Source organism: Fusarium redolens (genome assembly GCF_020744475.1).
Source record: "Fusarium redolens strain MPI-CAGE-AT-0023 chromosome Unknown BKA55scaffold_41, whole genome shotgun sequence".
NCBI classification, from domain to species: domain Eukaryota; kingdom Fungi; phylum Ascomycota; class Sordariomycetes; order Hypocreales; family Nectriaceae; genus Fusarium; species Fusarium redolens.
The window spans coordinates 1-70245 of record NW_025763704.1 but is presented as its reverse complement, the minus strand read 5'-3'; the positions used below and the strand labels follow the sequence as shown (position 1 = coordinate 70245).

The 70245-nt window shown below is 38.2% G+C and overlaps 13 protein-coding genes across 13 annotated transcripts; 9 read left to right on the top strand and 4 right to left on the bottom strand.

The window, feature by feature from the left end:
• Positions 1-1764: 1764 nt before the first annotated feature.
• On the top strand, positions 1765-2172 carry BKA55DRAFT_531013 (uncharacterized protein; the record flags this gene model as incomplete). The annotated part of the gene is made up of 1 exon (XM_046189189.1): positions 1765-2172. A coding segment is annotated over one exon (408 nt), but the record flags the coding sequence as incomplete, so codon positions are not given.
• A 14394-nt stretch (positions 2173-16566) lies between these two features.
• Positions 16567-17214, top strand: BKA55DRAFT_744741 (uncharacterized protein; the record flags this gene model as incomplete). The annotated part of the gene is made up of 1 exon (XM_046201609.1): positions 16567-17214. The coding sequence occupies one exon, from the start codon at positions 16567-16569 to the stop codon at positions 17197-17199; it is 633 nt and encodes a 210-aa protein (XP_046040857.1). The 3' UTR covers positions 17200-17214.
• Positions 17215-19781: 2567 nt separating this feature from the next.
• Positions 19782-21203, top strand: BKA55DRAFT_600410 (uncharacterized protein; the record flags this gene model as incomplete). The annotated part of the gene is made up of 4 exons (XM_046196520.1): positions 19782-19835; positions 19962-20224; positions 20276-20378; positions 20556-21203. 4 exons carry the CDS (start codon positions 19782-19784, stop codon positions 21201-21203), a joined length of 1068 nt encoding a protein of 355 aa, XP_046040856.1.
• Positions 21204-46019: 24816 nt separating this feature from the next.
• On the top strand, positions 46020-47945 carry BKA55DRAFT_600409 (major facilitator superfamily domain-containing protein; the record flags this gene model as incomplete). Its single annotated transcript, XM_046196519.1, has 7 exons — positions 46020-46260; positions 46443-46691; positions 46731-46898; positions 46955-47483; positions 47534-47570; positions 47630-47699; positions 47782-47945. 7 exons carry the CDS (start codon positions 46020-46022, stop codon positions 47943-47945), a joined length of 1458 nt encoding a protein of 485 aa, XP_046040855.1.
• A 576-nt stretch (positions 47946-48521) lies between these two features.
• On the bottom strand, positions 48522-50841 carry BKA55DRAFT_530968 (Alpha/Beta hydrolase protein; the record flags this gene model as incomplete). The annotated part of the gene is made up of 3 exons (XM_046189183.1): positions 48522-49669; positions 49746-50457; positions 50548-50841. 3 exons carry the CDS (start codon positions 50839-50841, stop codon positions 48522-48524), a joined length of 2154 nt encoding a protein of 717 aa, XP_046040854.1.
• Positions 50842-51459: 618 nt separating this feature from the next.
• BKA55DRAFT_744740 (uncharacterized protein) lies at positions 51460-52854 on the top strand (the record flags this gene model as incomplete). Its single annotated transcript, XM_046201608.1, has 2 exons — positions 51460-51548; positions 51604-52854. The coding sequence occupies exons 1-2, from the start codon at positions 51531-51533 to the stop codon at positions 52852-52854; spliced, it is 1269 nt and encodes a 422-aa protein (XP_046040853.1). The 5' UTR covers positions 51460-51530.
• Positions 52855-53002: 148 nt separating this feature from the next.
• BKA55DRAFT_587350 (uncharacterized protein) lies at positions 53003-55743 on the bottom strand. Its single transcript, XM_046194647.1, has 6 exons — positions 55244-55743; positions 55175-55188; positions 54964-55110; positions 54731-54905; positions 53425-54635; positions 53003-53367 (listed from the first exon to the last, which is right to left on the bottom strand). The coding sequence occupies exons 1-6, from the start codon at positions 55366-55368 to the stop codon at positions 53057-53059; spliced, it is 1983 nt and encodes a 660-aa protein (XP_046040852.1). The 5' UTR covers positions 55369-55743; the 3' UTR covers positions 53003-53056.
• Positions 55744-56191: 448 nt separating this feature from the next.
• BKA55DRAFT_587349 (uncharacterized protein) lies at positions 56192-58005 on the top strand. Its single transcript, XM_046194646.1, has 5 exons — positions 56192-56527; positions 56592-56733; positions 56790-57037; positions 57094-57368; positions 57421-58005. Exons 1-5 carry the CDS (start codon positions 56347-56349, stop codon positions 57790-57792), a joined length of 1218 nt encoding a protein of 405 aa, XP_046040851.1. The 5' UTR covers positions 56192-56346; the 3' UTR covers positions 57793-58005.
• A 1525-nt stretch (positions 58006-59530) lies between these two features.
• Positions 59531-61345, top strand: BKA55DRAFT_530976 (uncharacterized protein; the record flags this gene model as incomplete). The annotated part of the gene is made up of 2 exons (XM_046189184.1): positions 59531-60118; positions 60173-61345. 2 exons carry the CDS (start codon positions 59531-59533, stop codon positions 61343-61345), a joined length of 1761 nt encoding a protein of 586 aa, XP_046040850.1.
• An 808-nt stretch (positions 61346-62153) lies between these two features.
• BKA55DRAFT_657942 (Alpha/Beta hydrolase protein) lies at positions 62154-63488 on the top strand (the record flags this gene model as incomplete). The annotated part of the gene is made up of 2 exons (XM_046197499.1): positions 62154-62322; positions 62383-63488. Exons 1-2 carry the CDS (start codon positions 62238-62240, stop codon positions 63486-63488), a joined length of 1191 nt encoding a protein of 396 aa, XP_046040849.1. The 5' UTR covers positions 62154-62237.
• Positions 63489-64356: 868 nt separating this feature from the next.
• On the bottom strand, positions 64357-65246 carry BKA55DRAFT_291464 (uncharacterized protein). Its single transcript, XM_046185541.1, has 2 exons — positions 64838-65246; positions 64357-64786 (listed from the first exon to the last, which is right to left on the bottom strand). Exons 1-2 carry the CDS (start codon positions 65205-65207, stop codon positions 64413-64415), a joined length of 744 nt encoding a protein of 247 aa, XP_046040848.1. The 5' UTR covers positions 65208-65246; the 3' UTR covers positions 64357-64412.
• Positions 65247-66118: 872 nt separating this feature from the next.
• Positions 66119-66929, bottom strand: BKA55DRAFT_547301 (uncharacterized protein; the record flags this gene model as incomplete). The annotated part of the gene is made up of 2 exons (XM_046191008.1): positions 66119-66752; positions 66841-66929. 2 exons carry the CDS (start codon positions 66927-66929, stop codon positions 66119-66121), a joined length of 723 nt encoding a protein of 240 aa, XP_046040847.1.
• A 1360-nt stretch (positions 66930-68289) lies between these two features.
• On the top strand, positions 68290-69384 carry BKA55DRAFT_600403 (cytochrome P450; the record flags this gene model as incomplete). Its single annotated transcript, XM_046196518.1, has 4 exons — positions 68290-68292; positions 68453-68517; positions 68625-68995; positions 69029-69384. 4 exons carry the CDS (start codon positions 68290-68292, stop codon positions 69382-69384), a joined length of 795 nt encoding a protein of 264 aa, XP_046040846.1.
• Between the last annotated feature and the right edge of the window lie 861 nt (positions 69385-70245).

The following is a 70245-nucleotide window of genomic DNA, read 5'->3' as shown; positions in this document are numbered from 1 at the left end:
CTATTAGGGTGGGAGCCTGATATTGATGTTTCTGCCATTTAAGATGATTTAATATGTCAGAAAGCGGGCTAGTTATTTATTAACAAAATTAAGAATAATCTAGTAGATATATGGAAGATGCTACTCTATAGGCTACAGAAATCGTCATTCTGCAGTATACCTTTTATAAAATCCGGATACTAGAATGCAGAGACTTGCCATAAGTATCTTAGTGCTGGTATCGAACTTAACAAGTCTGCTTTTGCAGCAATTCACTTTAGAGCCAGTCTGCCCGGCCGGGGGACGGAGGTAACCAGTATTCGATACCTGAACTTAAAGCTGTCTATATGCAATGTGTTTTTCTATGACAGGCAGATGATCATTGTTATCAGTTATAATAAGGCCCGTGCTTTAAACAATTACGCTTTCTATATCGTTCGCTATGTTCCTGCAGACCTTAGCCTAAGCCTCTTAAAGCATCTCGCTATTGTTTAACCGGTCTAGGAATTCTTAGCCAGGGAGATGCAGATAGTGCGCCATGACAGCAAAGGGTTCTTTTTCTTAGATCCTAGTGGCAAAAGGAAGCATCTGTTATCCGAGCAAGCTTCGAGTATCTTGAGAAGCAGGACTCGAGACCTGATTACGCCATGGACATTGTCACTGTACCGACAAGCTGCTTTGGCAATCGCCAAGAGATATCTGGCAAAGCTGGTAAATAAGGCGAATTTCTACTACCCTTCTAGCGCGGCTGATCCGATATGCATGTTTGCGGCGGGAGCTGGTTATCATCCTTGCATGCTGCTGGCCACATATGCTATTGATCGAGCTCTTCCGGAAAGGCTCCAACCTGAGCTCTTAGAGATGTATCGTTGACTATCGAACATATGGCAAGAATGGAGCCGAAGTTACTACGAAGAATGCTGCCTTTAATTGCAAGAAGGGTCTACCGAACCAAACACTACCGTGGCTCACGAACTCTGCCTCAAAAGACCGGCAGAACCTGATTGTAAGGACCGGGTGTTAAAGAAACTCAGGACAGATAGTAATACTTCTTGTTACGATAATAACAAAACTAATTATTCTGACGGATTCCTCTATAATTCTGAGTATCAGATTCTGGTTTGCATTGCATGCGAATCGATGGTCTAACCTGGGCAAGGTGCGTTTTACAGGCACCTGAATAACACTTACTGCATCACGGGACTCGCTTGTAAAGCTTTAATAAAACGCTTTAACATATATGAGCTTTGCCCGTTCAAGAAGCTAGTCATCCCTCGTGAGAAGATATCACCGGTTCCCGGATTGGCTGTTCATACTGCGTTTAAGTGTAATGTCTGTGTTAAAGTTTTCGGAACGCCACACTTCACATCATCGTCAAACAAAATCAGGGATCATCTGATTATACACAAATTAGGGATTTTACTAATAACTGCAGAGGAACTGGGGATGTTTCAGACATGTTGTGTCCAAACATTCTCTTCTGCTAGGGATAAACTTCGATATTTCGAGATAGAATAGGCTCTAGCATACTAAAAGAGGTAGCGTTAGATTAAATATATACTTACTATATACTAGCATTGCGGGACATGTCTAGTTCTGAAGATGATAAGCTGGAGGAGTCACTTGCGGGCCGAGCCGCACCGGATGAAAGGTGACGAACTGCGACTGACGGTCGAGCGGTTTTTGAGCTACGAACTGCGCCCGGTCGAGGCATTACGGCAGTAGAGGGCCGATAGAAAGAGGCCATGCCGGCCTATAGAGGGTCTTACCATATATGAAGGCTACATCTGCACCTGCACAGAAGCCCAATGTGACTATTGCACACGGCGAGTCAGGAAGATGCACGATCATATGCCGGTTCATGGGAGGAAGGCCTCGGAGCATACGAACGCTATGCCTCTCTGGAAGTCATGCAAACTCCAGATATACTTCACGGCCAAGGGTCTTATCAACTACTTCGTGGTCGAAGAAGACCTATCTCTGCCAACAACGGGAGGAGCGCTAGCAGGGTCGGGCCTGGCTACGACGCCCACGTCGCAGGAGGAGGGAAAGCTGTTCGAAGAGCTAAAGGCTGACATCATCCAGGCCTCACGCGACCTAGATAAGGATGCCGAGATTGTGCAAGACGTCGAGGCGTCACGGGCTGATCGGGTGCCCTGGCTTGTCTATACCGGGTTCCCTACGCACCTATAGGGTCTCCGCGATGAGAAGGAAGGCTTGGATGATGGGGATTATGGTAAGCGTGATGCCGAGCTGAAGTACACTATCTGCAAATTTTATGTCTCGCTTATCTGCCAGACTGTCGGAAGTAGGCCATTCCGGTCCGCTGTCTTGAGCTTCTGTGCTATGCTCAGCCGGAAGAAGGCTCTGACACGCCGGGTGGATAACGAGCAGCAGCACAGGCGTTGCATATGGCGCGAACTAGGGAACTTCAATAGCAGATATATTATCTGCGAGTATCGATGCAATTCGATATTTATCAGACTAGTGCCGTAATATAATATTTAACGGCAGATAGAAGAAGGGGGTAGTATACTGGAGGCAAGGCACCGAGAATGGATAATATAACTAAATTAAGACAGATCAAAGTTATCTATAGTAATGAATATAATGAAGCAAATCTAAAATTGCAGTAAAACCGCTATAAACCGATTCTGGACTACCTGCTTGCGATCTGCCTTGGGCTATTTCTTGCCTGCTATCTGGCCTAGCCTACTTTTTTACTATAACTCTACGTTTAGCTCGGTAGCTTATAACTCGAGTTATAGCCCCTTTCTACCTAGGGGTCTATGCGCTACTTAGGCTTAGGGGTAAGCATATATAATATTAAGTATATATATATATAATTTTATAATAGGATTTTATAATTATGTCTAATTAGGCTATTTATTATAATTGCTACTAACTTAATACTTATACTTGCCTTAAACCTTAAATCTTTTTAGGCTAAGCTTACTAGTAGGTATGTAGTATACTATAATACTAAGTTATAAGGCTATCGTTAGGTTAACTCTATTTTAGTAATTAACCTTAATGGTATTATTATATTTCTGGCTACTGTATCTATAATGTTTCTAGCCTAGGATAAACCTTAAGATGCATTATTTATTAATATATAACTATCAGGCTCTATAGTAATACAACCTTGCCTATTAGCCTTTATAGCTAGTAAGAGCAATTAGGCAGGCTTAAGTATAGTTAGCTAAACCCTCTTATATATTAAAATAAGGATATATTTAATGCTCTATATAGCCTGTTTAGTAAATAATCTTTTAAGAGCATTAAGCCATAATAGTATTAATAAGTTACCGAAGAAGATAGTTACCTAGCAGGACAGCCCTCATCGTTCTATATAATCTATATAGATTAGAAGATAACCTTCTCACATGAATTTGCTATAAAAAAGACGAATAAATCTCTGGAATAAGCCTTGATGTAGCAGCTAGGCAATTATTGCATTCTATGGTGGCTGGCTGGCTCAAGGACCCCTACTGAGCTATACAGGAGTGCCGTAGAGACTGAAATACCGGGCTCCTCCTAGCCGCCGGACGACTGACCATCCGCCTAATAACGCACTGAACTGATCTAGCAGCGAGTACCGTGCTATTACGCCGAAAGTGGGTGTCGGGTTAAGCACTGCCAAGATGAGGAATGTTTTTGCTGCATGGAGCCGGTTGCAGTGACATTCCTGGGCCCCAGGCTACCGGGTGGCGGGGAACCAATTGTCAACAACCGAGCTAAGCTGCTGAACCAATCCCCAACCATCAGCTAATACCTATAGTAGGTCCTTGCTTCGGAAGGTTAACTACTGCCATATTATGCCGCTGCAACGCCGTGTAAGTGACAGCTTGCTGACCAAATCGTGCATATGGAAAGTTCCGTGCACCCCGCTCAAGCCTGCGGCAACAGGTAGCAGGGACTGATCTAGCTGAAGCAACCCATATATAAACCAACAAAATGAGATGCAGAACCTCCTACAGGACAACTAAACCAATCTTAGTGGCTAGGAAATTCCTAAGTTATAAGGGGATCTGGCTCCTGACCTATCCAGAGCTGCAGTATATGTTAAGGGCTAGGGGCGGTTATAAACTTAATGTTATAGGATTAAGTTATTTCTATACAGGTTATTTATTTTATAGGGCTAGGTATGGAAGAGTTATATAGAGCGAATAGAAGTAAGCTTCTGTAATGTCTTACTATAGCCTCCCCTCTTATATTTTAACAAAACGTATAGAAACAGGCCTATATATATAGTCTTTTCCCTAAGTTCTCTATATTTCTTGCTAATATGTAATAAAATTCAAGTACTTTATAACTCTCTTATTTTTAATAAATTTATTTAAACTATAGCAGGCAGCTTAAATAAACTTTAATGTAAATACTACTATAATGTTTTATTAAGGTATATTAATATCTAGACTCTTAAAAATTTATAATACTTTAAAATATTTAAAAGTATAAGTTAAAAGGGAAATCTATTATTAAATTTAAACTTATTAAATTATTAAGCTTAATTATTTTATTATTACCTTTACTATAAACCTTTTTAACTTAATAATGTAAATTGTGGCGCCTAGCTCTAATGTCCTGTTTAATACTGAGCTACTAGGACTCTTTTATTAAAGACCGAATTTAACGGCTAGAGTATTTCACAATCTCTAGACCCCTATTAATAAGACTAGCCTTTATTAATAATTCCCTAGAAAAACCGACCCTATAAACTGACAGTTTCTCCTTTTTATTTTTAACTATTTAGCCTTGCTATACTATGCCGGAAGATATAACTAAGCTAGCAAGCGATAACCGAATTATTATCTGCGCAGACGGCATATAGCTTGCTTCCGATACAGGCGGAAAGGCCATGCCTTCCAACATCGCTAAATTGGCTCGAGCAGTTGCGAATAGTGGCCTTGATGCTGAAGGGAACTTCGTGAAGCAAATTAACATCGATTTTTTACCTACTCAGACTGGACACTAAATGTAATATAAAACTTATTACTATTATATAAATATATATACTATAGCCTTTAGACTTAACTTATTTATATTTTTATAAGACCTTCTAGCTTATTATTAGTATATTTATCTTAGAAGTTACTGACCTTATTATCGGCCTTAAGCTTTGCAGCCAATTAGAATTTAGCGGTTAAGATGTGGCCGTTTTTGGATATATGGGGCCGTCACTCAGCCAATTATGAACTTCGTGGTTAAGATCTATCTATTTTTAGAAGCATATTACTGCTAATTTATATAAGGCCTAGTGCAGCATTCTAAAAAGCTAAGCCGAAAGGGAGACCTATTAATTGTCTTTTAATATCTATATGAGTTTTCTTGCCAGCTATGTTATTATATAAGTTAGAATATTAGAATATAAATCTGCCTAGGCTAATACTCTACTCCCTGCATTATAAAAGAGTAAATATCTATATTATAGGTATACTAACTATAGCTAATCTAGCCCGCTATATAAGAGGTATTCTTATAGGCTAGGGTACTAATTAGCATATACTGCTATAGTAACTGCAAAATAAAATAATTATAAAGGGTATTAAGAAACAATCTCTAGCATTAATATAAAGTAACTCTTACTACCTTATATAATAATATATACTAAAATTAATATAAAGAGACTACTAAAACGTAAATAACTATATAAATATATAATAGCTAAGGATAAAGCAATAGCAAACACTTAATGCAGATAGGACAAACAATTAGTTTAGTAAGTAAGGATTGTAAATATCTTTATTAAATTCAAGTATTAACTAGAAAGTAATAATTAAAATATGCTAAAAATTAACTATAATAGATAAGTATATAAAAAGTAAATAGAACTATAGTTTAAGGCGTAATTAACTGCCTAATAAGTTTTAATTCTATTTTAATATTAATTTATACCTTATATCTTCTTTTCTCTACTATCTTTTATTATCAATCCGGTTTAAGACTTAGCCCTAATAGCATACTACTTATAAAATAACATTATACCCTTGTTTATGGCTTATACCGGTAACTAATCTTATTGCATTTAAACATATATAGTACCCTTATTAGTCTCCTAGAGCTAATGCAATAAAGAATAAACACATATACTAATTTCACTTTAATATCCTAACCCGAGGGGAGACACAAACTCACGTAAAGCTCAGGGTTAAGAGCAAAGCAGTTAAATAATAAAGGTACCTTAGTAACTAATAACTAAATTAACTCTACTAGAGTTAATTTTATTAGCTTACTTTAAACCTAGTAGGGTTAATTATTGCTAGAGTATAGAGTTAATTTTATATTATTCTATATATAAGAAGGGTAATACTAATTAAAACAGGGGTTTACTATAAAACGCAATATATCCTATTATATAAAGTGCTATTAAGTATAAGTATAATATACTATATAGTATTATTATTAATCTAAGTATAATCTTTATTTAGATTATATTATTAGTAGCCAAATTATTATAATAAACACTATAACAGGTAGTGATTTACGATCTGAGTTATAGAGTGCAATTTATTTATACATTCTTCTCTTAATATACCGCTTTCTTATTTATTAAGTATATATTTGCCTCTATTACTAATAAGGTTATTACTTATTTAGAAACACGACTTTATAATTAAATCCAGAGTATTAATAGGGCCTAGTAGAGAAGATTTAAAAGATCCTAATATATTTTATATAATTATAATAAATTATATAATCTATAATACCTAACTAATATAATTAAACCTATTTTATATCTTATACTACTAAAACTAGATAGAATAAAATATTATATATATAGCTATATTATTTATTATATCTAAAAGATATAAAAATATTATATTAATAAGTATTAATAAATAAATATAAGAGGCAGAGGTAATTAAAGCTTAAGAGGAGAGGAGGTTAAGATAAATAATAAGGTATAAAGAGATAGAGGCATAACTTTTAAATTAGTAAATAATAAATTAGAGGATATATAGCTAATATAAATAAACTAATTTAAAATATATAATATACTTTTCTACTTCTAGTAAAACTTAATAATAGATATTTAGTAATATCTATATTTTAAAGTAAGTATAATATAACCTTATAGAATTAGGTATAGAGAATCTTAATAATAACCTTTTTATAATATCCTAATAGTATAAATGCTTTTATTATCTCTTATAAGGCATAGGGTATATATAATTTACTAACTTAAAATATAATACTATATTTTAGCTTAAACCTATTAGAATAGGTTTATAGCTTAAGATATAAGGAGTAATAGCAGTATTTAATTACTTCTATTAAGACTTAACTAGAAATTATAGTTTTTAGTTATATATAATATAGCTAAGTATATTAAATAAAGTCTAAAATAGCTTTAAGATATAGACTTATAAATTAAATAAAGCATAATACTTATAAGTATATAATTCCTAATATATTTAAGCTAATATTACTAGGACTTTATTTATTAATATACCTAAAACTTTATAAAATATCTTTAGAAAGAAAGCCTCTAGGCTTTCTAAGAGTTAAGTAATATTATATATGCCTATATCTTTTAATTATAAATCTTTAAGCTATAATCCTAAAAATAATTAGAACTTTTAGTAAATAATATTTATAAAGCTAGTATGCCTAATCTACCCTTTAAGTCTTGGCCCTAAGCAGGGCTTATAGTTTAACTTTATTTTTGCTATATTAATAAATAGTTTTATTTATTTTAAAAGGTAATAATTATCTATAATTAAGCTATCTTTTAAATAGTAAAAAAGGTTAAAGTCTTAAAATTTAGCCTAGCTGCTAGGATAAAGGTGCCTACTAATAATTAGTAGGTATTATTACTTTATTTTATATTAAATTACTTAAAAATGTTTTTTACTAGCTTTAGCTAGTTTAAAATAGAAGTTAATATATAGTATAAAAAAATATAATTAAACTTATTATAGACCTATAATTACTTAATATTATTAACCTTAAACTTAATATTTAAAGAAACCTTTTTTTTATTAATATTATTATATATTAAGTTTAGGATTAATATACTATATAAGTTAAATAATACTTAAATTATTTTTAATAATCTAAAATATTAGTAATTCTTACTTTATATATAAGGAAAGTATTATATACTTTAATACTAAGATACTTTTTATTAATATAAATAGCCTTTATTTTTATAAGTATTAATTAATATAAAGCAATACTAAATATAATACTTATATATACCTATCTTTATATTAATATCTAAAACCCTTATTAACCTATTTAAGTTAACTAAAGCTAGAAATAGGTAATTATTAATATCTTTAATTATAAGTAAATATATTAAATTAAGTTATTTTTGTTTTACTTTATTATTAAGAAAGTTATAGGCTATAAAGTATTAGAAGTTATATAAAGTTATATAAACTTAATAAAGGTCTTATAGTCTGTATTATAGGTATAGTATTATTAACTAAATTTAATAAGATAATTTAAGATATTTAAGGTTAAAGATATAATATAAGTTAATCTGCTTTAATAAGTAATAAACTTAAAAAAGACTTAGTAATTTATATTTTACTACTTAAGGTTAAGTTACTATTATTAACCTTAAAATAGTAATTAGATTATAATAGTATAAGAAAAGGAGTAGGGAAGGTATATAAGTTATATATCTACTTTAACTAGGGCTATATTAATAGCAGCTTCTGCTACTTTATGTATTAGTAACTGCAGTAAATTAAAAGGACTTATACTAGTTATTATAGTAGATATAATAGAGAAAGGATTACTAGGCAGCTACTAAGGAAGTAAATAAAGGGTTAAGTAAAACGGCTTATAGGAAACATCTTATACTAGGGCTACTAGGTAAGCTAGTAATAGCTAAAGTTTATAATATAGAGAAGGTCTAAGTTTTATAGGCTAGTAAGGCTATATGCCTTACTTAGTAATCTCTTTACTTAGTATTAATAGGCTATAATATATTAGCTAACTTAATTAAGCTACTTAGTACCTAACCTAGTTAAAGCATTATTAGTATAATACTATTACTAAGCCTTAACCTAGACTATATTACTAAATAAGGAAATATCTTAAAATACTCTTACTTATCTTCTTTATAACTTTTAAAAGACTTAGTAATTACTTAATAGAGATTCTAGCCATTAGTAGATATCTAGTATTATAAACCTAGCTTTAGATATTATTATTATTATAAGATATAACTTATAGTGCTATCCTTAAATTAAATCTAGGGTTATCTTAATACCTATAAGCCTCGCCTTACTAATAGTAAAGTTAATCTAATTAAAATGCCTTATATAAGAGGTACTTTATTACCTGCCTAATTTCTATTATAATAAAAGTACTAGTAATTCCCATTATTACAAAGAGAAACCTTATACTATGCCAATAATTAGTCTGTCCTCTTCTTGCATTGCCATCACCCTTACAAGGGGCCTCCTTTTTTAGCCTTTTTACCTCACTTAGCCTTGCCGAAAGCCTTAACAAGCAAAGCAATCTAACCTCATCTTCCGGCAGATAAAAGGTACTCTTTTATAGTATTTCAGGGTTAGATTTATCCCCTAGCAATTATTACTTGTATTAATAGCCTACTTAAGAATTATTAGCAGAAATGCATTGCGTTTCCTGTTTTTAACTAATTATTATATAGCATTTTCGCCCTATATTTCCCTAATGGAAACGCAGTGCGTTTCTTGTATTGCACTTATAAAATTAGAAAACCTAAAACATAAAATGCATTACATTTCCATCGGCTAACCCTTATCGAGTTTAACTTAACTACTTTAGACTTAAAAAAAAAAACATCTATTAATACTTATATATTTATTATCTCTATATAGTATTTACTCTATCTCTGCTATTTTATCCTATCTATTATATTTATATATACTTAGCCATAATAGCCAGCTCCTCTATTTATAAATAATAAAGTCACCTTACTTTACCTCTAGTAAAGCTGCAGAAGCTTGAAAGGCTTAGCCTTTATTATAATTTGCCAGAAGTAGCTATTATATATACTATATGCTATTTTGCTTTAAGTCTTAAACGCATATTAGAGCATACCTAGCCCTACCTTATCCTAATTATTATAGCAGGATAAGCCTAGGTATAAATAACTTTAATTTCCTATATCTTATAGTTAAACTATAATATAAAATACTACTATTTAATATATAAATATATATTTAAATCTAGATTAAAAACAGGAAGTTTATTCCTATAATACTAAGTAGCTATTATAGCAGGCAATTTTAGGCAATTTATAATATAGCAATTTATAATAATAAAACCTATTAGTACTTCTATTACTGCGTAAACTAGGCAGCAGTAGAAGTATCCTCTACTTAATGCATTTTAATTAGCTATAACTTCTTATTGCAACCTGCTTAAAGGCTTATAAGCTCTTAGGGGGTAGTTAGCTAAACAGATTTTAGTAGTCATAACTAAACCTCTTATATTTTATAGTCATATAATCGGGAGTCTAGCATCTACATTATATACTAAGAGTAAGGAAAGCCAATCACAGGCTAGGTATAAAAACGAATCTTACATACGTGCCTCTGTTTACAAACTATCCCTTTAGTCGGCATACCCCTTCAGAGCGGTCACAACAGGTGAGTCTAACCTATCAAAATATGCTAATCAGGCAGTACGCATCAAATGCGTACAGATAGGTCCTGTAGTCACTAATCTGTGAACTTATCTACCTGCGATGAAAGTCGAGCTATTACAGGAGGGTGACAAGTCTTCTGACCCTAAACTAGGGCAAGCTCTTGTGGCCATATTGTACGTGGGGTCAAGTGGGGCGAGAGAACTGCTGAAGGGCTATGCCGACTAAAGGGATAGCCAGGATCAGATTAGCCGATCAGGGCACTTTCAATACATCTATTATATGCTACTATCAGAGAATCAGCGCACCATACGTTAGCTTTTTTACAAACCTTAAGCAGGACATCCTATAGTAGCTAATTAAAGGATTTTATAGTAAGTGACATATTTAGAAAGGGAACCAAAGGCCCTAGGTATTATTTGTAGGTAATTCTGCCAGAATCACTCATGTAAATGAAAATGAAAGAATGAATGAAGTTCATGACGCCCGGGCTATTTCCAAAAGGGCACTCTTGCTAAATTACATACACTCTTTATATCAATCTCCTATGGTGCCCTAAAGCCCGTTCGTAGATCTGCTTTCCGCCCTCCTATCACCAATAGCCTGATATAGTAAAGGAAATGTGACTACACTCCTCGTTATCTACCAAATTTCCAAGAGATGCCTGTCTTATGGTTTCAACTGCTTGTCAACGTCGTTTGCCCAGATTCCTGAGTTTGATAATTCTTTTCTAGTATCTTAGCAGGTTTTAAGCCAGTGAGATAGTGTCCGCATGGTGGGTTGTGTCGCTAGGGAGTCGTTGATGGTTGAGTCGTCAGTGGGATTGTCGGCGGAATCATATTGTGTTCATCCTTATTCTCCTTCTTTTCCCTCCTGCTGCTCTGTCTTATTCCACGTCAAGAGTCGGCAGTATATCGTCTACAATATGTTGGAGGGCTGTAGGATATCTCGTAGGCATATGTGCCCAAATGTTCCAAAGCAACCACAGAGCCCTGAAGCAAGCATAAAGAATAATGCCCCCCTAACGCAGTCCGATATTAATAATTGGGGAAAGGTCTGCAGCAGTTTCTTTATTACCGATATACGGGGGGTTATATTGCCGAATTTCGAATCCTCTTGGAATTTTATATATCCAAAATGGATTTCCTATATATTAGTACCTTATAGTAGTGCAGCATACTCTAAAGTATGGAGACGTAGTTGAGATTCGGATCAGAAAGGTTTCCGTATACCTGTTCGGTAAGGTTAAAATTGGATCAAAATCCATCATGATTCGATAGGAGCATATCCTAAGTTCCCGAAATCGCCTTACAAAGCGTGCATCTCTAACCCTAGGCGATCTAATTGTGATGCAAGTAATATTTGCATTTGGCCAGCGTGTTTTGCACCACAAGGCATACAATATGGCTAACGCTCTGCCGAGGCTGTGGCCACAGACTTCGATATTACTTGGTTGCTGCTCTTCTATTAGTCTGTTAATCTGCAAAGTTAACTTATCCTGCAGGTTATTAAAAGCAACTAGGAAGCCTATGTGCACACGTATATCTCGAAGGTTTGCAGCACTATCCCATTTAATGCTACTTATCCTAAAACTTAAGTCTATCAGGGCATTACTATAGAGTCCCCGCTATCTTTTTATCTTTGCCTAGTTCTGCATAGTCAAGGGGAAATCGGTTCCTCTAAATGCTAATACCAGAATTCTCCTATTGCAAATACCTAAGTACACATGCATATTCTACCTGATAACGTTCTATAAGATTAGGCCCTTATCTTATAAGTATTGGGCGCTAATAGGTCTATACTCTAGTTCATATACGTGGTATCTAAACTGCCTTTCGTTATAATATGCCTACTTGGCATATGCCATAGGACGCCTAATGCGATTCGTAATATTAATATCCTGTTAGTTTGCCATTACTGTTGTTGTAGTTCTTTGCGTCCTAGTTATCTAGCTTTCGATAATAATATTAGAGTTTATATATAGATAGATATATATATTAATTTAGTGCTAAGTTATTAAGATTGTGAGAAATAGTGGTCGAATTTGGGCTTAGGCCGCTAATTAAAATGGTTCTCAAATCCACAGGGAGAATACCTGGTGAAATGCATGTTTAACTTTTAGGGAAAGTAATATAAAGTATATAAGACCTTTTCTAGTATATTTTATATACTAAAGGTTAATAAGTAGATGCAAATCTGGTAAAATGTGTTATAGATATATATTATAATATCAGGCAATTTTTATATATATAATATTAAGTTTAGTAAGTTATATAGTATAGCTTTACTAAAAGCTTCTTTAAAAGACTAAGCTATCCCTTTACCGAATTAATTCTCCTAATACTACCTTAATTAATAGCATTAGTTGCCCTATAAACATATCTCTACTTGGCGCGAAAGTTAATGAAGTTCATAACCGCCGCATAATATAGCATATAAAAGGTAACGCCCTTCAGCAAGTAAATACTCCAGAACCTCTAGCTATATAGCCATACAGCATGCCCTAGGCCTTTGCTAAAGGCTAATAATATTCTAGCTAAGAAGTAAGCAAGACTTCGGGATAGAGAGAGCATCCTGTAGATCCCATTACGGGCCTGGCTAACAGGTAGACTATACATAACTAGTGGCTTAGGATGCTTAAATTGCAGGATATAGTGCAAAAATAGTAGGAATACTATCGTCGATTAAGCAGTCAGGATATATATAGTAGCTCGAATTATTACCTATATGCTGCTGGCTTGATAGAGAGGCAAATAGGCTTTTATACCTTATATAATAGGCATGGCGGCTCCTACTGTGATTATAAGTCTGGAAGGGCTCGAAAAGGGTCTAAATTTAGCCGCATTATAATAAAATCTAGGCAGTTTAGACTTAGTAATAGCCGTCGATCTGGCATAAGTGGGGATCAAGAATACACTCCTGAGCATGCTGTAGCGCTTGCTTTGCCCGGAGAGCCTCCAATTGTTGACTCTTCCGTTTTGCCTAGTCCTACAGTCCAAAATCAATTGTTGTATAATTGATTTAATTTACTCTACTTTACAGGGGGTAGAATTGAATTTCGAAAAATGGACTAGCGTTGGGGTAAACTCGATTTTGACAGGGGGTTGACTTGGATTTCTGATTGGTGCTTGGTTACACGTTCAGGCAAAACAACACTTTAACAGCAGCGCGTCAAGTTCTGATTCTAGCTTGCCAGCCCCTTTCGCGGCAAATGTGACAGCCAGCCAGCAATTACTATTGATTTTATTAAGAAATAATTTATCAGACCATGGCATTCGACCCTATGACAGAGCTTGGCCCTTCTAACCCTATATACCCGTTTATGCTTCTGTCTAAGTATCGGATTCTTGTTTGTCAGAAGTGCCAGCATGCTTGCTTGGCTAGAGAAGTTGCCACTCATCTTGCCAAAAGGCATCCTGGAATAGACCCTGATGGCATTGTTTATGTCGATAGCCTGCCGATGATTAAATTTGTATAGGAAATTTCGTGGCGCTAGCAAGATATAGGTATTGCAATAATTAAAATAAGCAGGTGCTAATAATTAGCATTTTAGGCGCTATAGTAGCTATAGTAAGTTTAAAATATATAAGAATATAAAAAAAATACTTATAAATTAATTAATATTAATATTAGTATATAAACTTGTAATATTAGTAACTATATAATAAATTTACTTTAAGGTTATTTTTTTTATAGTTATTAGGTAATAGGGTTTATAAATATAAATTAGTTTATTATAGCTAACTAAAGCGCGTTTTTAACTTATAAAGTTTAATAATAGCTATAGCTATATATCTTATTATAATTAGGTTATATTTAGCTTAAACTGCTAATATAAAATAAAGGGGTTTAAGAAAGGTATTAATACTATAAAATAGCTTATAATATATAAAGGCTAAGTTAAGACTTTAATCTTATTAAATTTATTTATAATAAAGTACTTTATATATAAGTTAAAACTCTAGCTTCTTTACTACTATATATGCCAGACTATAGTTATGCAAAAGTAAGTAAAGCTATATCTTTATAATACTTTACATAGTCTTAACATTTAGGAGATTAAGCTTATATAAGAGTAGGCATCTAAGTATAATATCTTTAAGGATTAGCTAGAGGCCTATATTAATCTACTACTTAAGCCTAATAATACACTACTAATTACAGCTTTAAGTCTGCTAGGTATAAGAGGTATTTAATATAAGCTTATCCTAAAGTAAAGTATATTATCTTAATTAAATTGCCTATATATAAGTATAAAGTTAAGGCAGATTTAAGAATATTTTAGGATTAAGTATAATTAAGATATAAAACTTAAAGGTAGATATTACCTAGCTGCTATAATAAATAAAGAAAGGAGTAATAGTTTATAAAGAATAGGAGTCTGTTATTAATAATTATTCTTTAGTAAGCTAGGAAGTAAGTTATTTAAGGTAATAAAAGGACTAAATCTTAAATAATTAAGGGCCTAAAATAATAAGTTATAAGCTGCACTCTAGAGAGCTATTAATGCATTTTAAAGTAAGGGTAAAGATATTTAAAGTTAGGAAGTAAAGTATATTAATAAGGAGAATAACTTTACTGTGCTAAATTTATAGCTTTATTAGCTTAGTTTTGCAATTTACTTAAAGGATTTTAGTAAGAAAAAGGACTTCTTAAGGGGCTTAATTACTATAAAGTATAAAGTAGATTTAGATAATCTAGATAAGTTAGATAATACTTAACTGCAGTTTATATATATTACATTTAATTAGCTAGTTAACTATACTAAGGCTAATATTATATACTAACTGACTTAAACTAGATACTAAATATAATGTAAAACTTATTAGCATAGTAAGAAACCATATATTAGGAGCTTAAGACTTGCCTTACTTATATATCTATTAGTTCTTCTAGCTGGTTGTTAGTATATTTGTCTTGGAAGTTGATGACCTCGTCGTCGGTCCCAAGCATTGCAGCCAATTAGAATTTAGCGGTCAAGATGTGACCGTTTTTGGATATATGGGGCTCTCTTTCAGCCAATCGTGAATTTCGTGGTCAAGATCCATCCATTTTCAGAAGCGAATCGTGCTATTTCATATAGAGCCTAGCGCATCAGTCCAAAAAACTAAGCCGAAAGGGAGGGAGACCTGTTAATTATCCTTCAATCTGTGCGAATTTTCTTGTCGGCCGTGCTATTGCATGAGTTAGAACATCAGAATACCGATCCGCCCTACTCTTCTATTCCTAATTGTCGTGTACCCCTAATTGTCGAATACCCCTGTCTATCCCCTAAATCCATGTCTATCTCCTGTCTATTCCCATATCATCTATACTATAGCGGATGATTCGTCCTATTTTAATCGACGACCTGCGCATGTATTATACACGTATAAACGCGTACTTAAGTTTTCATACGTTATATACACTCTTTACTATAATTTCAACGCGAGGTTTCTACTGTGCGTAGTCGTGGTGGTAATTCAACGAATTACAACAAATCTGGCCCGTGTACGTTGCTGGGTTATCTATGTACGCGTTATGATGTTTTTATCTCATTAAATTACTGCATAATACGCGCTTAGTGTTATTTATAATTGCTTAAGTATAGACAAAAGTCTTAGATTATCCCTTTTCAAGTGCGTATTAGTGTCCTTTACGGCCTAGTACTATTAGGTAAGTATTAATTCTAGCCGCTGCTTGGAAGTGAGGTTAACGGTGCCGGGATATATCAGTTAACTTACTATTTGCAAATAGTATCAACCGCAAGCATGGCTGCTATCGCATAAAGCATTAAGCTCGCTGTCCTGGTCGATGCGGATAATACCAGCCCTAACGCAGTGTGCTTTATATTGGCAGAGATTGCCAAATTTGGCACTGCTTCTGTTAAGCGCGCCTATGGTGATTGGACTAGTCCCGGCTTAAACCGATAGAAAACACCTCTCCTTGAGAATTCGATATAGCCGATGCAGCAGTTTGCATATACTACTGGAAAGAATTCAACAGATTCAGCCATGATAATCGATGCCATGGATCTTCTGTACTCCAAAAATTTTGATAGCTTCTGTATTGTCTCGAGTGACAGCGACTTCACTCGACTCGCTTCACGGATTCGCGAATCTGGTCTCGTCGTTTATGGCTGTGGAGAGCGCAAGTCTCCCAAAGCATTCGTTACAGCTTGCGATAGGTTCATTTACGTCGAAAATCTTATGCCAACAACAAAATCTGCGCGACCAGTTGGCTCAGATGGGCCATCTAGCGCAGCAGGGCTATCCGCGTCGTCAAGCTCCCTTCCGGTCCACACATTGCTGGCTAAGCGGAAAAGGGTCGAAAGTAGATTGGAAAAGGAGGCGTCTATTGACGCCCAAGCTGTTAGTTCTTTGACGATTGAAACTCGGGAGGTTAATGAGGAGGTAATTGACTTACTGTGGGAAGCCGTTGAAGTAGCAGCAGATGAAGAGGGATGGGCCGTTCTTTCGAAGGTCGGGTCTCTTATTACGAAATGGCATCTAGATTTTGACTCTCGCACCTACGGATTCAGAAAGCTAAAGGAGCTACTGGCATCCACCTCCCTCTTCGAATTTACCCACCGCAGCCCTAGACTAGGAAAGCCAGAGCTAGCATATGCACGTTGCAGTGTTGAATAATGGGAAGCCCGTCTATAAACCTCTACTTAAGCATGTAGAGTAGAAGTGCGCCGCATTTCCCCTTCTGCACCAATCAGAATTGCCATACTCTTACCCCGAATTCCCCCTATAGAAATGCGCCGCATTTCCATTTTGGCTCAAAAGTAAGAACACGAAACATGCCGCGTGTCTTCCATGACGGTCCGTGCCAACCATGCTGCAGACCGCGCTCTTCCGAATCTAAGTGTGTAGCAATTTCCGCTTTGTGAATTGTGAAGGAAGGAGCAGCAATTAAGGTTTCCCTTTCTTCTTCAGGTAAACCTGCTTTAATAAAGATTATCCTGCACTTACGATGCCTTGGTAACTTTATTAATATGACAGATCTAGCGACACCTAAGATCGACTTTAACCTCTTTGGTAGTAGCCAGATTCTGCTCTTCAACCTGTTCTGTAATGTTCTTACCTTTTCATTTTCTTATAGGGTTTTGGAATAGTGTGCGGATAAAAGCCCAGTGAGCTGCCTGCCATACCCCCTGTAGTTTCGCTGTCATCCAGTCCTTTCCGTTTCTGCCCTCGCTTATCTACCAACTCTACTATATTAACTGTATGCAGTAAGTCACCTAGCATCGAACTATCTCTTTGTTGGTTTTGATCGGGATAGTTCGGTCTCGATTTCTTAGTTGGGTCGCCTACCCTCCTATTGCCTCGGACGTCGGTGGAAACCGCAATGTGATGCTCGATGGCTTTATTGAAGCCCTCTAGCATTAAGACACTGAGTCGAACCCCGATTTTCTTGACCTGCATTAGATTGCGTATGACTAGGCTTTTCGAATCTTCTTCTATTCCAAGCGTAATTGTATGTCGCCGTATCTCCGAAAAGGCTACTAAATGGCATATACTGATAAGAACACTTGGTTCAGGTGAAAATGGATTTGAGGTTAATGAGCCAGAGCATACTTGTTCCCTTCGAGAGAGCATATAGTACCTACATCGGACTTAGAGAACTCGACGGAAACAGACTAGTAGTCCGAATCTGATGATACGAAATATATTAACATCAATATCTGCTTTTACCCATTCTCAGTAGGGTCCTGCTGTACCATCTTTTTCCTTATCCAGTTCAAGCTTTAACGTGCTCTACATAGAATGGGCTCTAATAAATTCAATCTAGAGATAGATATTCCCAGGCTTAATAGCAAAGTCATCCTAATCACTGGAGGACACTCTAGATTGGGAGTTAAAAGTGCGCAGCAGCTTTTGAAACATAATCCTATAAAGATCTTCCTTACTTGCTACAGTAAAGCAAAATTCAATTAAACTATTAGTGAATTACAAAATGAAGGAGCTAAAATTAATGTAGTGTACTTTCTAGCTCTAGATCTTGCCGTATTCTTAAGCATTAAGTTTACTGTAAATGAATTCTAGGTATCCTCTACTTGCCTTAATATCCTTGTTAATAATATTGGTATTATGATAACACTTGAGGGTCTTACTAAAGAAGGCTATAAGATCCAGATTGGCATAAATCATATATAATATGCCATCCTAATGCATCTTCTCCTTCTGAATCTCAAAGAAACCACCAAGGTCAGCTCTAACATCAGGATAATCTTCCTGGCCTCAGTTAGAGAGACAATGGCTCCAAAGTATCCTTATAAGTTTAAACAGTTCAAGATTACAATGCTAAGCATTAGCACTATAACTTGCTATGGTATATCGAACCTTGAAAACATTCACTATGCTGCTACCCTCGCTCAATAACATCGAAACATGAAAATAATTAGTGTCTATCCTGGAATTGTTCGAACAAACCTCAACGGACCTGCCATCGAGAGCAGCCTACTATGTATTTCTATCAGGAATGCGGCCCATTCCCGCTTCTGCACCAATCACCTTATCGTAACTATCCTAGTGCTCTAGACTAAAATTAGTTCTACGTAGAAATCATTTGATTTGTGTCAAACAACCTATAGTAGAATTGGCTTGTACTGGGGAGTAGAATTTGATTTCTCGGCTTACCTAATAGGGAGTAGATATGAATTTTGCAGGGGGTAGACTGTATTTATGCTAGAGGTAGACTTCATTTAGACCAGGATTAATTAAATTGATGGTAAGATGCGTAGTTAGTGAGAAGACGCGATATGTGTTATTTACAGAGTATATTAACCAGTAAAAGCCGTCTTTGATGGTTTATAGAGATCCTTCCCCTTGACTAAGACTAAGATATAGGGAGCATATACCTAATCGCCGTGTAACAAGTTTCTTGCTAATGAAGACAATGGGCCTTAGTAAACAGCCTTAATCGTCCAACCTAATCTACCTATTAGTTATTCTTCCAGAATATTAACTTTTGATTTGCGCCTAGTGCGGATTTGCAACCCTACTCTTCTATTCCTAATTGCCGCCTGCCTCTACTGTACTAAGTACTGCTTGTAATTTTTTACCTGTGCACGCTGATTGGTCTTCGAATGCAATACCTTACCTCCCAGAACACACGTGACCTATCTGCGGGGCTCTCAACACCTTCCTAGAAAGTTATGCCGTATATTTGCTTACGATTTCTTCATTCACAACAGCTCCGTCCCTGAAGTCCTCGTTAAGCCATGGCCAGTCTACTTTCGCTTCCTAATGAAGTCTCTCTCCTTATCCTTAAACAAGTCTATCCCAGAGATTGGCTTTCCCTTAGGCAAACATGCAAGGAACTTAAGGCAAAAACAGCTCATCTCGTCACCGAGTTCTTCTTCTATATGCGTGTGGCTATGCTCGAACGGAGAAGTCTATAGTGTCTTGAGAGCATTTTAAAAAGTGAATCGCTTAGTCAGTCAGTGCGGGAGGTTGAAATCTGCACCAGCTATCTGCTACCGCTCGATGAGGTGGAGGAGATTGAGCTACCGTATTGTGAGTATGAAAGCATGATGAAAAGCCTAAAGGGCAAGGTTATTCCGGATTCCTTGGTCGAACACGGCATAGACTATGACGATTGGTACAAAAAGTGGCACATTAACAATGCAGAGGTCGAATCAAGTGATGAGGAGGAACGGGACGAGTATGACAATCAAGGGGATTAATCTGGACAAGAGAGCGAATATGATATTAGCGAAAGTGGCAGCCTTACAAGAAATCGACTGGAGCAACTCAATATGAGAGAGTACCAGAGACATCTATATGATCAGGCAGATATGATGCGGACCGGTTATGACGTGGAATGCCTGACGCAAGCCTTGGCACGGCTCAAACGCTGCAGAGAGATCAGCATTAGCACCAGCATATAGGCTTGGGGATTGAGGCGGCTGAGACGCCGCATCGGCATCTTGCCGCAGAGGGGACTCACGTTCCAGTCGAAGGAGAGCATCCGATAAGTCCACCACATCATCCAGGTTGTTTTTACCGCCATAGCAGCTAGTGGGATTTCGGTCGAGCTCCTAAACATCGAACCTAACTCGATGCTTATGGAAGCAAATCGGATTAACCCATTCATGCTTATGGGCCCATCGTCTGCTATCTTATCCAAGTCTTCCCCTGCCAGTCTGCGCCAACTCCGGATCTCACTCGATCCAGAGTCTCCTCTAGACGACACGACTGCAGGCAGGAAGTGGGGACCTGATCTAATTCGGTTTATGTATCTTTTACCGAAGCTTTCTGATCTCGAGCTTAACTTCCAGCCTCGGGATAAGGCAGGACGATTCTCCGAGATCGCCAAAGAGCTTTATATTCCCACACTGAAGAGGATAAGTCTTATCTGTATTGATACTGCGGCAGAAGACTTAGCAATCTTGCTAATGCGGCATTACCGAACGCTTGAAACAGTGGATCTAGATAACATCCAGCTTAGTGGGGCTCTGACATCCTGGCGCTGGCTTATTGAGATTGTTTGGAGTAGTCTAAATCTTGAGAGGCTGTGCATTACGTCGAGCCAGGCCGAGAGGGAAGCTGAGAATAGTGTTAGTAAGGCAGAACTTGATGATATTGAAGTGGTTGGCAACGATAGTCTTACTGCAGCTATAAATATGTTAATTAGTAAGTAGAGTATTATAATAACGCTTAAAAGAATTCTAAACAAGGAGCGCGCTTAATAATATATAAGGCAAGTTAAGAAAGGGCACGAAAGCTTATAATAACTCTTTTAATACTTTCGAGGCTAAGTTGCTTTGAAAGTCTGCTAATAGTAAGCATATCCGAGTAGACTCTAACGGCAGTTGCTTTACTCTAGCCCATCATTGGTATCCGAGAAGCCAAGCTCCTTAAATTCACCTTGCAATTTTGCTTATATACTTCTTAAGAAGAATAGAGTTATATCTTTTACTTATATAAAAACTATATATTAGTAGTTATATATATATTTATACTTCTAGATAAGTATATATCTAGGTTAAACTTATTACTAATATTAAGGTATTTATATACTACTTCTATTTAATTAAAAATTATCTTTAAATATTAATATACTTTAGATATATATATTTATCTATAAACCTCTTTAACTACCTAATTACTAAGTCTTAGTTTTAGTAGTTAAGATAGATTAGTAGACCTATCTAATTAAATACTAAATACCTTAATATTACTTAGTATCTTATTAATATAATTACCTGTAGTAGAAAGGTATAGGATATATATAATAATATAATAAATAGTAAGGAATTAAGATAATAGTAAATTAATGCTCTTATCCTTAATAAGGAAAAGGGTTTAAGTAATTAGGATATCTTCTATAAGACTAGGCAGTAAAAATATGCCTATATAATATATATATAGTATATCTCTAACTGGCTTAAAATAAATATAAAAGTTATTAAAAGATATATAATAACTTAAAGTTAGTATTAAAGTATTAAATAAATAATTAATATTAATTCCCTTAATTAAATAGGCAATATTACTATTAAATATATTAAGTATTATTAATACTACTACTTTTAAAAAGTTCTATTATAGAGTTAGTAAAAGTAAGATTATAAGGTTTTAAATTCTTACTAGCTCTTTAAAAAAGTTAAGCTAAATAAGAAAGTATAGAAAAATATATATAACCTCTAGATAGTTAAACCTTTACCTAGGATTAGCTAAAGGAATACTATCTTAATTAATAGCCTTATTTCTGCTATATTGCTAGAAGCGCTTTAGAGCTTTAGTTTTATTAAACTTTTATAAAATAATACAGTAATACTAGTCTTATATAAGGCAAGTACCTCTTAAACTAGCTAGATACTTTAGTATCCTAAAAAAGATATAGTTTTAGTATTAGGTTTTTATAATAGCTAAGTAAGATACTAGTATTAGTTATAGTATCTTTTTAGTTAAGGCTTTTACTATTAAGGTATTAGTAATAGGCTAGGATATTAGTTTAAAGTAAAACTATATATAAAAGAAAGAAGTTATTAATTAGATAATTAGTAAATTTATATAAGAGGGTCTTTAATTAGCCTTAGTATATAGTATCTATAAAGTTTATATCCTCTTTAGATAAAATTAATAGTTTTAAAAACTTAAAAATAATAATTAAAATATTATCTTTAGATACTTAATTAGTAAAATATTTATAAGTAAAGCAAATAAGCTTTACTTTATTATATTAGCCTTAACCTTATTTAATATTATTGCCATTAAAATGCTTAATAACTTAATAAAATCAATAAGTAATAGAGGCGCGATTAGACTCTAATAAGTATTCCTGTAATAAGAAGTTTATAATACCTTTTAGAGATAATTAATAATAATAAAGTGGAAGAGCAGGCGGCACTATTGTGTTAAGTAGTTTAGGTAATAATATTAAGTTTTCTTTATTTTAATTCATATTTATTGCAATTGCAAAAAGCAGGGCGATGTTAGAAACGTCTTAGATCAACGATGAACCGCGTATGGGTGGGGTATTATGTTCCTTATATTGTAATCTTATCGCTATCGATAAGATTGGAGCTATCCTATCCTACCCGCAATGGGTGCAATGAATTGTAGTAGAGTTTATAGAAAAACCCATATAAAATGAAAAGGCGCTACTGTACGCAGTCGTGATGGTAATTCGACGAAATACAACAAAACTGGCCCGTGCACGTTGCTGGGTCCTAGTAACTAATGACCAAATCAACTCTACTAGAGTTGGTTTTATTGACCCACTTTAAACCTAGTAGGGTTGATTATTGCCAGGGTGTAGAGTTGATTTGACTTTATCCTGTATACAGGAAGGAGAGTGCTGATCAGAACAGGGGTTTGCCAGGGGTTTGCCACAGAACGCGACGCGTCCTGTCGCGTAAAGTGCTATCTCTTCAGGCGGCATAAAGCTCCGGCGGGGTCACGACAGGGGTATAGGACCTATCAAAATGAGCGCTACTTGAAGTACATTCTCACACACCTAAATTTGCGTGTGATAGAAGTACTAGCAGTCAGCCGTGTTACAAATAGCTACATCACATACTTTGCAGCCGTACACGGTCTGCACCCTTCGTTCATTTCCTGATATCGGCTGGAGATAACCTCCTTTTTCCTTCTTCCTTTTAAAGGGTCGGGCCTGACCCTGCCGGAAGCCTTTGCAAGCTAGGCAGCTTGAATGTATGCCCCGATGGACATGATTGATATCTCTTTGTAGGTGAATTTGCCGTGCTTCTGTATCCTCGATATCTTCTTCTATTCCTGTATGGCCTCTCTTCCTTATATGACTTTCAGTTGCGTATCTGTTAAAAATGGCATTATAAATGCACTCCTTCCAAGCTTTAAGCGTGCTATAGGGCTTCTAACGAGGCTGCCGTGTTTTCTTCTGTAAAATGAAGCTATTCGCAAGTGCGACTTTAAGGAGGAAAGACCAAAGCAACGCTTGCCAAGGACCGCGCCGGAATCGGTGCTGATATGTTGTATAAGACCGTATCTGATCGCCGCGGTCAACGTGATTCATTTTATCGTTATACTGAGCGGCAATAGTAGGAATAGGGATTATCTTGAAGCTATCACCATTGAAGACCTGCTGCAGGCGCTGTGACTCTGCCTTTGTGCCTCTTTTGGCGGGCTTTTTCCTCTTTTTTGGTATGCGCTTGTGAGGGGCTCCGCTAAGCATAGTTGAAAGGAAGAGCACGATGCTGCTATCTTTCCAAGCGATTTGGATGACCTAGGGAGCAAGGAAAAGGACAAATTAGTAAGGGAAATACAGGTAAAGCTATCCATACCTGTTTATCTTGTGTCGGGATTAAATATACCTTATTATATTGCAAAGCTATACTGTTAGGAGCTTTTCCGGTCTCTTTTATATGCTTTATCTCGGTGGTGATGCCGCAGTTAGGGCGTGCCGTGCCTGTGGCACCGTGGCCAAGCTGCCGAAGAAGGCGGAAGAGCTGCGGCGACGAGAAGAGGTTATCCGTGAAGACGTGATGTGTCTGCGTTGATAGCCTTTTTAGTAGGTAAACCACGACGCTTTGTGTATTGTTGAGAGGAATCTCGGTCCGTAGCTTTCCCTTCTTGCCATATGGCGTTGGTGTAGGTAGCTCGACTATAACAGCCTTGTATGGTGATGCCTTCACGTGCCAAAGCCACTGCAGAAAGAAGCCCTGTTGGGCGATAACCTAGACTTTGAACCCTACGGGCGTGGGTTTATTCTTGACGACTGTTGTCTCTTTTGATCTGCCTGTAAAAGGGATCATACACTCATTTACAGTGAGGTTAGTCCCTGGAGAATAGAGCTCGATAGATATGCTTTGTATGTGATTAGACCACTCTTTAGCTGCTTGGAAGGTCTTTGGAAGGTCGCTCTTATCCCTCACATCGAGCTTGGTGTAGTTAAAAGTGCGGAAATACCTCGTGATTAGCTCGAACTTCCGTAATGGCATGAACTTGATGATTGAGTGAAGAGGGCGCTGATCTCCTAGGCTAGGGGACTTCCAATGGTCTTTGATCGATATTTCCCTATGAATTCCTAGGTAAATAAGGACCCCAAGCCATACATAAGCTGTTGCGGTGGAGATGCCTTCCCACTTGAGAATGCGGGACTGTTTGGAAAGGGGGGTATTCCAGTTATCAATAATGCCATTTTCAAGTAAGTGAGTGACCTAGCTATTGGTGTATTTAATCTATGACTGTATAAGGGAAATAGGTACGAAAAGCTGGAATAATTCAAGTGGTTCCTTGGGTAGAGGGTTGATCTTGAAATCACGATATTCTAGGTTGAAAGGTTGAAAATCATCACCGCAGCCCTCTTCGGGCGGAAAATTAGGCACGCCGGTAGGGTCATCAGCCGCCCTCAAAGGCGGGGTATTAAAGCTGTGATTATCTATATAATCAGGTATCTCTTGGGAGCTCATCGTTTTAATTAAGATGCGTTAGGGTCAATTTATATGAGGATTTTGACGATTTTGGCTGTGTTGAATGAAGAAGCTGTCTGACGAGAACTTCACGTACCCCGCAGGTACTAGTGTTGTTAGTAAGCAATGTGGGGCGAGTGACCTGCCGGAGCCTTATGCCGCTTAAAGAGATAGGGGTATAGCATACTCTAAATAGTTTTATTATTAATTAAAGCTTAATCGTTATTTAGTCTTACTATCAGTAACTAAGTCACTATGACGATCACTATGACGGCTTCAAACTGGCAACCTGAACCATGCAGTGCAATTTATCCCTACGTTCTCTTAATATACCGCTTTCTTATCTATTAAGTATATGTTTGCCTCTATTATTGATAAGGTTGCTACTTATTTAAAAACACGATATTATAATTTAAAGCCATAGTATCGATAGGGCCTAGTAGAGAAGATTTAAAAGATCCCGATATATTCTATGTAATTATAATAAACTACGTAATCTATAGTACCTAACTAATATAATTAAACCTATTCTGCATCTTGCGCTATAAGAACTAGATAGGATAAAATATTATGCATGCGGCTATATTGTTTATTATATCTAAAAGATATAAAAACATTATGCTAATGAGTATTAATGGATGAATATAAGAGGCAGAGGTAATTAAAGCTTAAGAGGAGGGGAGGTTAGGATAAATAATAAGGCATAAAGAGATAGAGGTATAACTTCTAAATTAGTAAATTATAGATTAGAGGATATATAGCTAATATAAATAAATTGATTTAGAATATATAATATACTTTCCTACTTCTGGCAATACTTGATAATAGATATCTAGTAATATCTGCATTCTGGAGTAAGCACTATATAACCTTGCAGAGTTAGGTATAGAGAATCTTAGTAATAACCTTTCTATAATATCTTAATAGCACGAATGCTTTCGTTGTCTTTTGTAGGGTATGGGGTGTATGTGATTTGCTGACTTAGAATATAACACTGCATTTTAGCTTAAACCTGCTGGAATGGGTTTATAGCTTAAGATATAAGGAGTAATGGCAGTATTCGGTTGCTCCTATTAAGACTTAACTAGAAATTATAGTTTCTGGCTATATATAACATAACTAAGTATATTAGATGAAGTCTAGGATGGCTTTAAGGTGTAGATTTACAAATTAAATAGAGTATAGTACTTGCAAGTATATAATTCCTGACGTATCTGGGCTAATATTACCAGGACTTTATTTATAGGCATGCCTAGAACTCTATAGAATATCTTTAGAAAGAAAGCCTCTAGGCCTTTTAAGAGTTAAGTAATATTATATATGCCTATATCTTTTAACTGTAGATCTTTAGGCCATGATCCTAGAGGCAATTGGAACTTTTAGTAGATAATATTTATAAAGCTAGTATACCTGATCTACCCTTTAAGTCTTGGCCCTAGGCAGGGCTTGCAGTTTAGCTTTATTCTTGCCATATTAATGAATAGTTTTATTTATTTTAGGAGGTAATGATTATCTGTGATTAAGCTATCTTCTAAATAGTAGAGAAGGTTAAAGTCCTAAAATTCGGCCTAGCTACTAGGATAAAGGTACCTATTAACGATTAGTAGGTATTATTACTTTATTTCGCGCTAAATTACTTAAAAACGTTCTCTACTAGCTTTAGCTAGTTTAGGATAGAAGTTAATATATAGTATAAAAAAATATAGTTAAACTTATTGTGGACTTATAGTTGCTTAATGTTATTAACCTCGAACTTGATATTTAGGGGAACCCTTCTTCTATTAACATTACTATATATTAAGCTTAGGATTAATATACTATATAAGTTAGATAGTACTTAAATTATTTCTAATAATCTAGAATATTAGTAATTCTTACTCTATATATAGGGAAAGCGTTATATACTTTAGTACTAGGATACTCTTTACTAATATAAATAGCCCTTATTTCTATAAGTATGAATTAATATAAAGGAAGACTGAATATAATACCTATATATACCTGTCCCTATACTGATATTTAAAACCCTTACTAACCTATTTAAGTTAACTAGAGCTAGAAATAGGCGATTGCTAATGCCTTTAGTTATAAGTAAATGTGTTAGATTAAGTTATTCTCGTTCTGCTTTATTATTAGGAAAGTTATAGGCTGTAAAGTATTAGAAGTTATATAAAGTTATATAAACTTAGTAAAGGTCTTACAGTCCGCATTATAGGCATAGTATTGTTAACTGAATTTAGTAGGATAATTCAGGACGCTTGAGGTTAAAGATATAGTGTAGGTTGATCTGCTTTAATAAGTAATAGACTTGAAAAGGACCTGGTGATTTATATTTCACTACTTAAGGTTGAGTTACTGTTATTAACCTTGGAACGGTGATTAGATTGCAATAGCGTAAGAAGAGGGGTAGGGAAGGCATACAGGACGCGTGTCTACTTTAACTGGGGCCGTATTAGTAGCGGCTTCTGCTGCTTCGTGCACCGGTGACTGCGGCGGATTAGAAGGACTTATGCCAGTTATTGTGGCGGATATAATAGGGAAAGGATTGCTAGGCAGCTGCTAAGGAAGTAGATAAAGGGTCAAGTGAAACGGCTTATGGGAAACGTCTTGTATTAGGGCTACCAGGTAAACTAGGGATAGCCAAAGTTTATAGCATAGGGAAGGTCCAAGTTTTATAGGCTAGTAAGGCTATATGCCCTACTTAGTAATCTCTTTACTTAGTATTAACAGGCTATAGTGCATTAGCTGACTTAATCGAGCTACTTAGTATGTGACCTAGTTAAAGCGCTATTAGTATAATACTATTACTAAGCCCTGACCTAGATTATATTACTAGATAAGGAAATATCTTAGAATACTCTTACTTATCTTCTCTATAACTTTTAAAAGACCTAGTAACTGCTTGGCAGAGATTCTAGCTATTAGTAGATATCTAGTATTATAAACCCTGCTTTAGATATTATTATTATTATAAGATATAACCTGTAATGCTATCCTTAAATTAAATCTAGGGTTATCTTAGTGCCTATAAGCCTCGCCTTACTAATAGCAGGGTTGATTTAATTAAAATGCCTATATAAGAGGTACTTTATTGCCTGCCTAATTTCTATTATAATAGAAGTACTAGTAATTCCTGTTATTGCAAAGAGGAACCTTATATACGCTATGCCAAGTATTTCAGGGTCGGATTTGTCCCCTGCTCGATACCTCTTCCTATCTATATCCTTATTGTTTGTCCTAATTTCACTAAAAGAGGAAATTCTATATCTCTTATTGGCTTATACCCCTGGTAGTTCCTCTTTTACTAAAAGAGGGATAATATTTTTAATCCCCTGCCTGTTTTTTTAATTAAAAGTGCCTGATAATACCTTCTTATTAGCTAGTTTGTTCTTTTATTATAACCTTTGCAAATAGCTTTACTTTAGTAGTATAAAGTGATATTACCTCTTAAGCGCTTATATGTAAATTAATATCGTAACTGCATGTGTTTTGTAACTGCGTTATAGTAATTTAGGAGGGCTTTACTAATACTAGTATATAGAATAAAGATTTCCCCCTCCTTAATTAATTCTTAATCTTATTAGTTATTTACTTTTATAATAAAGTATTAACTGCCTTACTTATTTTTAAATATATAGCCTTTAAAGCTTTATAATTATTAGGCTAATAGTTATAATATTAAGCAGAATAAAATAACTTTATAGCTATAGTATATAAGATAGCCTTACTTATTTTATAATTAATTACTTAGGATTATTATAGCTATTTTAAGGAAGCCCTAGCTAGTATAAAATAAAGATTATCTATTAGGCTAATAATATAATATAGCACTGCTAAGTCTGGCTATTATAAAAGCCTAGCTATAAGTTATATACCGTAGTATTAATATTATAATTAATTAAGCCTGTTTTATATTAGCCAAGACCTTATATAGATCTTAATGCTGGTTGAATACCTACTGGAAAGATACCTTTTAGCCCTATAAATTTAAAGCTATGAGGCACTATTATTACGACCTAATAAGGGGAAGCGCTTATATTATATATAACCTACTAATAATCCTGCTAATTACATAATAACTTATAAATAAACCCTATAATACCTATAAGCCTTATAATATAGCTTATAATATTAACTTATAACTTACTATAAGCCTAACTTATAATACTATAAGTTATTATATTATATATATATATTTATTTAGTAATAAATAGAACTTAGCTTACTAGCTATTAATAAGACTTTATTACCTAAATATGCCTAACTTACTTTATTTACTATTAAGAGATATAATACTTTATAATTACTTAATATAATACCTTATAACTTTATAAATATAAAACCTAATATAAACTAGTTTACTTATTTAAAACCTAACTTATTATATATTAATAGCTCTTATTTAAAATATATTATATTAATAATTAAGTAATATTATATTATTAAGATATTTAATAATACTAATTTAATACCTCTTTATATAAAAGTACTATTTAATACTATTAAGATAATAGCTAAAGTCTAATAACTTTATAATATTATCTGCATTTTATAGGCTTAGGTAAAGGTATATCTTGCTATAACTATTAATAAAGGCAGTAATAAATAGGACTTAGGTAAAGTACTTAAGCCCTTTAAGTTAGAACCTTTTAGAGGCTAAGCTACTAATATAATCCTATTCCTAACTTAAATAAAGGCTTACTTCTGCCTTTATAAGAATAAGCTAAATACCTTTATAAAGAAACTCCTATATATTATAAGCCTAATTTAAGGAGATATAAAGGATTAGTTTAAACCTATTTTAAGAGACTTCTTTAAAAATAAAAAAGAATAATAAGACTAGGATACCTAGAATATCTTTAAAAACTAAGGAAATTTTAAATAAGCCCTTAAAGATAACTTTAAAATAGTTAATAAAAAACAATAAGTTATAGTAAAGTTACTTATACTTAAATAAACTAAGTTATATATAGCCTACTTTACTAAGTTCTAATAGCTTATATTTAAGACTAAATAAGATAATAAAGCCTTAATAGAAATCTATTATAAAGGATTAAAAGAAGAAGTTAAGGATAAATTATACCTAGCTAATAAACTTAAAGAAGGTCTAATTATATATATTATTATAGTAATTAAGATTAATAAATAATAATATAAATGCAAAAGAGAGAGAGTTAATTATAAATAAGGTAATAACTTTAACCTATATTACCCTAACTAGTAATATAATAATAATAATTAAAGTAACTCTTAAAACTAAGGCTAATAATAAAGTAATTACTAAAATAACACTTTATATAAAACCTAAGCAAGACCTATAGTACTTAGAGCTATATAGTAAGGTAATAAAGGAAAATAAGATATATCTTAATATAAATATTATAACTATAACTAATTTAGATATATAATATAATAATGCCTTAAACTGCAGAAACCCTAATAGTAAAACTAAGGTAAGTAACCTCTTAAATTAACTTAAGCTTTAGTAATAACCTAGAGCAGATATAATATAGTTTTATATTATAAATTAACTTTTATAAAACTATTACTTAAAACTATAAGAAAGAAGAAAGGAAAACCGCTTTTAGAAGAAAAATAAGAATAATAAAGACTTTATAAAAATTAAATTAATAATAACTATTATTATAAAAAGATAAAGGATTTAAAATAAAAAGAATACTTTTAATAAAATTAAAGAGAAAAATAATAATAAAAGAAGGATAATAAATAATAATAACTAAAAGTCTTAGAAATAATATAATAAGAAATAGTAATTATCCCTAATATAAATAAGAAAGCTAAGTTAACTAGCAAAATAGATAATATCCTTACTAAAACTATAATAATAAATAAGCTCTAGAAAAAGGAAATAGCCTTTAATAAGAAATAAGAGGCAGGAGCTAGAATCTATAACTATTATTATTAATACTCCTAAAATATAAGATATAAAGGAGGAGTAATATAAGTAACTATATAATACCTCTATAAAGAAAATAAATACTTTAAGTAAAAATAGAAATAACCTTATAAGCTACTATTTAATAAAATAGGAAATAAGATATAGATATTATTAAAAGATAGATATATATAAAAAGCTAGAAAATATAAAAATATTAATATAATTAAACTCTTAAATATTAAAGTATATTATATTAATTATATTATAAACTTATTATATAAGGAAAAATAATTTAATAAATAAGATAATATTTAAATATTTTGAATAAATAAATAATATAAAGAAATCTTATAGCTATTTTATAAATACTATTAATATAAAATATATAAATAAGAGAAGCTTAATAATAATTACTTTTTAGTAACTATCCCTAGCATACCTAATAATAAATCCTACCTAATAAAGGAAATAAAAAGATACTTAGTATATATATAATATAAAAACCTAAGAGTAGTAAAACTATAATTTAATATAGCTTATTATTAACAGACTTATAAAGTAAACTAACTTTATAAGGGGATTTAATAATTATAAAAACTTATTAAAGATATTAAAAAGGAATTTTAGGTAATTATTAAAGGAAGGTTTAATTACTTAAGGAAATTAATAAAAGAAATTAAGTTAAATAATAATAATATAACTTAAGAAAGAATTCTTACCTTAATTAACCTTAAAGAAATATTTAACTAAGTAAAAGTTAATAAAATAAAGAAAAAATATTAAAAATAAGAAAAAAAATATTAAGAATAAATTAATAATAATATATATAATAAGCAAGTAAGCCAGATAAGCAAGTGGGCTAGAAATCTTACCCTTTAAAAGATAAACTATTATAAAAATATAATAAACTATCTAATTAATTAAAACTACTTATTATTCTCTTCCCTAGATATCTTAGTTACTACCTAACAGGTTCTTGCATTATGCCTAGTCTTGCCGCATATTCTATAATGCCTTTCCCTTAGTTGCGCCGAACTTCCCTAACTACTACTTCTCGACGATTTAGCTACTACCTGTATATTAATATCTATCTAATTAATTAGTTCCTAACCTCCCCTTACTATTAGTACCCCTCCTTTCTATAATCAGGTTCTTTTTGCCCTGCGGCGTCGGCTTAATGCCTTATTTGCCTATTAAAGTTCTCGGTTCTTTGCAGATAATAAGGTAACCTTATAATATATTCTAGTTACTGCCTTTATAAGAGACTTTAAAGCCTCTATAATTAACTCTAGGGAGCTACTTTTATGTCCTCTGATTTGCCTTTCGAGGTATTCAGATTGAGATTTTACCTTATAGACTGTATTTAAGGTCTTTGGAACCTAAGAGGTAGATGCGCTAGCCTCCTCCTTAATAGGTATTGGAGTCTGTAGCTTTATATTAAGTTTTAAGATTATATTTTCTGGGTTAAGAGGAATAAGCCTGGCTTCTCTAAAACCCCTTTAATATTACTCTCTGTTATAGTAGCTTAAAAGGCGGCATAAAAGGCCGGGAGGAACTTGGTCTTTAAAATATAGGTTATAGAGCTTTTTATTATATACTTTATTTCTTAACTATAAGCCCTCTTAAGAGGCCTAAAGCACCTAATGTTAAGAGGCTAAAGTAGATAAGATATATAAGCCGGCATATAAAGCGTAATAATATTGTTCTCCTTGCAATATAGCTTAAAGTTAATGGAATGGTGACTTTTATAGCTATTAAGGATTAGAAGATAATAGGTACTAATTGTTTGCTTTAATAAATATCAGTTAAAGTGTTTTAGCTACTTAAGACTAGTCCTGTTATCTATCTAGCTATTTTAAGTCGTGGCGATGGCCCAATTGCCTGGAATGTTATGACGGTTGTGGTTTCCAAGGGATAAACTAGTCCGTTCTAGGTTTATGTTAGCAGATAACATAGGGCGTAATGCTAAGCGGTATAAGGTATTATATCTCTTAATAATTAAGTAATATATATTAGGCTTATTAATATAAAGAAGTCTTATTAATAGCTAGTAAGCTAAGTTCTATAAAAGTGCTAATAAATATAGTCTATATACTAAGGGTATTGCCATAGTATAAGTAAGCCTAGGCAAGAGGCTCACAATATCTTAGGTAAATTATAGGGTAAGTCTTACATTAAGAGGAATAAGCCTTATAGGTTTACTTAGGTATGTATAAGCCTGTTATTAGTTAGTTAGAAAATATAGGGTATATATAACATAACTGCGTAGGTTATAACACAATCTCTCCCCTCTGTTAGGTCTTATCCTTAAGGCCTGTATAACCTGGTTTTATCCAATAACGCGTTTTAGTAAGTCTAACTTAAACCTATAACCTTTATTATATTAAGGCATTCTGCTAAACGAAAAGTAAATTCTCTCAATCCTGTCTCTCTTTCTTCTACCAAAAAGCATTATAAAGCTATTAAAGGTATCGCGTAGTTTAGTTTTAAAGTTATACTATACTCTCGTTATAGCAAGTATAAGGTGGCTTATAAAATAATTGCTAGGAAGAAGAAGTATAGTTTATATATTTCTCTTAGTTATCCTTATAACGTAACCGGTATGCCTTTAAATTCTTATAAGTTCTTTATTTCTCATAAGGGATTTTTATACTGATTTTCTTAGTTACTTATATTATAAATAAGGCCAAATGCCTTAAAGAGCGGGAGGCTGCTATTAAGGAATTGCTATTATCCTATTAAGAGGCGCTTCATCGCGCTTAGCAGGAGCTTAATAAGTCTTTATTACAGTTAAAGTCTTATTGCAAGAGGAAGAAGGAATTAGTATCTTATAGTATTAAAATGACCTATTATAGTCTTAATTCTTTAGACAAGTTAGAGGAAGCTAAAAGGGCTAATTCCACTTAGGAACAGGTATTAGTTAAGGATATCCAGTCCTTGGTTCATTCTAATATTCTTAATTTTAATTTCCTTAATTTCTCTACTAATATTAGTAGAAGTTCTTTAGGAGTTACTAGGCATTAGCGAGATGTTTAGTTAGTTCTTATGTATTTTCATTTTCTAGGTAGTTTTTCTATTTAACTAAATATTCGCATTTTCCATTCTCTAGTTATATTTTCCTAATTACTTTTACTTTATAAACCTTTAGTCCTGTAATTATTTGTAATTTATTACTAGTTCTGGCATATATTATATTTGCTACTAATTCAAGTATTATAATATAATATACTAAATAGTATTATATTATTAAGGGTAGATCTAGTTTATAGTTATTTTTTAATTTTTTCTTTATAATTTTAAATAATCTAATATACTTATAGTCTAGTTTATGACTTAGTCAGTCTGTTTTAATGTTTTTTATAGATAGGTAAATTATATCTCCCTCTAAGAAGGTTAGTCCCTTTAACCTTTTAGGATTATAATACCGTTTTATCTATTTTCTAACGTATTCAAGCTCTGTTTTTATTTCGTTATGGAGCGTCTTGAGGTCTTCGCTTTTAATAATGGCTGCTAGGTTAATTAATTTAAGTTCTCGTATATTATAATATGCATTTAGCGTGAATCTAAAGTTGGCATTAAATAGTATAAGCTTTATACTTTTATTATATATAGTATTATAAGCTAATTAGGCATATAGTAGTTTCTTAACCTAATTATCTTATTTATAGTTAATATAATACTATAAATACTACTTTAATACCTAATTTATTCGTTTAGTCTATCTATCTATTTAGGGTCTAAAGGCTATTAATAGTCAGTAATTTAGTCTTAAATACAATATAAATACTTACTAAAATTTTAATATAAAAGTTAGTTCTCTATCTAATAGGATTTCTATAAGTAGTCTATATGTTTTAACTATTCTATTATAAAAGATATATAACATTTATTTTATATCTATTATTTCTCTATAAGGCAAGTAGTATAAGAACTTTATAAGTCAGTCTATAATAACTATAATACTATTATAGAAGATTCCAGTTAAGGGTTCTTTTAATAAAGGTAACTTAGTTATAAAGTCTATTATAATTAAACTCTAAGGTTATTCTACTACTTCTAGTAGTTATAGTTATCTATATAGTTTATATCTTTATAACCTTATCTTTATGCAGAGGTTATATTATTTAATTATTTTCTCTACTTCTTTTCTTTAGATCTAGTATCCTTATTATTATAATTATTTTAAGGTCTTTATAACTCCTTAATATCCATATAATGGGTATAAATGGAATTTGCAAAGGAAGTTACATACTTCATATTCTAGGATTGTTTTTGCTATTGCCTTTTACATCCATCCTAGTACTTTAGTTTATTAGGTAAACTTGTATTCTCCCTTTTTATTTTTTTCTAGGATTTATTTATTAGTTTTTATTATATTAGTATTATAATCTAGTCTTCTGCTAATGGCATCTACTTATCCATTTTCTAATCCCTTATAGTAAATAATTGCAAAATCAAACTTATATAAGTATTTAGCATAATATAGCTATTATCTATTTAGTTCTTAAGTTATAATAAAATGCGAAATATTCTAGTAATTGGTATAGACTTTAACTTAATATATACTTCCTATAAGGTAGTATTTAAATTCCTTAAAATAGTTAATAATTACTAGGAATTCTTTATTATAGATAGGGTAATTAAGCTCTACTTTATATAATTTATATAAGTAGAAGGCAATTAGGTAAAGCTATCCTTCTTTATCTTTTTGTCTAATTTATCTTCTAAGTGCAAAATCCAATATATCTGTTTCTAGTTCTATTTCCTTAGTAAGGTTAAATATAATTAAGACTAGTTTACTAAGGATTATATCTTATAGTTTTATAAATACTTCTTTTGCCTTTATATTAAATATAAAGGTCTTGCCTTTTTTTATTAATTTAGTAAGTAAATTTGCTATTCTGCTAAAGTCTTTTATAAATTATTAGTAATAGTTAGCAAAACCCAAAAAGCTCTATACTTCTTTAATATTAGTAGGTTATTTCTAATTATATACTGCCGCAATTTTCTTTTAATCTATTCTAATTTATCCTAGGGAAATAATATATCCTAGGAAGTCTACTTCTTTTATATAAAAGTAACTTTTCTCTAGTTTAACTAATAAGTTAGCATCCTGCAGTGCTTGCAAAACCTTATAGATATATTCCTTATATTCTTCTTTATTATTCAAGAAGATTAAGATATTATCTAAGTAGTATACTATAAAGATATTAAGGTATTATTAAAGTATATTATTAATTATTTACTAAAACATTATAGGTATATTAGTAAGTCTAAATAGCATTACTAAATACTTAAAAAGTCTAAACTTAGTTCTAAATGCTATCTTCTATTTATCTCCTTCCTTAATATAGATTAAATTATAGGCTCCTTTAAGGTTAAGAGTAGTAAAGATCTGTTTTCCTTATAAGCAGTCCTTAAGTTCTATAATAAGCAGAAGTAAGGTCTAATCCTTAATAATAAGGGCATTTAATCTTTAGTAATCTATAATAAGTTATAGTTTTCCGTTTTTCTTAGGTATAAATATTACTAGAAATCCTATTAATAATATAGATATCTTAATATTTCCCTTAGCTAATTCCGTTTTTAGGTATTCTCTTAAAGTCTTAAGCTCTTTTCTATTAAGGTTATAAATCTTCTAGAATAGTAAGTTATCTATTTTAAGCCAAATTTCATAGTCCTAGCGGCTATACTGCAGTACCTTTATATTAAGTTCTTCTTTAAATAGTTTTTTATAAACTTAGTATTCTTTAGAGATATTCTTAAGTCATTCCTACTATTATTTTACTTTAACCTTTTTCTATTCTTGTAGTTATTTATTTAAGTTATATAGTTGTTATTTAAGGAGACCTAATATTCTTTTATTTTAGTTCTTTTTGCCTTTTATATACTTATATTATATCCCCTTTAAGGGTAGTAAAATATTTCTTTTATATTATACTTTACTATCCTTATTAGTTAAAGTTTAAGATCTCTTATTATCCTTATAATTAGTTTCTTTATTACTATTAATATTACTTTAGAAAGCAACTTAGCCAGTTAGCTAGTTAATATTAGGGTTATAGCGTTTTAACCATGGCATTCCTAGGAGGATATTAACCTTATCTAGAGGTATAATATTAAAATCCACTTCTTAATTCTTTTTATTAATAAAGACCTTAAGGTGATTAATCTCCTAATCTATCTAGCTATTATTATAATTAAAAAGTTGCCCTTCTGTGTTTATTAAGGGGTATAGTTCTTTTTTCCTTTTTTATAGTAGCTTTAAGTTTATTACTACTTTAGGTCTAATATAGTTACTTTCCGCTCTACAATTTATCCATATATTTAGCTCCTTTCCCTTAATCTAGACCTTTAGTACTAGGCAGTTTAAGTTATCTTAGTTTATAACTCCTAGAGCTCTTTATAGGCCTAGTTTGCCTAGTCCTGGCTCTTCGCGTATCTATAGCTCCATTACAGATAGCATATAACTTTTCCTAAGGCATCTCTGTAGGTTTGTTTGCAGTTATTATCTGCATATCCTTCGCTATTAGTGTAATTATTAGTAAATTCGTCATTAAACAGTTATTATTAAAAGCATTCTTCTAATTCCTTATACTATTCTTCTAGTATCTTTAGATATATTTTATATCTTTCTAATTCTATTATTTATCTATTATATAAGGTTCCGATATTATCAAGGTAGCTTTAGTGGCATTTTTCTGGGTCCATATATCCTTTAATATAATCTGCTTAGCTTAGCTCCTAATATTCTTTTATAAGTTCCTATTTATATCTATTATATATCCTCTACACTACTTTCTATATATTAATAGGCTTTCCTCTACTTAAGCATAGTTATTAAAAAAACTTTATAATTACTCTAAGGTTCTTATCTTCTTTAGTAGTATCTAAACTTATATTATTAACCGATAGTTCTTTTATTAGGTAGTTATACTATTCGTTATTAATTCGCTCCTAATACTCTTTTTTCTACTCTTGATAAAGCTTTGTGATTTCTTTAAGTCGTTCTTCTTATATTAGGTCTTCTATAGTCTGGCTAGGGGTTACTTCTCCTCCGTCTATAGTAGTTATTTCTTCCATAATAGATGTTTCCTATTCCTTAATTTGCTAGATTAGTTAGGCTATTTCTTCTCTTTTTCCTAGTTCTTGCATAAACTATCCGTTTTTATTAGTTAAGGAGTAATATTTTGCAGAGATATCTCTTATACAGAAGCTGCATTCTTGTTATTAGTTTTAATCAATCTCCTAAAATAACGTTATATTAAATCATAGTTCTGCTACTCTTAGGTTATTATACTAAAAGTATATAATATATCCTGCTAGTTCTTCGCGCATATATAAGTTCGAGTTTAGGTTTCTAGGGATAGCTATAGGAAAACAATTATTATTTAATTTTTCTCCCTTATAGGCCTTATACCAGTAATACCTATAAGATGCCTAAGAGATTTCCTTATATTAATTATTAGTAGGAAATATCTTAATATTATCCTTAAGGTTGAACCTAGGTTCTTTATATAGGGGGTTTATAGTATTATTTATGTAGTAGGCTTGCATGATTATGGCCTCTAGCTTATTAATATCTATATATTCTTTTGCTCCTTAAATATACTTTTTATATAGTGAATTATAGTACCTATTTCTGTTTTTATTAAATAAGGTAATATAAGTTTATTGCCATTCTTATTCAAGTTTCTTATCTTCTTTACAGAGATATCTAGCTATTTATCTTACTACTTTACCTCAGTATCCCATACTTCTTACATACTAGTAGTAATACTTACGTATTTTATTACTTACTTCCCTTTTAATTTATACTTATTCTTCTTTCTTCTAAAGGGCTATCCGGTTTTCTAGTTCTTTGTAAAGGGCTTCTTCTATTCTTTAGAGCTCATTCTTAGCAAATCTTGGCATTTTATATCTTATAATATATCCTTTTTTAGTATTTACTATAAGAGTCATTCTGTCTTATTATATAGTTATCTTAGTAGGGATATTATTAATTAATTATAAAGTACTTAGCTATTCTTCCGTTTTAGGGATAATTGCTTTTCCTTTATTAAATACTCCTAAGACTTTTGCTTCTTTATGTTTTTTATTATCCTTTTTATTCTATTATCTTTCTCTTTATTTCTATTAGAAGTATTCCTTTTATTCTAGGTCCTCTATCTTTTAGTAATAATAGTTATTATTAATTTTATTCCTTTAAAGTCTCTATTACTCTATTTCTTCTTCTATAAGTTCCTTCTTTTCTTATCCTTTATAGGTTTTTAATAGTAGTTCTATAAAGGTTAATTCATAATACAGAATTATATTATATCTACTTTAAGTTATTTTAAGTATCTTAGTATATATAGCTATCTAAGGATCCTATATTTAAGTTAATCCTAGGGCTTGCTTACCTTAATTTAGTTTTCTTGGTTTCTTTAGTTCCGGGCAGATATGTGCCATATGTCTAAACTGGTTGCAGTTATAGCATTTAACTTTAGATATATCTTAAGGTTTCCTATTTCCTTACTAGGTAGCTCTAAGAACTATAAGTCCTGCTTTAGTTTTATAAGAAGTATTATTATATCTCTTGCATCCCTAATTAGCATTATTTCGTTTATGGTTATTATTCTACTATAGGTTATACGTTCTACCGCTTTATTTGGCTTGCTTCTTGCATCTTTGCTTATATTGCTAGTTATTAATTTCGACTATAATAGCAGCAAGGTCATTCAGGTTAGTAGGCTTAGGTCTAATATTAACCATAGTATCCTTAATTTCAGACTTTAGTCCTAAGTATACCTAGGCTATATATACTTCCTTATTCTAGTTAAGTCTAAATGCCTAGTAGTGATATTTAGTAAGGTAGGAGGCTGCAGATCCTTTCTATTTAAGTTATCTAATCTTTAGTTCTACAAATCGCTTTTCATCTTATATCCCAAGTATATATTATATTTCTTTTTTAAAGTCTTTATAATTATTATAGATATAGTTAGTTATATCTTTTCGTTTTTTATAAGGATTATTAATATAATTGCATATAATAAGTTTAAACTATTAGAGTACTTTATCTTTAAGGAATCCTATTATATATTATACCTTAAGTTTATCTATAATAAACTAAGTTAGGTAGTATAGATAGTAGCTATATAGGCTAGTAAGGAATCCTTAGAGTTTATTAGTATCTCCATTATATAAGTTAGGTTATTATAGTTTAAGGATTTCTTTAAGGTCTTTTCTAGTAGCTGTAAGTGCTGCGGTATGTTTAATGTATTTTTAATATATTTTCTTGCTTTTCTTGGCTTCTTCCCTAAGTCCTTTAGTAAGTTTAATAAGTTAGGCTACCTTAGCTTCTAAGGTTTTAATCTTACTTTTAGCTATATTAGAGTTATTTTTTATATTCTCTAAAAGATTATTATATTATTAGCCAAGTCTCCTAAGTTTATATTTAAGTTTCGCAACCTCCCCTTCATAAGTGCTTAGGTAAGCAGGAGTAATCTCTTCTTCTTCTTTATTATTAGTTTCTATAAGAATATCCTCCAGGTTAGGGGGAGTCTCTTGCTGCAGTGGGTGCTAGGCATGTCCCGAGTTGGAAGACTGGCTTAAGGTAATAGGTGCCATTGCATTAGTATTGCTCAGCGTTATATAGTATAGTCTAAATAAGAGCTATTAATATATAATAGTTATAATTTCTAAGGGATAAACTAGTCCATTTTAGGTTTATATTAGCAAATAATATAAGGCATAATGCTAAGCAGTATAAGGTATTATATCTCTTAATAATTAAGTAATACATATTAGGCTTATTAATATAAAGAAGTCTTATTAATAGCTAGTAAGCTAAGTTTTATAAAAGTGCTAATAAATGTAGTCTATATACTAAGGGTATTGCCGTAATATAAGTAAGCCTAGGCAAGAGGCTTACGATATCTTAGGTAAATTACAGGGTAAGTCTCACGTTAGGAGGAGTAAGCCTTACAGGTTCACTTAGGTATGCGTAAGCCTGTTATTAGTTGGTTAGAAAATGTAGGGTACACGTAACGTAACCGCGCGGGTCGTAACAAATGTTGTATTCTTAATACTAATTCTAAAGGTAATTTTGGCCTGCAACTACAATAAACGGCTCAATCGCCTAGCCTGCTATATTAATTACTTGGATTACTATAACCCATTCTCGGTTTCTAGGCTATAATTTTTTAGGCCGTCTATGCCTCTCTATATATATAATAACTATACTAGTTAAGAAAACGCCTATTATAAAGCCAGTCTTATTAAAGTTCTAGATATTATTTAAGTAAATACTATACTTTGCAATTATGTTTTATATAAGCCTAAACTAGTTATAAATAATAGTTAGATCTTTATATTTAGCCCTTTAATAGTTATATTTCTACTAAAAACATATCCTAAGTAGTGGTTATTGCTTAATGAAATTCATAGCCTAGCGCGCGCTGATGTGTGGCGCGTTGTGGTTATTAAGCAGTTAATTAGCTATTTCTTTAATACTATATAGTTGCAGGGGATATCCTTGCGAATCTAGGTTAATAATAAACTTAAGAAGAGTATCTTCTTCTAGTTTAGATAGCTTCTGTAAGTTAGATATAGTATTGCATCGAGATTGAACCCCTTGCTAGCGGCGATGTAAGGTATTACGATTAACTATGTAGATTTCTGCGGCGTATTGGATACTTAGTTTTAGATTATCTTAAAGGGCCTAAAGTACAAGATTAAGATTAGCCTTATAGTTTGGTTATAATATATCTGATTGTTGAGAACTAACTGATAAAGTAGAGAAGATGGAAGGTAAGGGATTTTTGGCCCACTCGCTTGTCTGGCCCACTTGCTTATCATATATGTTAACTTTTTTATAATAATAAATTATAAAAAATATTATTAATAATATATATAATAAGCAAGTAAGCCAGACAAGTAAGTAAGATAAAAATCCCTTACCTTATAATATTATAATTTAATTAGCTATATCTTAATTAATAAATATGCTATAGTCCTTAAATAAAGCTAGAATCCTTCTTGCCCTTTAGGCCCTTTAAGATAACCCTAAACTTACAGTCTGACAGGCAGCAAATATCTATAATATTAACTATAGTACCTTAGGTCGCTGCCAGTATGGCATTCTTTTAAAGTATAATACTCCTATAAAGTTATAGAAACTATTTAATTAGGAAGAGTAGATAATAGTCTAATTTATTTTAGACTTAGATTTATAAGGATTTCCCTTATAATTATTATATATAGAAGATATTATAAATTCTCTATATACTAACTATAATATATTACTTATTAGTAAGTGCTAGGCTTATAACTTTATTAAGTAATAACTAAAGCTAAAGATATATTAATTTTAAAGATATAACTATTAGAGAGTTAAATATAAAGATTTAATTATTATTTATAGCTAGTTTTAGCTTATAAAGAATATAATTATAAAATATAATATCTAATTAGATAATATTTAGAACTTTAATAAGACTGGCTTTATAATAGGTATAATTAAGCCTAAAATAGTTATTATAAGCTCCTATAGGTAAGGAAGATTAAAGCAAGTATAACCTAAAAACCGTAAATAGATTACTATAATTAAGGGGATTAATATAGAAGGCTAATTAATCCTGCTATTTATTATTAGTATAGGTAAGGATTACCTTGCTAATTAGTACTAAGAATGCGACCTTCCTGGCAATTAGGTTATTATATTAAGTAAGAAAGGATAGACTAATAATAAGCTAGGCCTTAAGTAGCTAAAGTATTTTAATTAGGCTATAGCTAAGTAAACGAACAGTCGCTATTGCCTCTTAATCCTTAATAGTTATGAAAGTTACTACTTTGTTAAATTTAAGGAATATTATAAGGAGAATAAGATTATAATGCTTTATATACCTGCTTATGCCTCTTATTTACTTTAGCCTCTTAATATAGGGTGCTTTAGGCTGCTAAAAAAGGCATATAGTTAAGAAATAAAGTATCTAATTAGATACTTTATAACCTATATTACTAAGACTAAGTTCTTTCCTGCCTTTTATACTGCTTACTAAGCTATTATTATAAAAAGCAATATTAAAGGAGGTTTTAGAGGAGCTAGACTTGCTCCCTTTAACCTAGAAAATATTATCTTAAAGCTTAATATATAGCTACGGACTCCGATGCCTCTTATAGAAGTCGCAATACTATTAACCCCTTAGACTGCAAGGACCCCAAAGACAGTACTAGAGGCCTAATTATACTCTAAGTATCTATAAGGAAGGATTAGAAATCATAAAAGCAGCTCCCCTAAGTTAATAATTAAAGCCGTAAAGCATTTTAAGAAGGCAATAACTGCTCTTATAGATAAGATGGTCTTACTACATAATAGGAATTAACAACTTAAACAGCAAAATAAGATAGTAAGGCAACGCTAGAGGGGAAAAAGGACTAGGGTATAAAAAGAAGGGCCTTTAACTATAGGGGAAGCATTACAAGCAATTAATCAGATAGATATTAATACGCAGGTAATAGCTAAATCCTCGAGAGGTGGTCGCGGAAGGTCACAAGGAGCAAAGGTCCGGCAGTGTAGTATTTGCAGAAAGACCGGGCATAATGCAAGGACCTGTCAGGAGGCAATTGAAGTTAATAGGGAATAGTATAGCGATTAATTTTAATTGATTAGATAGGTTGTGGTGTTTTTATTGCGAATTTCATTTAGAAGGTTAAGATATGTGGCTCACTCGCTTGTCTGGCTTACTTGCTTATCATATATGTTAAATAAAGCTTAACGTGTTTGATAAGCGAGCGACGCAGTCAAGTAAGCGATGCACTACCCTATACACCTTAAATCCGGTTTTTAAAAAACTCTTTAAAAATCCAAACTAAGCCTAAAATAGCTATAATCTTAATAGCATATATATACCTCTTAAAATAAGCTAGCTTCTCTTCTTAAAAAATCTAAGAAAATCCTATATAGCTATAAACTTTAAAATCTATTTACACTGTTAGATACACTGTATAATTAAGTATTTCTTTATAAAGGGATTTTTTCAAAAATCTAGGAAAAATATATAATATAGCTATTATTATACTATTATTTAAAATACTTTTTTTATATTTTTAGCTGTTTTATCTAAGGTGTAAATTACGATAGGGTAAGCTATTTTTAGCTATATAGTGCAGTGCGTCGCTTGCTTGACTGCGTCGCTTGCTTATGAAACACGTTACCCTTGTGTAATTTAAGCTTACTTCCTGTTAGGTAGGTTTAAAAATTAAATTTTGCTCTCTTATAAAAACTAATTCTCCTTTAAGTTATTTAATATAAAATAAAAAATTCTATAACGTAGTTAATAAGCGAGTTAGCCAGATAAGCAAGTTAGCCAGTATACTTTTTACCTTAAAACCTATATTTTAAATTGTTGTTAAAAATTTAAATTAAGCTTAAAATAGCTAATAATTAAATAACTTATATATAATTCCTAAAATAAGCTATATTAATTTTCTTAGACTTTTAGACAAATCCTATATAGCTATAAACTTTAAAGTCTATTTACACTGTAAAATACACTGTATTTTATAGTTTTCTATATAAACTAAAATTTTTAAAAATCTTTTAAAAATACTTCTTAATAACATTAACTATACTATTTTTGGAAAAAGCCTTATTTAATTTTTATTTAATTTATTTAAGAATTAAAATACTATAGGGTAGGCTATTTTTAGCGGCACAGTATACTGGCTAACTCGCTTATTAACTACGTTATAGAATTAATTTTAATATAAAGCACTAGGATACAAAAGTTATCTTTCTTAACCCTAACTAATAAAAATAAATAAGTATATATAATTAAAAGATATTTAAAAGGCCTAATAACATAATTAAAATAGTTAGACCTAATAGGATTACCCTATCCTAGACTCATAAGGCCAGTATAGAGCCCGATTATATAAACCTTTAGGTCCCCCTCCGGGTTCGCATTACTAAGGGCCCCTATTTCTAAATATGATATTAAAGAGGCTTTAGTGTAAAATAAGTTAACAATCCAGCAAATTAGACTAATATTATTGCAGCAGATAATTAGGTCTTATAGAGCATCTTATAATGCTTTAATGGCGCTCCTTAAGAAGTCTATACTTGTTAAACCGCAGCAATGATATTTGCAGGGCGTTTTGAACAAAGGCACCTCGTTTCCAAAATGACCAAGTCACCTGACTAGCTACAACTTAAATAGGAAAAGGGCATTGCATTTCCTGAAATTACCGCAGAATTCAGACAGATCAATCAATATACAGTCAATTTACTACCTAGTTGGTTTAACAATACTCAGACAGGGCGCCAAAATATTCTAGAAAACATAAAGAATCAAAATAAGCTGGGAACGAGTCACCAGGGCCCACAATAGATCTTGGATATGTTGGTCACGAAAGTGCCGAGTCCAAACTCCTCTCTGCCCCACGTAAACGCTTTAGGTTGGTCTGGAATATTTCTAAGCTGGGTATGGCCGCGCTAAGTTTTGTAGATTTAGGGTTACTTTTTTAGTACATTTATCTATCCAGTCCTTTCTAGATGGCTCGCTGTCCTTTTCGCTTGTTTATGACAATCTATACAGTAATAAAAGTTTGCGCCGTTGCTGAACAAAATATTGAACTTTTTTCCCCTCAAGTTTGAATCAATGGACCAATTTGCTGAAAAGATGCCCGATTCGCCACCTGGCGGCAGGACTATCGATGGCCCTAGTAGTACGAGTCTAGAGTCGAAAAACAAGAGTCTTGTCCAGCTGGCGAGAAACTCTAGTTCTAGCATAGCTGACGCCATTCCGGATCAATATGGCCCTAACGTGCAGGAAGGCCAGCCTGATGCAATTACAAGTGACTCGACCCAGGAAATTGACATATTCGAAGTCGCTTGGGATAACGATGGCGCCGATCCCCTTTGTCTGCATAACATCAGTTAACCAAGGAAATGGATAATCGTCGCCATTATCTCATTTGCAAGCCTATGTGTGTTAGTATTTGGGGTATATCTTAGGAAAGCCAGCCGTGCCGCTAATAATTAGCTTCTGCGTCTAGCGCTTGTGCTAGTTCTATCTATACAGCAAGTTATTAACAAATGGAAGCGGAATTCCATAACAGGCGAGTGTTTTCTGTCCTAGGTCTCTCGGCCTATGTGCTAGGTATTGGCATCGGTCCCATGTTTCTGGGGCCCCTTAGCGAGTTCTATGGACGTCGACCACTGTACCTGTTGTCCTGGACAGCCTATCTCCTCTGGCAGATCCCACAAGCGGCCTCGAATCACATTGCCATCTCCCTCGTCTTCCGCTTCTTGTCTGGCTTCTCTGGTAGTACATTTTTTACTGTGCCGGGGGGTTTAATTGGGGATCTCTTCACCAAAGATGAGCTCTAAGCTCCCATGGCTCTATTCTCTATCGCTCCGTTTCTGGGCCTGAGTTTGGGACCTCTTATCGGAGGCTTCATTAACTATAATGTCGACTGGAGATGGATATACTATGTCCTGATTATTTGGGTGTTTGCTCTGTGGTGGTGTATTTTCTTTCTTGTCCTAGAAACCTATCGTAAATACTCCCTGCATTGCCCTCTTCTTACCAGTGCCCTAACCTTAGACTGTCAGATCCCATCCTACTTAAACAAAAAGCCCGCAGGCTGAGGAAAGAGAGGAACGACGACAGATTCTTTGCCCCGATAGAAAAGGTCAAAAGATCAGTCTTGCGAGCTATCGCTATGTCTTCAGCACGGCCCTTTCAACTGCTTGCGTTCGAGCCTATGTGCCTCACTCTGAGTCTCTTCTCGGCTCTCCTTCTCGGCATCCTGTATCTTTTCTTTGGTACCTTTCCGCTTATATTTGGAACGACATATGGCTTCAACCAATGGCAATCAGGCCTTGCGTTTATCGGTATTATGATCTCCATGCTGTTCGGCGTAGCAACGGACCCTATCTGGCGCAGAATCCGCGTCTATCTCATAGAGAAGCACGACCGAGAGACCGGCGTCGAGAATATTAGCGAGCCTGAGTTCAGGCTTCCACCAGCAATTCTTGGGTCGCTACTGGTGCCAATTGGACTCTTCATGTTTGCGTGGACTTCACGCCCATGGATACACTGGATCGTGCCTATTATCGGGTCTGCGATATTTGGGGCTGGGTAAGTGCTTTAAAATTTATGGAGCAGGTGATTATTACTAATAAGAGAAGTAATGCGCTGATATTGACTGGAATATTTACATTTCTTGTGAGTACACTGAAGTTCTTGCAATACGTGTCCTGGTGTTCTGACGAGATTATGCGCAGGTTGAAGCTTATCCTGTCTATGCAGCGAGTACTCTTGCAGCCAACTCATTTGTGCGTAACCTTTTTGCTGGTACGATCATATTCTACGAGGGGTTTCAGGCTTCCGTTCTACGCTTACACTCAGTTTACTTGTTACTAACTATCGATTCCAGCTGGCCTGCCTCTATTCGGAAATCAAATGTACACGAAAATGGGTTACCAATGGGCTTCATCTTTGATAGCCTTTCTCACTCTTGCCTTGATGCCGTTACCATATATTTTCCTCATATACGGAAAAAAGATCCGAGCGAAGAGCCGCCACGCCAGAAGATATTAAGCAAGGCCTGGACGATGGGCGAACGTAGTACAAATTCAACTCGAGACAGTTTAATTTTCCCCCTCAGCCAGAGACCACGAAAGATGTAATGGGGAAGACTTCTTTGGTGATAGCTGTACGATATCCACAGTCTAGCAACAGCAGTACGATTTCCATTCTCTTACCATAATATTCTGCAGCCGCTACGAATATCCTTTGTGAGTTACAAGTGCGGGTGGGAGATCGGGTCGGCTTCGCTACGGTGTTGAAAGAGAGCCGACTGCATACATGTAGATGCCAAATTTGAGTGATGAAATTGCAGGTCTAGTGTCCTATTGAGTATAGATATGACATTCACTTTGTCTAGCCGGTAACTGACGATGGGTCTGACTATAGGTATCCTGCAAAGATTAGTTTAAAACCAGAAATGTTTTTCACCTCTAAACCTCGAGACACGGTCTCTGAAGTTCGAAACTGTGGCTGATAACGAGAATAGATCCATCAAGTTTGAAAAGTTTTGAAGGGGAGATAGTATATTGCTGTCAGGTGAACCGAACAACGTATAGCTCAACTGCGGTGATAAGACATAAAACGCTGTCAAATCATACACTTGCTAAAACCCTCCATCTTAGGCACAACAGGACACTGGATATAGTTAACCCTGCTTCCTCCCACATGAATGGCGTCAGTGGCCTCCCCCTCGCACGTCTCACCATACCAAAGCCGCATCTGGGGCCCTTCATAACCAGGAATATCTGGTTGCTCTTCCGATGGACAAATATCCACGCGCAGTGTCCAGCCTTTCCGGATCCGCGCCGCGGTAGGTAGGATCTCCACATCCACCTGGACCACGTCGTCGATGCCTTGAAGTGGCGCCAGATCTTCGGCAGTGTGCGTGTGCCACGGCCGCCATGGCAGAGACTTTACAGGGTCCGTCTTTCGGTGACTGACACGAAGGAAACCCTTGGCCAGGGGCTCTGGCGCCGAGCTGCTGGCACCATAAGCGACGACTTGGCCTGACTCGTCGACGGCCCAGAGAAGTACGGCGACATCTGCGTCAGGGGCCGTTGAGCAAACGCTCAGCACAGCAACGAAGTGACCAGCAAACTCGACGTCTTCTTGAAACGGAGCCGAGTGGAAGCTGACACCCGATTTCCCCTGTTGAGGACATCGTGACGGGTATTCTAATCGAGTCTCTGTCGTATTCACTGGTGGCGTTTCACTCAGTTCTTTGGCTGTGGTGAGATGCCACTTCCTATACTGTGTTCCTGGGACAGGCCAGTTCTGTTCCTTTCTCCAGTACCAATCTTGGTTGCCTAACCTCATCTGGATTCCAACTGGTTCTGGGGCAGCACATTCTTTCGACTTCAAGTGGTGATTGAGGAACTGGATGATCTTGACAGACGCCTCTCGGCTCCCCCACGAGTAGTAGTTGGAGTCGACCAGTTGAAGATGCGTGTTATCAGGCTGGCGAACCATCCATGCCTCGTACGCACCACGCCCGTGGATCATGAAGATCTGCGACGCAGCTACGAAGCAGGGAATGTTGACAGATCTATCGGGCTTAGAGTCTAGCATAGCCCACATTGCATTGTATGTTGGATTGCTTTTCATCATCTGCTCGACGTCCATCTGATCATCCCATTTTGGTGATACACCACGAACTCGGGCGAACCAGTTTTGGAGATAGCGAGTAGAAGGAATGCCACCGATGTAGGCAGCCTCACGGTATGAGTCAATGTCGGCTGCAGGAAGACATCAGCCTAACTAGCCTTTTGTGATACTTTAACTGACAGGGTGCAGGGGAAAAAAGATACTCACTGCCATATGGTACAATGCACTTCAAACCCTTGGGTTGTAATTCAGCTGTCGCCCATTGCGTGTTTGCTCCGTATGAACTTCCTACGAGAGCGGAAGTTCCATTGCTCCAGGGTTGCTCGGCGCACCATTCAACAGCGGCATAAAAGTCGCCAGCGAGTTGTCCAGGGACCCATCGCTTACCCGGGGTCTGCGAGACGCCCCTGGGGTCGATCCTGACCATTGCATAGCCGTATGGGACGTAGCTGAAGGTGTTAAAGGTGGCAATATTCTCAAAGCCCCGTTGTGTGGTGAAGAACTGTGACCATGGACCTAGATCGAAGAGGTTGAGTTCGTTCCCAGCTGCAGTTGAGTGCCACTCGTCTTCTGCGCGCTCGAATCGCAGAATATCATCCTGATCGTTGATATCTGGTCCACCCCATGGTACGCGTCGGCCATAGAGCGTGCAGCCAAGGAGAACTGGGAACTTCTTGTTAGGCTGCAGAGGCAGATAGACGTCGGCTAAGACCGAGCCTTCATCAGGCGTAGGGATCACAAGATCACGGAGGACTTTGAAGCCCGCATAGAGACGACGCAAATGGTTCCGTGTATGCGGGACAGACTTAGGTCGCAAGTTGAGCTCGGAGCAGATCTTACTGAGGGGCTCGTCCAGGTCCGAAAGCCGTTCAGAATCGAGGTCAATCTCAGATGCGTATTTACTAACGACGGCTTCCACCTATTTCGAAGAAATTAGATGCCCAGTTATGAATAGATAAGAAACCGGGGTTCAGGAACAGGATCGGTATAGTTAAGGGTGTCTTCTCACCGTCTGATCTATGATGATGGGCTTCTCGAATCCCTGGCCCGAGCTCAGGCTGAAAAGCAATCTGGCTCGGTTAACCAGACTAGGATGAAACGCAGCCGTATCGGCAGGTACCAAGTCCAAAGCCGTGGTGACAACCTTGCCGGTGCTTTTACCGAGGATCAGGCTGCCGATAGAGAAGACGATTTCCGCTCCAGACTCGTAGGAGTAGTGAAACTCGGCAGAGGTGACGCTTGTTGTGGAGCCACTCTGGAAGGTGAGTCCCGCGACGTCGATGAAGATTCCAGTGTTTGCCATAGTTAATTGATTACAACCTTTGCTGATAGTGGCTTTCGGGTGGAACTAAAGCTCTATGTGTCTATATATATCAGGAAGTCAGTATCCCCGCTGGTCAATGTAGTCCGAGCAATGCCAACTTTCCGGGGACATTACCCCATGGAGCGATAGTCTGTCAACTCCTTTCACATAAGGTCCATAATGACGAATTTGGAGTGATGTATCGCATGAATTTCCTTTTCATTGATGAGAGAGCCATTGTAGTCGGCCGTCCGAACGAAAGCCCCGACGGCAGTCTTCGAAATGGAAACCAGCCACTGCCGAACTAGCACATTTCCCCGAACGGAAATGTTCCGGCAGTTGGTAGCTTCAACAAACATTGGGCTACGAGTCGGGCCACGGGGTAATTTCTTCAAGCCACGGCGTAAATAAGTCGGGCTTTTTGCCCCGTGGCTTAAAGAGATTATCCCGTGGCCACTGCAACCCCGGATATTGGAGGATGGCCCCGTTAATGCTTGCTAGCGCATTTCCCAAAACGGAAATGTTCCAGCATGACTTGGTAGCGTCAACGGATATTGGAGGGTCAAAGCCCACTGCTCTATAGACTATTATAATCTTCATTCTGATTCACCTGTCCGAGGATACGATCTTTCTTCCGTACCCGAGTCGATATACCACTAGCTACAAAGCACGCATACGGCAGAGCAGTGATGGCGCCAATCAAAAGGGTAAAGTGTATGATTCTCCTCCACTCCGTACAAATTCTTACGCGGCATTTAATAGGCTATCATCATCGGTGGAGGACCAGCCGGTCTAGCTGCAGCGATCCGTTTGAAGACGCACAATGACATTGACACAGTGGTATATGAGATTCGATCAGAACCAACCACCTTGGGCGGTGCCGTCAACATACCGTCCAATGGTCTTCGCCTTTTTGACCGTCTGGGCCTCTATGACAAGCTCGTCTCTCTTGCGTCTTCTGCTTCGCAGCTCATCGTTCATTCTCGCCAGGGCGCAATCCTCGCGGATCTCGATCTTGCGGGATGGAGTCGCGGCCAAGTCGGCTTCGGCTTCATGCGTGTGTTAAGAAGAGACCTGATTGACGTGCTGCTTGAAGAAACAGCGAAACAGAATGTCCCCGTCATCTTTGGCAAATCCGTGACTAATATCGTCGAAACCGAGAGTCAAGCTACCGTCACCTTTGCCGACGGAACCACCGACACAGCTGACTTGCTTCTGGGCTGTGATGGCATTCACTCAGCTGTTCGCAGGTTGCACGTCAGCCCGGAGGCTGCCCCAGAGTACACCGGCATCGCCAACATGTTCACCATCTTGCCAGTATCTGAACTCTCAGAGGTAAACCGCGAGCTGGCCCCAGCTCTGCACGCCACTCTGACCAAGCAAGGTCTGTTCGGCGTCATGCCTTGTACCGCGTCCGGAAGTCATCTGTATTGGTTCTACTCTCGACAAGTCCCTCTCCCAGGCGGCGACAGCAGGGAAGGGTGGGAGACCTACAACAAGCAGGAGGTCGAAGGCTTCAAGGAAAACCTGGAAAGTGTGTTTGCTGACGCAACCGGCCACTGGTCGGACCAGCTGCGGGAAATGGTGCAAAAGACAGACACTATCAAGTTCTACCCGCTGTACAAAATGCCCTCGAAAGTCCAGTGGTTCACCAAGCGCTGTCTGATCTTGGGTGACGCAGCCCACGCGATGCAACCTCACGCTGGCCAGGGAACTTCTATGGCCCTGGAGGACGTATTCCTGCTTTCGCGGCTGCTGGAACAGCCCAGCCGACCCCTAGCAGAAGTGTTTGAGAAGTATCAAGCCATCCGCCGGCCTCGAGTCGAGGCCATCGCAAACGCGTCGGCTTCCAATGGAGAGATTCGAAAGGACACTGGGCCCATCGCGCTCAAAGTCAAGGAATTTACCTTTTGGGGCTTGTTCTCGCTGTACAAGATGGTGGGCCTGCAGAAGTGGGGGGTTGGTATGAACCAAAAGGATACCGTCTACGATATCATGGCTGAGCCGATATGATTGGGAGTTTGTCAGTTGTAGCCGCATATAGAAGAATGTACCATTGTCGTTTGTGCAATTATGTCACTGTTGTGCCACAATTGTGACATGGCGAACTTTTGAAGACTCCAAATGTTGTCCTAAACAGCTATTCTTTAAGCCTAGCCTTGTCACAACTATGCTACAATTCATTGTGGAGCGAAGGTGATTGAGTGAAGTTGTCCTAGAATTCAAAACCATGTTCGAAATCAAACGCATTCCCAAACTCAAAAACGTTCCCCAAGTCGAAATTGCACCCAAAATCAGTTCCATAAGTTTGTGAGCATGCCTCACCCGTACCTGCAACCATGGGAGACTGGGGGCCATTTGGATCACTCAATTTGCTGGAGCGAGTGCTGGCATATCTCGGAGGCAATAGAGAAAGAAAACTCAGCCACTTTTGGTGCAGTGGACCGTTGAAATGATCCAAGATTCGTTCTATATCTTTCGGTTGTAGTGGCCCGATGAGTTTGCGGATCAACGCATCGTAACAGTCTATCAATTATATGGTCAGCAAGTCGACGTCTGCTTTGCCCAGAAATGTGCTCATACCTAAAAGAAATCGAGGCAGAGTCCAGTGCGTTGCATAGTTATGCAGGAACAGCCTGACGATGTTTTTCCGCCTCGCGACAGGTTCATGCAGTCGCGGATTAGACTCAGCGCTCGACAGGCTATGCAGATGCAACAGCATCAGCAATGAGAGACACATGAAGCACATGGCCGGGTCGATGGCTGGAGGATCCGGCACGTGCCACTGCTGGATGACCTCGACCATGCGGTAGCAAATCTCGAGGTTTTCTTCCCATCGAATATCCCAGTCAGGCGTATCGAGAGAACGAGAACGGCAAGGAAGGCGCATAAGCAGACGCGCGCTATGAATCTTTAGCAAGGTCAGCAGCCGCCAGTGGCAGTTGTTATCTGTCTCTCCGCGGAGTATGTCGCGCGTCTGCCGCATATAGTTAGACGGCAGAGCCAGCTGTACGGCACTCAAATAGTCTTCCAGTGCCGACATGCTTTGTTCTGAAGAAGGAGACGGGTTTTGGCAACGCCGGCGGTACGTGGTAACGACTTCTTTCAGCAAGATGCTGATGACCAGATGGAGGCTAGCAGCGTTATCGCCGCCTGAATTCGAGATGTCCTGGGCAAGTTTCCACAAATCGGCCCGGTCTGGCGGTAGGAAGAGCTTCTCCGATGGGGTGCTGCGGTTAATATCGAGTTGCGGCTTATTCTGTACGAGGGCTGTTCTTATGCTCTCCGTCTCGATCTGATGTGGTGTTGCCGTCGAAAAGCTGGCGCAGCAGTCCAGGGTATAAACAGTCCACCAAACATGGCGCCAATCTTCCAGCAATGCATCGCTCATCTTGTCCCAGCCGAACGACGCCTGGTTCTCGACACTGTCGATCTGGTGCAGCCCGCACTGATATGCCTTCTGGGTCAGCACGGTGATGCGGATCGCTTCACTGTTTCCAGGCGTCTGGTGGAAGCAGTACCACGCAAGTAAACACGCCATGCGCCATTGGTTGAGGGCGAGCGGCTCCGTGACGCTCTCGGCTTCGATCTTGGCTGACTCGGCCAAGCTTACCAGCGCCGCATGCACGTCCACGTTGGCGGACAGAAAGTCTGTCTCGGTGCCTTTCGCCGATAGCGCATATATGACGGGCGGTAGAGCACCGCATATGGTGCCGTCTTGCAGCTGTTCCAAGAGCGCTCCTTGCCGAAACAGTGGAAAGACGGTGTTTATGGTCCAGCCAAACCGCTGGCCTCTGATTTGATGTAAGTATACTATGCCTATAACCCTGCCTCTCTAAAAAGAAAAAGCGAAAAAAGAAAAAAAAAAAGAAAGAAAGAAAAAACTCACAATTCAAAGGCTTGGGTCGGGAGAAGAAGCGAGCAGTACAGGGTCAGAGTTTCTATGTCGTCGAGTGTAAGCTGCGACGTGATAGGCATGATCTGCCGAGAGCAGCTAGACGGTATATCAACCACCGGCGGTAAAGACGAAATTGTGTGGCTGACGGATTGGCCTGTTGTGCAATCTGTATCGAGAGTTGAGAAACCAAGACTTGTCGTCCACCAATCAAATTGTCGACTCACCATTTTCAGGGGACTGATCCCCCTCTCGAGGCCTCTTTGTACCCCTGCGTGAGCCTTTGCTAGGCCCTGGCCTCTTACGCACTCGCGAATAGATACAACCCTCCCTAGCATCTCTACAGCTTGAGCAGCTAGGGTATACCAAGTCGCCTTGCGGTTCACCAGCCGCGGTTAGCAAAGGCATGAGTAGGCTCCGGCGGGTTCAGATACTTACACTTGACCTTTTTCCTACATCAAAGTCAGACTTGTTTCAGACAACCAGTTAAAACAAGCTAGAACTTACTGAATACATCGATCACAGACGCGATTTGATTGGGCTGGTTTACTGGAGTGGGGGGCGCTTGGGGCCCATCGAACTCCGTCGGCGTTTGGCGGAGTTTTATAAAACGCCGGTTTGACCGCAGACATTGCAAGGTGCTGAGAATGAGAATGAGAATGAGAATGCAGCAGGTTCGCGATCGGGTGGAGGCTTCGAATTTGAAACTGACAGCTCTGTCCTCTCGGGTGGAGTCTCTGGGCGAGGAGGATTGGTCCGAGTATCTCGTTGGGCTGGGAACAAAGAGGTCGACAGCCAGACTGGGACAGCGAGTGGGTATGTCAGAAACAAGAGATTCTGCACAGCACGAGGACAATGTTGGTAGAGCAAGCAAATAATTCAGGGGCCGAGGAATGCACCCCCCCTATGAAAAGCAAATCCAGATACGTCATCGAGCTGTGCATGAATCGACCATCAGGACGGAGTTGTCGGGGGGAAATAAAACCCCGATCTTGAGTACTTTAATGAGATAGCTTTTATTTTATTTTATAAAATAAAATAAAGTCCTTTCTTTTTAAATATATATATACAATTGTCATTATTAATATTTCCTCTATCTACTAGTAGTATTTATATATTATATATTATATATTATTATAAATAATTTAGTAGATATCTTAATATATACAGTTGATCTCGAGTTCAGGGAGTGAACCAAACCCCACGACGATATTTATGAGCACCAATCTCACCACGCCTCAACGGGTTAGCACTTCCAGACTAGTTCTCAAGATAGCGGGGTCGATCGCCGAGGCTCGGTGGCCCAGATGGAGATGACCGCAGAATGAGACTGCCCTACTGTACCAAATGCCACTGAGCTGAGGCTGGGGTCGGGTCTGCACAGCGGCCGGGGTGGAAGTTCCTCCGGCGGTTTATCTCGGTCGACACAATTCGTTAGGGTGCTGTTGCGCATTACCTGGTGATAGCTCAGGCAACGTCTAAAGGATACTCGCCGCATAAATAGAATCATGTCTCCCTTTACCCTTCTTTCTCTCGGTGCTTCACATCTTCCATCCCTTACTCCGTCGAGCTTGCAAGCCTAATACCATCAATACACCTGAAACCACATCATGGCTTCATCTGGACCACCCACCGGGGCCCAATTGCGCCTTCCATGCGGCCTCGTTCTCAAGAATAGGCTCGTAAAATCAGCTATTTCCGAGAAAGTGGCGATCGACAACTTGCCAGGGCCAAGCCATCTCAGGATGTATCGGACATGGGCAGAGGGCGGTTGGGCGGCTCTGATCACTGGTACGAGCGACTCCCGACAACGAAAGCAAAGTCCTGGATCTCTTACTCAACGTTTGACCGATAGGAAACATAAGTGTTGACGATGCATATCTCGGCACGGTCGGTGACGTCGCGCTTTCTAAGACCAACATGGCTGTGACTTTGGAGAAGTGGTCTGCCTGGGCGCAGGCGGCTCAAGGACACAATTGCCACATGATTGTCCAGTTGTAAGACTCCAGCTTCGTTGGATTTGCTTGATGTTGATGCTCATAAACTCGCATAGGAGCCACCCTGGACGACAATCACCCCTCGGAGCCGGGAAGAAAAGCTTCTTCGCCAAGAACATCGCCCCAAGCGCCATCCCGCTGAACTTGGGCGACAACCTTATTGCTCGCTGTGCATCTGCAGTAGTTTTTGGTACACCACGTGCCATGACTCAAGACGACATTGACAACGTTATTGCTGGCTTTGTTTCTGCAGCAAATATCGCATTTCGTGCAGGCTTTCAGGGCGTGGAAGTCCATGCAGGGCGTGAGTAGCACGTAATTGTTCCCCTGCAACCCGCAACTGATCTTCTCAAATCTCAGATGGGTTCCTTCTTTCACAATTCCTATCTTCATCTTCAAATAAGCGCCAGGATCAATTTGGAGGCTCGCCTGAAAAACGCGCTGAAATTGTTCTACGAATCATCAGGGCAATCCGTGATCAAGTACCCGCTACGTTCTGCGTCGGAGTCAAGATTAACACTGCAGCCGTCAGGGATACTACAGAGTACAGCGATATGATCCGCCAGATAGATCTGATCAGGGGGGAGAAGATTGACTACATCAATCTCAGTGGAGGCGACTTTGAGGACCCAAAGGTAGGGCTGCCCTTTGTTATGTGTGACCAGAGCTCATTTCATGTAATCGCAGATGTTTTTCGCAAGCCAGTCTATCTCGCCGACGGAAACACCCGGGCGCGCCACTCAAGATGCCTTCTTCCTACAGGCAAGTCGCGACATCAGTTCCAAGTTTCCAGACTTGATCCTGATTCTCACTGGTGGCTTTCGTTCACAAGCAGCAATCCACGCAGCGCTTGAGAGCGGAGCCTGCAGCGTGGTCGGTATTGGGCGCCCAGCTATCAAATATCCCGATTTGCCCAACAAGGCGCTTTCAGAAAAGCCAACCCAGGTCAAGTTTGACATAGAGACTGCGCCGTCGCCAGGTTGGATTGGTACCAAGATTCGATCTGCCAGGGCTGGGGCGGAGGTGAAGTATTGGGCTTCGGCGTTACAGCGACTGTGAGTGGTGATATCTGTTTGAGCGAATTGATGGTAATTTTGAGACACGGGAGATATGGCCCGGCCGATTGGAATTTGCAAGACATTCGCCAAGTCAGAGCAGCACATATTCAGGGTAGTGCTATTCTCCTGCACCATGTGCAATTGACCAAGGGATAACACCACACACTGGTTCCACGATAGATATAATTACAATAGCGAAATCGCAATCTCTTTCTACCCACACGTCTTAGTGTCTTTGTGTACTGGTTTAATGCCGCCCTCGAGGCATTGTATATGCATTGCCAAGTAACGGGTTTATCGCGAGCCACGTTCCTAATCTGCACAATGCGACCAGATGATGATTATCGCAACATAGGCAAGAGTACCTGGCATAGCCGCATAACGGCGAAAATATTGACATGGAATAGTTTCTGTGCCCTATTTACGTCCAAGTCGGCTACTGTGGCTGCATAATGTGTTCCGGCATTGTTTCGCCTATAGCCCGTGACGACCGCGAATCTCCTGTGGGCCCGGACATGACGACTGAATTACAGCTCGCCTTTAGAATATGAGTCTCTCAGCATTGAGATTAATGGTCAAGCAGGGGATGTATGTCGACGTGGGGAAGCATATGCTAGACCGAGGCTCAACGCCAAGAGCCCCAATGTGAGAGGCACTGCCTCCGACTAATTGAAGTTCCTCCGATGAACCCGGGACAACTCAACATTCCTCCAGTGCTTTGGCCGGAGCAACTCCCCATTTTCCATCGCCCAATATCATTGGCTTGTTGGCTGCAACTCCATCATGTCTCTTCACACAGGTGAGATCTCTCATTACTTGTTGGCCCATCTCTGCCGCGTCACACATTCAAGCGCTCACATCTAGGCAGCAATCTATGCTCGTGGCCACCGCCATCAACACTCCATTGCTGCCGTAGTAAAGACTGGGTAGCAGCTCCACCCCCGAGGCCGCATGCATGCGTACCTGGAGGTGCTTTGGTCAGGCGAAGACGTCCTTGGCGATGTCTACGACACCGAGCTCGAAGTATATTCGTCATCCTTGATATCCTTGATGTGACTAAAATTTCTTTCTATACTGTACGGACCCAACGATCAGCAGAGCAGCCCCGCTTGATCAGGGAAGGGATACCCGAGGCACCTCGGTATCTCACATATACCTGGCCACAACTTAGTTTTCTGATCAATTAATACAATAATTAGTGAATACGCTAGCATAAAATGCTGTAAGATCGTACACAGCTGGCCCTGTCGGAATAGGGACACCTGAGGGTTTCCCCGAAGATGAGGTAGTGGACCTAAACGGTCCGACGGACTTTGACATTAATGTCCTGAGCCACTGAGCGGTACGGAGTCTCTATGTAGCCTTTAAAATAAATAACGGAAAGCCTAGTTAGAAATTAAGGTTAAAGGTTATTTAACGGTCAGATGGATTTACAGCCTCTCTCCTATTACTGTTTAGGAAGTTCCCAACGATATGCTTATTTTTAAAAGTGCCAGGTTCTTAAACGCCCCTTTTCACAGCCTCAATGGGAAACCCACCAACAAGCTCAGATGACGCAAGCAGTATTCAGTCTCGGGGGAATTTCATCCCACATATATAATCTAGGTCTTCTTCATTCGTCATGAAGTCCGTTGTATATACTCTAGACCAGGTCAGGTGTTTACTGGCCAACCTCTTCCCAACCCAACCACTCGCATACTTCAAACACAACGAACGTTATGTTGCGTCTTTCACTAGGAATGTCTCGTTTGGTAGAGATCGCCACTCTATCAATCATTCTAAGTAGCTCGGCTGCTGCCTCAATTGTCCTTACCTTTTTCCCTTGCTACGCAACACTTTGTTCCGAGGAATACTTCCCTTTTGAAACACGAGTGCATCTCATCACATACTATGGATTCCTCGTACTGACTGCCTTCTTCTTTGTTCTTCGCCAGTATAACCAAACTGTCCGATCCCTCAGTGGCTTCCACCTCTTCCATCAACTGCCGCTATTAGGCAAGCGAATCACTCTTGGCGGTCTCTTGTTTTTTGTCTGGATCTTGGCTGTTGTGGGCGCCCCGACTGCTCTCTGGCTGCCGGCCCATGATGAGTTCTGGGGTCTAAGGGCAGACCCTCTGAACTGGTCGTCAGCCAAGCTGCTTCTGACAATCACAGGCGTGACCGGTCACTACGCCGATATTCTACTCGGCCTTTTGATTATACCAGTGTCCAGAAACAGCCTCGTTGGCCACGCCTTTTCCCTTCATCAGAGTTCTTTGCTCTTTGCCCACAAGATGATCTCGTACCTCTTCGCAATCGGCGCGACAGCACACGGAGTCTCATATATTGTAAGTGTTGACAGAGAGGCACAGGGTTTGGAAGTAGACGCTAATCAAAACAAGGTGTACGCCGCAGACGGCAGCAGTGAGGGAGACAAGGCGAAAGAAGAGGCTTTTGCTACTGGCAACCCGGCCATGACGCTCACAGAGAGCAAGCAACGCAGTAGGTGGTTTACTATGACCACCTACACTGGGATTGGGGCGCTTCTTCCAATATTCCTGATTGTCCTGACCTCCATCCCCTGGATCCGCAGACGCCACTACAACCTCTTCTACTACAGCCACGTCTTCCTCGGCACTGCCATTTTTGCGGGATCCTGCATACACGCAAGCACCGACTTGTATCTTCTCATTCCAGGCCTTTTATTGTGGTTCATCGACTTGGCCCGACGGTTTTTCTTTGGCGAAACCAATGGGCTTTCCAGGACGGTCCTCGCCACTCTCGAAAACGCAGACAACGATTGGGTCAGGATCTCTCTCCCAGCATCCAAAACGACAGAACTGTCAACGGAAAAACGAGTTTCCTCTACCCAGCCGCTCTGCTATTACTATCTCAACTTCCCCAGCGTTAGCAAACTCCAAAACCACGCTTTTACCGCTGCTATACCAAGCTCATCCGTAAGCGGTCCAGTTTTCCTCCTACAACGCACCAAGGGCAAGAAGCAGAAAACACTGGACAAGGAATGGACGTGGGTCCTGGCCTCTATGGTCCCAAGCCCCTTGAGTAGCCTGCGCCTGGACGTCCGGCTAGAAGGACCGTACCCTGTCAACGATTCGGGTTTCAGCTCTGCTTCTCACCTCATATGCATCATAGGGGGAACTGGAATAACCGGCGCCTGCAGTCTCGCCCGGTGGTGGTTAGAAGCGCGACATGATGCCTCCAAATTCACCCTTCTTTGGACAGTGCGACATCAGGAGATGGCGATGGTCCGGGAATGGAGAGAGCTACAAGATATGTCACAGACTCTACCGAACATGACTGTGACTGCACACATCAGCTCCGAACAGGGAAGATTGAATGCATTTCAGTCGCTCCAGCAAGCTCTTCAGCCCATGGATCAACTGCCTGAAGGGACAGCGTGGGTTTACAGCTCTGGACCAGACGCACTGCTCCGTTCCACTGAGCATGCGTGTATCGAGGTAAAGAAGGATATCCGTGCGAGCAAACGAGGCCGGGGCACAATCAATTGGGCAGTCCAGGATATTGCATGGTACATGGCTAGGTGGGAAGTCTAAGGCGGGGAAAGGAAGGGCAGACTAGACTTGTGACGCGTATCCTTGAAAGTCTGAGCCGCCCATGTTGACTCTTCCATTCACACAGACAAACTTTTCTTGATCAGATGTTTTCTTTCCTACCACTGATGCCTAGGTGGCTAGTGGTAGCATTTCAATATATCACTTCACAAACTTAGAGCCTGTGCCATGTCCCTATTAGATGCAAGAGAAGTCAGTTTATATTCGTCGCCGTGCGATCTCCGTCTCGTACTAAAGACCTGGCCGTAGAGACACGAGAAATTGCGCCTGGTTTTGCTGGGGATGCACACTCGGCTCCAGCCCCGAGACGATGGATTCAATTGGATTGAATAATGCTTGGAGAATCAGGGCGCACGTAAATAGCGCGGCGCTAGTCAGTGCGCACATGTGTCTCTGTTTTCCACATGCGTACCTGGTGACCCTTACCAATCAGTAGCGGGAGATGCAGGCGCAAAAGATGGAACCCCTGGAGGAACATCCGGGGGAACATCCGGAAAAACTCCCGGAGGAACATCCGGCAGAACCCCGATACATATTAGGCGGTTTCGCATTTCGATACTAAGTAGGCTGTAAGCTCTGATAGGGTGATATCCCAAGACCCGAGAGCCGCCTGAATAGGCTTGAAACTGTTACTTGCTCGATACCACCACCGCCAGCATTCCGAGAAGACCCCTGCGACGCCACTGCGTTGGGCCACACAAACCTCGGCTCGTGCTGCCATGAAAAGGGCCAGCCTTTTTCGTTTCATTGGGTCAACTGCTCTTGCTTCTCTGCTTTCTCCCTCCAGCTTCATTCGCTCACGTGCCTATATATAAAGATCAGTTCAACAGCTTCTCTTGCGGTAACTAACCAGCCCAAGGCTGCGCCAACTACCATGAAGACTCCTGCACTAGCCGATAGCACTCTCAGCATGCGTAACCGGGACTATTTTTCACTTCTTTGGCAGATTCCGCTGATTCGTAAGTTCTCTCAAGGTGTTGCTGTTATTGCCAAACTAATGGGATGTAACAATATTGCAGTTGGCTCGTCCACACTTTCACTACTCATTCGATGTTCATGGCCATGGCATTCGCTGTACTCGCTACACTGGCGCCAGAAGTTGCAATCGACTCTTCTGAATAGTGTAACTACGACACTGAATTTCCGTCAGCAAAGCTATTTTATTTCACGGCGAGAGTCGACTGGGCTGCAAGTTGAAGCCTACTGTGCAGCAAAGGGTATAAAGCATCAGCGAGTCCATGTGTCGCTTTCAACAGGAACCGAGATTCCCTCACCAGCATTGCATATTATCACTCTGCGAGATGCAAATCCGAGTGGTCCGACTATCTTCTATGCACATGGTGGCGGCTACCAGTCTCCCTTGAGAAGCGGGGTTGCGATACCATTCGTGAGCCGCATGGCCAGTTCCTGCAAAGCTGCTAAAATTGCTATTTTAGAATACTCTCTTACGCCTGCAACTCAGTATCCCGGTCAATTTGTACAAGCCGTGGAAGGGCTGAGATATTTGATCGATAAGGGCTGCGCTCCTTCGGATATTGTTCTTGTAGGTGACAGCGCCGGTGGGCATTTGATAGCCAGTGTGATTCTACATCTACAAAGTCCGGCTCCCGGACTGCCTCCAATAGACTTGCAAGGGACAAGCTTTCGCGCTGCCATACTTATATCCCCGTGGTTACGCATGAGCGAGGATAGGTATGAGGCCAGGGTCAACAAACGCTATGACTTCCTCCATGCCAAATTGCTTCAGCACTACGCCAACCTCTTCAATCCGGACAAAAATCATTTATGGGCTAACCCGATGGAAGCTCATGACGCTAAGTCCCTATGGTCAAAGGCAGTTGGACAGTCAGGCGTCGTTAACAGGCTACTTGTTACTGCTGGTGATGCAGAGCTTTTATTCGACAGCTGCAAAAGCTTTATGGCGGAGCACGTTGCTGGCCAAACCGTTGTTATGGACCCTACTGCCAAAGGAACAGATTTGAAATCTGCAATTCAAGACGCAAGAGCAGTGCTCGCAATCGGGTTACACGAGGTACATATCCAGCCGTTATTTGATGCATCTCAAAACTATTACAAAGGCGGGACAATGACTGCTATATTATATTTCTTAAGCATATTAATATAAGTCTTAGAAAGGTAGCTTATAAATACTAGGCTTTTAAAACGACCTGTAGGTTACTTGGAAGTCATAAAACTCTTATAACCCCTTGCTCATCACCTTACGAATAGCTTTCAATTGCAGGAATCTTTTACACTTTTACCAAAGATCAGATTATTTATAGATACGTTTATATAAATATGCACTTACAATCATTGTAAATAGACTTAATTCATTGGATTAATGCTTGCGATCAAAAGAAACGGAGCGGTCAAGCTCAGAAAAGTCCCGGATTAATGATGAATCGCGCCGTCGTCATGGCACTTACCCACTTCTGCAGTCTGTGAAAATGATAAACTAACAAATTTTCCCAACTTCGCACAAAACAGAACTGCCTCATACAGCATAGGCATATAATACGGTTTCGAAGTGCGTTCTATACATTTGTTTATAGTCTTCATTTCCAAATTTTTATTATTAGAGATCTTCGATTATTCAACCACAGCGCTTTCCGACCAACAATCTAATTTCAGACAAAGCAGACTGGCTAGATTAGTAGAGCCATCGGATTTTACAGTTCCATCGTCTAGGTCGCGAAGAATGTTGTCAATGTAATTTCCAGCTGCACTTAAATGTAAAATCTGGCAAATAGAATTATGAACAGCAAGAAGCCGAGTAGACGGGGGATCGATGGTTCGCTCGGGCGTGAGAAAGAGAGTACGACTGACTGGGAAACTTCGGTTCCTGAATGGGTGGCGGAGAGTCGAATCGATCCGATAGCTATTAGGCTGATTCGTAGGCTCGAAGAAAACTTTGAAGTTGCCAAACTGCCGGTGTAGATCAATTCTCAAAGTGAGAGCATTCCGAGGACGATCGATATCTGGGCCTTCGATAAGACGCACGATATCATGATCAAACATATCAAGTATTGCCAATGCCGTTCGCTTGGATTCATTCTTGGACTAATTTTAGCTTGCGCTGCAGAATCGGAAATTCACCTACCAACTCAGGGTTTCCCGTCGAAGTCATCAATGAGTGAGGGAGTATATGCGCGACTTCCAATTCCGCAAATGATCCGGGCTCTTGTTCTTTCAGTAATTGTCCTTGATCATCTGAAGCATGGTCATATCCGCTCTCTTCAATACGGCGCTCAGCTTCTTTCATATCAAAATCGCGAGATATTATGCGGCGATATCGGTCACGAACTAAGCAATCACGCCTAAGTGACGCCACTCGTTCCACAGACCCAACAACAGGACGCGTGCTCGTGATTCGGGAGTTTGCTGCTGGTGATGGCTGAGGCGTTTTGTTTCCAGCAGCCTTAACTAGAATTTGATGAGTGTTTAAGCCGAATGCTAGCGAAAAAGGTGGCTTACGTGGAAGGAAGAAGTTGTCGACTAGGAAATCCGCAAAGGTATTCAAGGCTGAAAGAATCTTATTTTTCTTCGTTTCATCATTGAGATCGAAAACTTCATCTATCGTGATATTCACTGTCCCAAGGAATGCGTGCAGGAAGTTGAACTTAGATTGATCCGATCGAGCATGCTCGTAAGTTAGACGAACCAGCCTCGGTCGGTTATATGGCTTTTCAGTTGACAAGGGCTCGAAGTGCTCGACAAGGCGTCGGAGAATACCAGCGGCTTTATCAAGCTCATCTGGGCTGAAGAAAGGACTTGGTCGTGGAGAAAAGTCAATGGTTCCCTCTAGTGATGACTGGTGTCGGTGATGAGGTGCAGGAGACCCCATATTTATCTTGGCTGAACTTTGAAGATGGGCAGTATGAAGGATTCAAGATCACTTATCCGCCAAGGGGCTGCCTGATTTTATTTTGTGGGGAAAGCTTACATAATTGACATTACGGAAGACACCAAGTCATATGCTATGGTTTACCCCACCTTTTCCAACCACTTATATCAGCTTGAGATGCTGCTAGCCGCAACATGGTAATTAGATCAGAATCATCTCAGCGCTGCTGTCCAGATCTGATCAAAAAACAGACATATCAATCAATCCAATCAATTCAATCAATTCAAATCGCATACTGAAACTATCATGTCAGCTGACTCAAAGCTAAGTACTAAGTCTACAGTAGAATCTCTCAGCATGGAATACAAGCGTACATTAGGTCTTCCAAACTCATGTTATTCATCTTAGCATGAGTCCTTTCCGTTATTGCTAGTATATTTGCCTTGCAAATTGTTGACCACGTCCTCAACCGCAAGTAGAATTTGATTGTGCCATAGAACCGCCATTATATTTTTCAGTGGGTTTCTGGCTATCCATGCCGCACATATGGGCGATTCATTTCCAATTCAGCATATTATTATTCCAGGAGCTTTCTGTAGAAGGCTACTTACACCCCATGACCATCATCAGCGTCGCAGGCTTTAATCGTAGAGTTTTTAATCCAATAGTCCTCAAATTCAAGCCCGGCTTCCAGGGTAGCTCGCCTCAACCAATAAAACGACTGCCTGTTGCGGCGCTGGGTCGACTTGCGTTCGTTTCCTCCCTACATTCACCGAGACATAATGATATTGTCCAAATTATAGGGACTAAAGTTTTGATGGATTGTACTGAAAAAGCCAAAGCTAACGCGCTGGATCGGTAGTCGTGCTCGCTACTTCGACCGGGTAACAAGCCTCGCCAGAGGGTTCTGCTTATCCAAGAGTGCGCTTGTGATGGTTTAGCGCAGTTTCCGACGTAAGTTTTAGGGCAGTCGAACGCCACGCGCCCCTTTCAGCAATCGACAGCCTCTCCGACCCAAAGGGGAAGAAATAACGAACGACAGGGCCATACCGATGATGCCAGAGTTGTTGTGGAGCCCCGCATTCCTGTGTGATGATGTCGAAAAACTGGCCCCAGAGAGGGAATCCAGGGACCGTAGGAATATGGCGAAGCTCTGACACGTAGCGTGGGAAGATCCAGCTCTGCCAGACCACGAGATGCGCGAATAATGCAAAGGTCCACGAGGCGACGAAGATAGGTACTAATTGGCACTGTAACTGATGGGACGTGATGAGCGCGTACGCTGTGCTTGAAGCGAGGAAACAAGGCAAAGGCGACTCCAACAACAGTTCGATCATAGCGGACGGAAACAGATGCGACTGACCTGAAGCGGTAAGTAGATGGGTAAGTAGGTATAGGGCTAAGAGGATATCAGGGATGGTAACTTGTGATATCGCTGGGTTTGATCCTGGTACCTTCGAGGAGACCTCGTTCTTCGTTGTAGCAGATGATGCAGAGGTGAGGTGGAGTAGATTACTGGAAACTACAAACAATATGCGAGTGATACTGTATTGTGCAGTATAGTATTCCACAGTGACAGCTAGCTGAATAATCGGATAGTTCGCATAGCCAAGATATGTGAAGTCTGCCTTACCAGCCAGTATTGGCCGGTTCTCCCGTGCTTCTCCCCGTTCTGCCAAGACTCAGAACGCTGGGCAGCGGCGGCGGCACCCACAGCAACATGACCGATTATGGATTCTAAAATACAATTGTTAGGCCAATGAATATCGCCGAAATGGCCGCTCGTGGCTGCTGGTATGGCGGCCGCTGTTTTTCCTCAACTTTCATCTCGATTCTTGACTAGTACCCTCTTCCTCTTTCGACCTGGCACCCAACGACTAGTGATAATCTGAACGCGTGCTAAATAAGCCTGCGTCTCCTAATCTTTTGTAAAGTCCCAGACCTCTTGTTCAACCGCGATCCATCCGAGATATTGGTAATAGGCCTTTGAGTCACCATATCTGAACACCTGGTACCCACAGACAGAAAAGCGTTCGGTCGCAATCCTGCAGTATTCTTCATTGCGACTCTCGGCCCTATCCAGACGCTGGGACTTTACCTGCCAGGCGGGACTCGGTCAGGTGTCGGAGCGGTTGTCTTTGGTGCCGCCACTTCCATTGCAATACGGTTATGGAGAGCTACCTTGGTTCGCTAATAAAGCATGTACCTCCTAGCCTAGATCACGCCGTGACCTATATGGCTTTTCTTCTTTTGCCTATTCTCCTTCTTTTAATAGGTACAATATACACTCGACTTCAATCCAGATCGCATTCCCATAACGATGGCTCGACGAAAGCCCCTCCCCAGCCTTCGTGGGGACTTCAAGGGCTAGGCCATCTACTCTCTCTCACTCTGCAGCCGGAGAGTTTCTTGAGACGCCCCATGTATGTTGAAGACCCCCTTCTGCAGTCCTATCCAACTTCGTATTACGGGATCCACCGTTGCTTGCCGGCTTTGACGGTCGTTGCATCACCGCATCACTAACTGAACTGCGCCGCAGTCACGAATTGCAGGGAGCTCCAGCGTATATCCCACTCATCGGCCGGGAGATATACTTGGCGATGCCTGGAAAACAGATCGAAGGACTGTTCAGACGGAGTAGTAGTCTGGTGCCGACGCCCAGTTTATTCGATGCTCTGACCATTTTCTTCGGCTTATCCGGCCGTGATATTCACATCTTCAACCATGACCGCATTTCGGCCTACGAGGCCAGTGTAGGATTCTACACGGATCATCCAGATGTCTCCCGGCGCATCATGGAGCACCAGAGACAAGACTTTGCTCATTATCTTCAAGGGAGAAATCTAGTGTTTGTGATGGAGAGATTCAAGAAGAATTTGGCGTCAGAGCTATCCGCAGCATCGGAGGTCGCACACGATTGGGGCCGTATTCCTGATCTCTTCAGCTTCCTATCAAATCTCATCCTCAGAGCTAATGTAGAAGCCTTGTATGGAGAGCATCTCCTCAGAATTTGTCCAACTTTCTGCCAGGACTTTTGGAACTTCTACAAAGCATTCCCGAACATCTCCAAAGGTCTGCCGCGATGGTTGGTGCCGTCAAGCTACCAGGCGCGTGACGAGATGCACAAAAGCTTCGATCGTTGGCGCACCTGGTGTAGCGAAAATTACAACTGGGATAATGACGAGTTTTGCGATGTCGAGTACGAGCCTATTTGGGGCACCCAATACGTCCGCAAGATGATTCAGCGCCACGAGGCTCTCGGGCTCAGCAACAACGGAGTAGCTGTGGTGATGCTGGGATACTTTTTCGTGTACGTCCATGTCCACTCCCTCCCTCGCTCAATCTCTGCTCTACTCTTCCGCCATGAGGGATGCATAAGCGAGAAGCGACCGAGAGATCGTTGCTTACCAAATACAGTGCTATGGCAAACACCGTTCCCGCAGCTTTGTGGATGATCGTGCACATCCTACTTGATGCAAGTCTGCTCCGTCGGGTTCGCCACCAGATCAGCTTTGCCTTTCAATCCACAGAGGTTGGAGAGCAACCAGATATCAAAGTGCTGATGAAGGATCCCCTCCTCAACTCTATCTACTACGAAACACTTCGGCTACGTGTTGCAAGTACTGTTGGTCGCACGTCCCTTGACGACCAGTTGTGTCTCGCTGGAGGCTGGAAGATCAAGGCGGGTGTACCCGTCATGTTCACCGGCTGGCTTGCGGGACTAGACGAGTCATGCTGGAACACGGGTCAGGACCTGCCCAGTGGCAAGCCTCAGCATCCTCTGGAAGGTTTCTAGGCTGAGAGGTTTCTGGATTATCCAGGCAGCTCCAGTATCAGCGGCCCCGCGAAAAAGAAGCGCGTTCAACCCGCACGAGAATCTCCACAAAGGCCAACAACGCATATGGGGGCGGAAGATGCGCGCTCCAGATCCTCCGTTGCTGGCTTGCGGGGGCATTTCTTCCCTTTTAGAGGAGGAGCATTCCGCTGTCCGGGCGAGACGTTGGCTAAGCAGGTCATCTTCGCCTCGGTCGCCATGGTGTTGCAAAGTTATGACCTGAGGCTTATCGATCCTGATGAGGCCAGGAAGATAGAGCCCGGTCACCGGGAACTGCCATTTGGTCTCCATAGTTTTGACAGGCCTGTTCCGGTCGAGATTTGCAAGTTATCTGAGACATAGAAAACTTTTGCCTATGTATCGCGTGAATCTAAAACTAAACAGCTTGTTAGACGGAGCAAAAGTCAAAGACGATTGTCTGGGGTCCGACCCGCCTGCGCGAAACTCACGTAGCGATGAGATGAAGGTTCACCACGTCGATGTGCTAAGTCAATTTTCTGTCGCCAATTGCTAGAAATCTATTAGTAGTTAGTTCTAATAAGAACACGATATACTGAGGCGGGATCGATGGCCTGAGACTGTATCGCGAGACTCCACATGCATGAATGGATTGTATTGCCATCTCTACGATCGCCCCTGCGCGCTGTCCAGCTTGGATTATTTCATTGTTCTTTGCTCTGACCAATTACAGCATTTATTGTATGCAGCTCATCCGCTTTTTACTACTTCGAGCTTAGAGGATGCATGCTGGCCGGACTAAAGCCTCCGCGGAAACCGTCAGAAAACCATCTAACCATGCCAAAACAGGACATTATCCAATCAGACTCTTTCGTATAGGAACCCCACTCAGCTCTAGGGTAATCAACTTGCTAATTCTCTCTTGCAAGTTCATAGGCTCAAAATATGGTCTAACAATATAAAAGGCTTGGGAAGAGGGGACGTTGATCGGTTGAAAAGGGTTAGAAATGATTAACATTAGCCTCACGCAGCTTTTCACATTTTACCATCTGTTTCAACAATAAGTGGCCAAGAGCGACATAACGGAGTAATAAGAATAAGTAATTAAAAGTCAGAAACTCAGAAACGATAAAATCTTATGTGGCACGCTGGATCACTCTACCACTCAATCATCCTACTGTACACACATTCCCATTTGATATTGCTTGAATGCGTTAAGGGCACAAACGCGACTTCATGCCACCA

Bases quoted from the DNA above. Each gene is read 5' to 3' on its own strand.
- BKA55DRAFT_587349 (XM_046194646.1), top strand. From the start codon at position 56,347: ATGGCTTCATCTGGACCACCCACCGGGGCCCAATTGCGCCTTCCATGC. The intron at 56,734-56,789 runs GTAAGACTCCAG...AAACTCGCATAG, and splicing joins TGCCACATGATTGTCCAGTT to GAGCCACCCTGGACGACAAT. The intron at 57,038-57,093 runs GTGAGTAGCACG...CTCAAATCTCAG, and splicing joins CGTGGAAGTCCATGCAGGGC to ATGGGTTCCTTCTTTCACAA.
- BKA55DRAFT_587350 (XM_046194647.1), bottom strand. From the start codon at position 55,368: ATGTCTGCGGTCAAACCGGCGTTTTATAAAACTCCGCCAAACGCCGAC. The intron at 54,906-54,963 runs GTGAGTCGACAA...CTCTCGATACAG, and splicing joins GGATCAGTCCCCTGAAAATG to ATTGCACAACAGGCCAATCC. The intron at 53,368-53,424 runs GTATGAGCACAT...TATAATTGATAG, and splicing joins TCTGCCTCGATTTCTTTTAG to ACTGTTACGATGCGTTGATC.
- BKA55DRAFT_291464 (XM_046185541.1), bottom strand. From the start codon at position 65,207: ATGGGGTCTCCTGCACCTCATCACCGACACCAGTCATCACTAGAGGGA. The intron at 64,787-64,837 runs GTAAGCCACCTT...ATCAAATTCTAG, and splicing joins CGACAACTTCTTCCTTCCAC to TTAAGGCTGCTGGAAACAAA.